The sequence below is a fragment of the Mchenga conophoros genome, linkage group LG18 (assembly GCF_057382185.1).
Source record: "Mchenga conophoros isolate Kocher_MC1m ecotype Shallow Benthic linkage group LG18, M_conophoros_male_GT1.1, whole genome shotgun sequence".
Lineage (NCBI taxonomy): Eukaryota > Metazoa > Chordata > Actinopteri > Cichliformes > Cichlidae > Mchenga > Mchenga conophoros.
Genome location: NC_140543.1, coordinates 34,875,888 through 34,947,976, shown reverse-complemented (window position 1 = coordinate 34,947,976; position 72,089 = coordinate 34,875,888). Strand labels below are relative to the sequence as shown.

General features: G+C 44.4%; 1 protein-coding gene and 1 long non-coding RNA gene across 3 annotated transcripts in view; one reads left to right on the top strand and one right to left on the bottom strand.

Annotated features, from left to right (window-relative positions):
• Positions 1–29,514: 29,514 nt before the first annotated feature.
• paxip1 (PAX interacting (with transcription-activation domain) protein 1) lies at positions 29,515–61,328 on the bottom strand. Of its 2 annotated transcripts, none has more exons than XM_085253935.1 (23): positions 61,081–61,328; positions 58,906–59,040; positions 58,639–58,682; positions 58,301–58,364; positions 58,039–58,149; positions 57,767–57,842; positions 56,922–57,443; positions 51,653–51,762; positions 46,922–47,558; positions 35,945–36,039; positions 35,745–35,840; positions 34,386–34,523; positions 34,114–34,235; positions 33,516–33,700; positions 33,219–33,262; positions 32,809–32,876; positions 32,591–32,693; positions 32,284–32,452; positions 32,043–32,143; positions 30,973–31,107; positions 30,674–30,749; positions 30,498–30,557; positions 29,515–29,966 (listed from the first exon to the last, which is right to left on the bottom strand). In XM_085253935.1, exons 1-23 carry the CDS (start codon positions 61,159–61,161, stop codon positions 29,950–29,952), a joined length of 3,189 nt encoding a protein of 1,062 aa, XP_085110061.1. In that variant the 5' UTR covers positions 61,162–61,328; the 3' UTR covers positions 29,515–29,949. The 2 variants fall into 2 exon arrangements, with proteins under 2 accessions (XP_085110061.1, XP_085110060.1); XM_085253934.1 differs by having other exon boundaries at positions 46,922–47,657; positions 61,081–61,327.
• Positions 61,329–69,799: 8,471 nt separating this feature from the next.
• Positions 69,800–72,089, top strand: part of LOC146554263 (uncharacterized) — a 4,380-nt gene continuing 2,090 nt past the window's right edge. The window contains exons 1-4 of the long non-coding RNA XR_014889560.1: positions 69,800–70,280; positions 70,657–70,809; positions 71,171–71,260; positions 71,836–72,089. The exon at positions 71,836–72,089 is cut by the window's right edge and continues 2,090 nt beyond it. This is a non-coding gene — a long non-coding RNA (uncharacterized LOC146554263). The remainder of the gene's footprint in view (positions 70,281–70,656; positions 70,810–71,170; positions 71,261–71,835) is intronic.

The window sequence follows — 72,089 nt, the reverse complement described above, 5'->3', positions numbered from 1 at the left end:
AAATCTTACCTCTCCGATCGGCTCTCTTCGGTTCACTTGGCTACCTCCTCCTCCTCCACTGTACCTGTTTGCTGTGGTGTTCCCCAGGGATCTGTGCTAGGCCCTACCCTGTTCTCACTGTATATGCTTCCTTTAAGTGTCATTTTGGAGAAATACCACATTGCCTTTCACTATTATGCTGATGACATCCAGATCTATTTTGAGCTGAATGATGATCTAGCTATGTCCGTGAGTAACTTTCGAGAGTGCATGTGCGAGGTCAAGCAATGGCTTCTGGCAAATTTTCTTATCCTTAACGATAAGAAAACTGAAATTATGATCTTTGGCAGTGACGCTCTTCGTGCCAAACTTCATGATGCTTTTGGTTTTCTCACCAGTTCTTTCCCTGACACTGTTAGGAATCTGGGTGTGCTACTTGACAGCTCATTTAAACTTGACAAACAAGTATCTGCTGTCGTTAGATCTAGTTTCTACCAACTTCGCCTTATTTCCAGGGCCAAACATTACATCCCGCACAATGACTTGGAAAAGCTTATCCATGCCTTTGTTACGTCACGACTAGATTACTGTAATTCACTTTATTATGGTCTCCACTCTACCCTTTTACATAGATTACAGACAGTCCAGAATGCCGCTGCACGCATTCTAACTAAAACTAGGAAGTTTGCTCACATCACTCCCGTCCTTGCTGATCTGCACTGGTTGCCTGTGAAATTTCGTATTCAATTTAAAATTCTGTTGTTTACTTTTAAAATTACTAATAACACAGGGCCAAGTTATCTTAAGGAACTCTTAAATTCATATCTTCCTACGAGGGCCTTAAGATCCTCCTCACAGTCATTGTTGGTTCAGCCCAGATCTCGCTTGAAGTCTAGAGGTGATCGAGCGTTCGCTCTAGCTGCACCTGAGCTGTGGAACAGTCTCCCGATTGGCATCCGGGCGTCTGATTCTATTCAATCTTTTAAATCACGGCTTAAAACATATCTGTTTGAACTTGCTTTTCCTACCAGTTAATTTCTCGCCTTGCTTCTAGTGTGTTGTTCTAATGTTCTAATGTGTCTGGTTGTTTTGCGTTGTCCTGTGCTGTCAATGTTTTCCATCACTGTGTTTGATGGTTCAGCTTTACAGCTTTACTCTGCTATAGCTCTGTGCTATAGTTTATTCTTATTAGTGGTTTTTACCTGTGAACATAATCTCACACTTATATGACTCTGACGTTATAGTCTTAATTATTTTATTATTTATTGTTGCGTTGCCTATGTCCTCTATCACTGTGTATGATGGTACAGTTCTCTTTGCTACAGCTGTGTGCTATTGACTGTTCCTATTAGTGGTTTTTACCTGTGAACATAATCCCACACCTATATGATTCTGATGTTTTAGTGTAAATCATTTTATTGTTTTATTGTTTCATGTAAAGCACTTTGGCATGCCCCGGGCTTTTAATGTGCTCTATAAATAAAGATTGTTGTTGTTGTTGTTGTTGTTGTTGTTGTTGTTGGTCTTGATCACTGTCTGCAATTCCAACATCAGGGAATACAGTATTAGACTCCACTACAATCTGCACACGGGGGCAACACTCTGTCTCGGCTGTACGAGTTGGCTGCGGTAGAAAACAGTCTGAGGCGGAGAGAAAGCTCACGCAGCCCTTGGCCATCTTTGATGTTTCACAATCATTCCCAGCAGGCTCAGAAGCAGACTGTACAGTTGACGTATGAACCCCTTTCACTGTCTCATGAACCTTGGCTTCATGTGGTGCGGCTATGGGAGCAACACTAGAAAAAGTCCTGATTTCTACAGAGTCAAGAACATGGTCTGTGATTTCATTGTGCGCTTCTTCAAAACAGTTACACACAGTCTTTTTATTATCACAACACGACTCTGACTGGCCCTCAGTCTTAACCAGAGTTAGGTCGGCCACAGCATGGAAGTCTATGAAATCATGATTAACACCTGGAGTCCCAGGCTTCTACCGTTCTACCTATAAAACCCGAGAGCAGCCAAATGGCTGGTAGGCTTTTAGCTAAGCTTTAGCTTCAGCCAAGTGGAAGCTAAATTGGCTAGTCATTCATATGTATATTAGGTCGTTACCTGGGAATTCTGGAGGGAGGGGAGTGGGGGTGTGTGATTGAGGGCGTGGGGGAGCGGAGCTGCTAAAAGCTGTGCACTTCCTTTTGTGTTTCATCTTGATGCATTCTCAATCATCCAGGGAAATAAATCTCAAAGTCACCAACTTGGAGTGTTTCAGTTTGCCATCTTAGGGAGAAATCAACACACATGGGTGTATGTCCTTTGTTGCTGAGATTTATTGATAAAGACAGTACAAAAAACCAACCATTTGTACACATATTTACAAATAATAATAAAAAGTGAGTGAGTACATTTCAACATTTTCAGCAATCACTCACAATCCTGGCACTGCCATGGTATCTGTAGTCTGCATTTACCACATGTGTATCTGTTGCAGTGAACACATCGCACAGTGGCATGATTGTTCTTGCATTTGTGTGTTTGTGTCCCAAACTTGTCAGGTTTACTTGCAATATACTGCAGGAAACAGCACCGAGTCTTTGATGGGAAAAGCTGTTCATCAACGGTGATATGTAGACCAGGATTGTAGCACGTGATGCAGTTGGTGACAAATGATCCCCACACACTGGAAATTGCAGCGAACTTTGCTCGATCACTGCGGGTGGACTTGTCATCAAAGCGTAGGTGTTGCATGATGTCTTGGAAGCGGTTTCGTGCCATAGTTCCAATTATCTGTGGGTTTCCCAGGTTTGCTGACCAGCAGTCATTTAGAGATGGAACCCTGGTAACCCCCCGCAAGATGCATGGCCAGACTAGACTGTCAAAAGATACATGCGAAAAATAAAAAGTAATATTAACTGGCACCATAGAAAAATCGTGAACTGGTTCTTGTAGAAAACCGGTACCCAGCATCCAATTTTTTGAATTTGCTAGTCTGCTTGTTTATCCATCCGATTTCAGGTTGTGTGCCAGAGGAGGGAAATGGCATTGCAGTATATAGTGTGGATATGGACATAACTTTTATTTTTATTGCACAACAGCGCGATGGTAAAGTGGAGGAATTAATTTTTCTTGGTGTAATTAACATACTGCATTACTTTTAGGGAAACGCATTCAGTGTAATGTGTGTAATAATTACTTTTTCTGAGTAGAGATCCGAACACTGATCACAACAAACATGCAACAACATTGTATCAATGTAATGTCTTTCGTATGCAGCTTAGCAATGGTGGTCATTGTCAAAGTGAATCAATGAGGAATCGAATCAGTAAGTGATATCAATAATAGAATCAGAATTACTAAATTCTTATCCATTCCCATTCCTTGTTCACAGTACTCAAATGGACTCCACAGTCACCAGATCTCAATCCAGTAGAGCACCTTAGATGGGAAATGTGCATCATGGATATTCGCTGACAAATCTACTGCAACTGTGTAATGCTATCATGTCAAAGTCTAAGGAATCTTTCCATCATCTTGCTGAAAATTAAGGCAGTTCTGAAGGCACAAAGCCCGTAAATATGTGTACAAATGGTTGGTTTTTGTACTGTTTTTATCAATAAATCTCAGCAACAAAGGACATACACCCATGTGTGTTGATTTCTCCCTAAGATGGCAAACTGAAACACTCCAAGTTGGTGACTTTTGGAGATTTATTTCCCTGGATGATTGAGAATGCATCAAGATGAAACACAAAAGGAAGTGCACAGCTTTTAGCAGCTCCCCCACGCCCTCAATCACACACCCCCACTCCCCTCCCTCCAGAATTCCCAGATAACGACCTAATATACATATGAATGACTAGCCAATTTAGCTTCCACTTGGCTGAAGCTAAAGCTTAGCTAAAAGCCATTTGGCTGCTCTCCCGGGTTTTAAAGGTAGAAAAAGCCAAATGGCAGTCCGTGGGGGTTTAAGTAAGTTAATGGTAGAGCAGTCTTTGGCACCAGTTTCTTCGTAGCTGGGCTCACAAAAGGGCAACCCAGTACACTCCACTATATCAGGCTCATGGGATGAAAAAGCACAGTCACTCACCTCCGTTATAAGAGGAGTCTGGGACAAAACTAGGACGGGTGCTGACTGGACAGCTGCTGCCCCCACCTGGGAATCAGATGCGGGTATAAGGTCAAGCAGTGCCACAGCCGCCTTGGAAGTGCACCCAGAGTCCTGAACATGCAATTCAAGGGGTGCTAGCAGAGGGGCAACAACAAAATTAGATCTTAACTCTTCAGAGACTTCAGCACAGTTCAAACAGTCTTTAGTTGCTCCTTGAGGAAAGCTAGACAGTCTCTCTTCAGACTTAGAAAATGGTTTAAGCAAAGTTTCAAACCTGGCATGAGGTGGCTTGGTAATTGTTAAATTGTCTGAGGTAACAGGATTTAATTCTTGATCACACATACAACTAGGACTGCTCGCTGATGATTTCAACACATTAAATCAAAAGTCATATGATACAGAATACTTTGAGTCTGAACCTTTACTCCCAGCATCTTTCATTATTTCAGAAAAACCCACCGACTGCAGGTTCACTGTGTGAGACTTAACGTCCTCATCACTAGTTAACTCAGAAAAACCCTTTGATTTGGTAGGAAGACACAGTACAGAAGTACAACGGTTGGTGGCTGCAAATAATGGTGGGTTAGTTATCACAGTGTTGCACGTTACAGACAATCCGTCCTGTACTGCGCTAAAAACCCCTGTAGAGCTGGGTGCTAGGTTAGTGTTGGCGGATACAGACACATTTTCATCAACGGCAACATCGGGACTGTTGATCGTAGTACCAGATTCAGACATTGTCTGCTCAAAGCTTGCTGTACCAGGGATAAACAACTCTAGAACAAGACAGTTATTGTTTGCATCAGTACAACATTCAGGTTCAGAAGTCATAGAATAGAATAGAATAGAATAGAATAGAATAGAATAGAATAGCCTTTATTGTCATTGTACAGAGTACAACGAAATTGGAGTGCCACTCCCTTGGTGCAAGTTTCAATAATAAATATAAATGTAAAATATAAAAAGTACAAAAAAAACAATCGTAAGTACTCAAACAATAGTATGTACAATATATACAGGATAGCAGCATTAATATAATGACAGTATGAATAGCAGCATAATATAATGACAGTGACGGTATGGAATAGGTTCAATTGTTTTTGTGCTTATTTACTACGGTGGTAGCTCTGGGAAAGAAGCTATCCCTGAATCTGTTTGTCCTGGTTTTATGTGACCTGTACCGTCGGCCTGACGGTAATAGTTCAAACAGTTGGTTGCTGGGGTGAGAGTGGTCCTTGATGATATTGCCAGCTCTGCTGAGGTACCGAGAGTTTGCAGTGACCTCCAGGCTGGGCAGAGAGCAGCCAGTGATCTTCTGGGCTGTGTTGATGACCCTCTGCAGTACTTTCCTGTCCGCAGCTGAGCACCCTGCATACCATGTTGTTATGCCGTACGTTAGGATGCTCTCTATGGTGGCTCTGTAAAATGTCACCAGCAGCCTCTCCTCCAGGTTGTTCCTCCTGAGCACTCTCAGAAAGTGGAGACGCTGCTGGGCCTTTTTAACCACCGCCGTGGTATTTGCAGTCCAGGAGAGGTCATCAGAGATGTGCACGCCCAGAAACCTCATGGAGTGTACCCTCTCCACACAATTCCCGTGGATGTAGAGTGGGGCCGGGTCTGCTCTGCCCTTCCTGAAGTCCAAGATAAGTTCTTTCGTTTCGTGGTGTTCAGTTGGAGGTTGTTAACTGAACACCACTCAGTCAGTCTGTTGACCTCATCTCTGTAGTCCGACTCATCCCCCTTGCGATGAATCCAACCACTGTGGTGTCATCCGCGAACTTTATGATGGTGTTTGAGAGATGGGTAGGGGAGCAGTCGGATGTGTAGAGCGTAAACAGGAGGGGACTCAAAACACATCCTTGTGGAGACCTGGTGCTGAGTGTGATGGTGCTGGACCGGTGGGGGCCGAGTCTGACAGACTGTGGTCTATTTGTCAGGAAGTCCTTGATCCAGAGGCAGATGGGGGTGTAATCAGGACCATGATACCGGATGCCGCTATCTCAAATGGGCCTCTCCAGTCCTGTTCAGGAAACTCAAAAAGAGTCTTAACTGCCTCCTCAATGCGTTCATTAGGTTCGAGGTTCTTTATTTGTCACATGCATAGTTATACAAGTATACACACAGTGAAATGTAGCCTGACACGCTGGGGGGGGGAGGTGTAGAGGAAGAACATTATATATATATATACATATAGTATATACACTGGGTGAATGTGCAGTAGTAGCAGCAAGCAGGTGAATTCTGTACATTAATATGAATAGACATCTGACTATTTTACAGGATAGACAATATAAACATATTTAAAATTAAAGGAATTGAAATGTACATTGTTCCTTGGTTTAGTGTCTGGAAGAGTCCTGTCTCAGTCAATTATAGATGATGTGAGAGGGCGGGTGTGTGTGTTTAGGGCACGGATGGCTTGGGGATAGAAGCTCCTCTTGAGTCTCTCTGTCCTTGCCCGGAAGATGCGGAACCTTCTACCAGATTGCAGAAGTTGGAACAATTTGTTGCCAGGATGGGACGGGTCCTTCAGTATCTGCGCTGCTCTAGTCCGGCATCTCCTGGTGTAGGTGTCCTGAAGCGGGGGGAGAGCAATCCTGCAGCAGCGTTCTGCTGTACGGATCACTCTCTGGAGAGCTTTTTGGTCCTTCACACAGCTGTTCCCGAACCACGATGTCATGTTCTGTGTGAGGATGCTCTCCACAGCGCCTGTATAGAAAATCCTGAGGATCTTTGGAGAGACCCTGAACTTCCTCAGTTGTCGTAGGTGATACAGGCGCTGCCTAGCCTTTTTGGTCTGGACCTGAATGTGGGCAGCCCATGTCAGGTCTGAGGAGATGTGGACACCAAGATACTTGAAGGACTGCACCCTCTCCACTGGAGCTCCATTGATGATAATGGGCTTGTAGTCTCTGTGCTGACCCCTTCTGAAGTCCACCACCAGCTCCTTGGTCTTGCTGACGTTCAGCTGGAGGTGGTTGTCCTGGCACCACGATGCCAGATTCTTCACTTCATCCATGTAGGCCGCCTCATCTTTGTTGGAGATGGCACCCAACACCACTGTGTCGTCAGCAAACTTCACAATGGTGTTGGAGCCATGGGTGGCCACACAGTCTGAAGTGTAGAGGGAGTAGAGCAGTGGCGAGAGGACACATCCCTGAGGTGCTCCTGTGTTGATGGTGATGCTGTTGGAGAAGCACCTGCCCACCCTCACCACCTGAGTTCTGCCAGTGAGGAAGTCCAACACCCATGCACACAGACGCCTGTTAAGTCCCAGATGCCTCAGCTTTGTGAACAGTCTGCAGGGCACTATTGTATTAAACGCTGAACTGTAATCAACAAACAGCATTCGCACATAGTTACCCTGTTTCTTGTCCACGTGGCTGAGAGTGGTGTGTAGGACGTGGGCGATGGCATCCTCTGTGGATCTGTTGGATCTGTAGGCGAACTGCAGCGGATCTGTGGTGTCTGGGATGGAGGAGGAGATGATGTTCTTCAGCAGCCTCTCAAACACCTTCATTACTACCGAGGTCAGTGCAACTGGCCGGTAATCGTTCAGGGATGAGGGTTTGCTGTTCTTGGGCACAGGGATGATGGTGGATCTTTTGAAGCATGTGGGGACCACAGACTTCGCCAGGGACTCGTTGAAGATGTAAGTGAACATACCTGCTAGCTGGTCAGCACAGCAGCGCAGCAGACGGCCGGTGATGCCGTCTGGCCCCTGTCATGGTCCTGGGCCATGTGGGCCCAGTATTCTTAGTTTCTTGTATTTTTGTATTTCGTTCCTTATTTAGACCATGTTTTCTGAGTTGCCCTGTTGTGTTGTTCCCTAAGTGTTTTCCCTTCATGGCTTTTACCCCCTGTGTGCCCCTCTGTGTATCTGTGAGCCCTCGTCTCTCCTTATGTTTTATTCCATGTTTCCCCTGCCCTTTATGTCTAAGTTCTCCCCGTGCTCTCTCTCCCCCCTGTGTGCCCTCTATGTATTTATGAGCCCTCGTCTCCCTTTGTGGTTGTTTCATGTTTCCCCAGCCCGTTATGTCTGTGTTTTCCCCGTGCTCTCTCTCCTCCTGTCTGAACCTCTGTGCCTGTACCCGTCAGTGTTATGTTCACCCCGCCCTGTCTCGTTATGGTTATCTGTGTCAGCTGTGTTCCCCGTGTGTTCCCACTTTCCTCGTTAACCCTCTGTGTATTTCTGTCTGCGTCTTCCTCTGTTCGGCGTCGCGTTCTCCCTCATGTTGTGTGGATCTCCCTGTGTCTACCTTCGAGTACTAGTTTACGTTTTTCCGGTTTAGTTTTGCATGTCCTGTATTCTATCCTGCCAGCATTAAAGCTGTGTTTCTTAAGTTCATCCCCGTGTTTGTGAATATTGCTATTGGGTCCTTCTCCTGCCTGCCACACAACGTATCATGACAGAAGAACGCGACCACAACATGGACCCAGCAGTTCACAACCCCTCCGCGGACCGACAGTACGACGCGACCATGCCGGACCCAGCGACACAAAGACTGGAGATTGTCCGGACAGTGGAGTCGCTATGCGACAAGTGGCTGCACTGTTCCAGTGAGGAGGAACGGGAGGAGTTCGCCCGCCAGGTAGGGGTGTGCGTGTCTGTGTTCCCCTGGTTATGGGAGACGCTGCACCCCCTCGTCAGCGACCTTCTCGTCTCCGCTCTCCGACTCCGTCCGCAGCAGCAGCGGCCCGGTGGGCGTGCACCTTCACCAGAGCCGTGCCATCGCGCCGTTGCCCCGCCGCCTCATGAGCCAGTGGCGGTCAGAGTCGGAACGGTGAGGCTCACCACGGACACACCATTGGCTCACACTTCATCAGCTTCCGCATCTTCGCCACCGCCTGCCTGCACGGAGATGCCCGAGGCTGTTGACTTCGGTGAGGAGGAGCGGCAGCAGGTGTTGCGGGCTTATCGGGAGGACGAGCTCCGGTGGAAGCCCTGGCTCATCTCGGAGCAGGACCTCTCACCTGCTGCACAGCCTACCAGCCGCTCGCCGTCTCCAATCCACTTAGACCTTACTTCGCCTGCCTCATTTCTGGCAAGGATGTGGGCGGATGACCGGGAGATCGCCGCTACATCACCCCCTGCATTGGTGCCATCAGCGCCCATCGCGCCAGCTACCAGAAGGGGGCGGCGCCGGCGCCGCCGTGGCACCGCATTAACTCCGGAAATCATGGAGCCCGGTCTCTGTGAGCAGCAGCAAGCAGCTTGCACCCACGTAGAGGAGGAGCTCCGGGGAAAGCCGTGGCCTACCCCCGATTGTCAGCACATCTTTCGGGGAACACGCCTGGCTCTCGGGGGCCCTCGGAGCCGCCAGGGTCTGCAGCCTCTCACAACTCAGTTAGCTCCCTCGCAGCCCTTCACAGCTCAGTTAGCTCCCTCGCAGCCACCCTCCGTTCAGTTAGCTCCCTCGCAGCCACCCTCAGTTCAGTTAGCTCCCTCGCAGCCACCCTCAGTTCAGTTAGCTCCCTCGCAGCCACCCTCAGTTCAGTTAGCTCCCTCGCAGCCACCCTCCGTTCAGTTAGCTCCCTCGCAGCCACCCTCCGTTCAGTTAGCTCCCTCGCAGCCACCCTCCGTTCAGTTAGCTCCCTCGCAGCCACCCTCAGTTCAGTTAGCTCCCTCGCAGCCACCCTCAGTTCAGTCTCCAGTAGCTCCAGTGCTGCCTGTAGCGCAGGCCCCAGTAGCTCCAGTGCCGCCTGTAGCGCAGGCCCCAGTAGCTCCAGTGCCGCCTGTAGCGCAGGCCCCAGTAGCTCCAGTGCCGCCTGTAGCGCAGGCCCCAGTAGCTCCTGTAGCCCAGTCCCCGATAGCAGTACGGTCCGCTGGTCAGCTTAACATTCAGCCAGGGGTCTCAAATCTCTCTGGCTCTGCATCAGCTCCTGCTGGGAGCTCGGATGAGCTCATCCGGGACTCCGCGGCTCCCACGCCGCCATCTACCTCGTCAGCTGGAGGGTCCGAGGGGCCCGTTCAGCCTCCTGTCTCCGCTGGAGGGTCCGAGGGGCCCGTTCAGCAACCTTCCTCGTCAGCTGGGGGTTCGGGAGAACCGCACCAGCCTCATGCCACGTCAGCTGGAGGGTCCGAGGGGCCCGTTCAGCCTCCTGTCTCCGCTGGAGGGTCCGAGGGGCCCGTTCAGCCTCCTGTCTCCGCTGGAGGGTCCGAGGGGCCCGTTCAGCAACCTTCCTCGTCAGCTGGGGGTTCGGGAGAACCGCACCAGCCTCATGCCACGTCAGCTGGAGGGTCCGAGGGGCCCGTTCAGCCTCCTGTCTCAGCTGGAGGGCCCGAGGAGCCCGTCCAGCACCATGCCACATCAGCTGGAGGGCCCGAGGAGCCCATCCAGCCACCTTCTGCTACGCCTGGTCCAGCCTGTGCTTCGTCAGCTGCAGCCTCAGAGCCTTCGTCAGCTGCAGCCTCAGAGCCTTCGTCCGCTGCAGCCTCAGAGCCTCCGTCCGCTGCAGCCTCAGAGCCTTCGTCCGCTGCAGCCTCAGAGCCTTCGTCCGCTGCAGCCTCAGAGCCTTCGTCCTCGTCTGGCCCAGCCTCAGAGCCTTCGTCCTCGTCTGGCCCAGCCTCAGAGCCTTCGTCCTCGTCTGGTCCAGCCTCAGCGTCTTCAGCCTGTGCTCCGTCTGGTCCAGCCTCAGCGTCTTCAGCCTGTGCTCCATCTGGTCCAGCCTCAGCGTCTTCAGCCTGTGCTCCGTCTGGTCCAGCCTCAGCCTGTGCTTCGTCTGGTCCTGTGCCCACCGGGCCATGGCCAGCACGCCTGACACTGGAGAGCCGCCGCTGCCTTCCGCGCGGCCGGCCTCCTGAACTGCTCCGTCGTCTCCCTCGCCGCCGCCGCTGCCTTCCGCGCGGCCGGCCTCCTGAACTGCTCCGTCGTCTCCCTCGCCGCCGCCGCTGCCTTCCGCGCGGCCGGCCTCCTGAACTGCTCCGTCGTCTCCCTCGCCGCCGCCGCTGCCTTCCGCGCGGCCGGCCTCCGGAACTGCTCCGTCGTCTCCCTCGCCGCCGCCGCTGCCTTCCGCGCGGCCGGCCTCCGGAACTGCTCCGTCGTCTCCTTCGCCGCCGCCGCTGCCTTCCGCGCGGCCGGCCTCCGGACCAGCTCTGCCACCTGTGCCACCCGCCTGGTCGGCCCCCCGACCGTGTGACCCGTGAACTCTTGTTCCTGTGGGCTCTGGGTCGGCCCCCTGAACTTTATTTTGACTATGGTCGTGTGCTCCCGTGTTTTCTGTTGTTTGTTTTGTTTCCCGTTCTGGTCCCTCCGTCCTGGTCCCCCGCCTCCCGCCCTGGGTGGGTTGTTTTCTGTTTTTGTTTTTGTTTCTCGGGTTTGGGCTGTCAGGAGCCAGCCCTTTAGGGGGGGGTGATGTCATGGTCCTGGGCCATGTGGGCCCAGTATTCTTAGTTTCTTGTATTTTTGTATTTCGTTCCTTATTTAGACCATGTTTTCTGAGTTGCCCTGTTGTGTTGTTCCCTAAGTGTTTTCCCTTCATGGCTTTTACCCCCTGTGTGCCCCTCTGTGTATCTGTGAGCCCTCGTCTCTCCTTATGTTTTATTCCATGTTTCCCCTGCCCTTTATGTCTAAGTTCTCCCCGTGCTCTCTCTCCCCCCTGTGTGCCCTCTATGTATTTATGAGCCCTCGTCTCCCTTTGTGGTTGTTTCATGTTTCCCCAGCCCGTTATGTCTGTGTTTTCCCCGTGCTCTCTCTCCTCCTGTCTGAACCTCTGTGCCTGTACCCGTCAGTGTTATGTTCACCCCGCCCTGTCTCGTTATGGTTATCTGTGTCAGCTGTGTTCCCCGTGTGTTCCCACTTTCCTCGTTAACCCTCTGTGTATTTCTGTCTGCGTCTTCCTCTGTTCGGCGTCGCGTTCTCCCTCATGTTGTGTGGATCTCCCTGTGTCTACCTTCGAGTACTAGTTTACGTTTTTCCGGTTTAGTTTTGCATGTCCTGTATTCTATCCTGCCAGCATTAAAGCTGTGTTTCTTAAGTTCATCCCCGTGTTTGTGAATATTGCTATTGGGTCCTTCTCCTGCCTGCCACACAACGTATCATGACAGCCCCGCCGCTTTCCTTGTGTTCACTCTCCTCAGTGCCGCTCGGACGTCATGCTCCGCAATGCTGGTCACCGGTCTTTCGCTGATGACGTCACTGTCCTCGGTAGTCAGGCGGTAGATAGCATTAGCCGCCTGACTCACCGCATGCCGCACGCCGTATGAGGCCGCTTTGTAGGCGCTCATATCGCCAGTGGCGAGACCCGCGTTGTAGGAGGCGGTCCTGGCGTTTACTGCAGTGCGGATCGATCTGTCCATCCACGGTTTCTGGTTTGGGAATGTGGTGACTCTCGCAGTGGGGATAATCTCCTCCGCTAGCATATTGACGAAGCATACTGCTACTTCCGTAAACTCGTTGATGTTGACTGCGCATGCTCTGAACATGTCCCAGTCTACGTCGTTGAGTGCGTCCTGTAGCGTAGCTTCTGATTGGGCAGTCCACCGTTTTACTTCCCTCGTGGTCACGTCTTCCCTCCGTATGCTTTGTTTATACTGGGGAATGAGGAAGATGGCGTTGTGGTCAGACTTCCCAAAAGCCGGGTGTGAGACAGCTTTGTAGCCCTGCTTGTATGGCGTGTAGCAGTGATCCAAAATCCGATCCCCTCTCGTTGGACACGAGACATGCTGGTAAAAGTTTGGCATGACTTGTCTGAGGTTCGCTTTGTTAAAGTCTCCTGCTACAATGAGGGCTGCGCCCGGGTCCTTGTTTTGAAGCGAGCTCAGCACATCATGTAATTCGGACAAAGCCATACCTGTGTCCGCTTGGGGTGGGATGTAGACCGCCGTGGCGATGACTGAGGTGAACTCACGGGGCAGATAGAAAGGGCGGCACTTAATGCTCAGGAACTCCAGATGTGGCGATGACTGAGGTGAACTCACGGGGCAGATAGAAAGGGCGGCACTTAATGCTCAGGAACTCCAGATGTGGCGAGCAGCCGCTGGAGAGAGTAGAAATGCTCCTGGCATCACACCACTTTCTGTTTACCATGAAACACACTCCTCCACCTTTGGTTTTGTTTGACTCTGCCGTTCTGTCCGCGCGGAGCACAAAGAATGAATCCGACGGAGTTACGGCCTGGTCCGGCACGGTGGGGGTCAGCCATGTCTCCGTGAAGCACAGAATGTTGCAGTCCCTCATGTCACGTTGGAAGGTGACCCTTGCTCTTAGGTCATCGAGCTTGTTCTCCATGGATTGTACATTGGCCAGTAGGATACTGGGCAGTGGTGCGCGATGCGCCTGCTGTCTCAGTCTGTTCCTAATACCAGCGCGTTTTCCCCGGCGCTTCTTTGTTCTGCGCCTCGGATGAGCGGCCCGTCCTTTGTTGTTCTCCGCGCCGCGTAGAATCTCTGGCGGCCAGGAAGGGTCAGGTTTAAAAGTGTCCAAGATTAGATGTTGCAACCTTGGCACCGATGTTTACAAGTGATCCGCTGTCGTATACTATAAGACTAGAGGATTTTGGGATGTAAACCAGAGCAAAAAATAAGTAAAAAACAAGAAAAGTGGATAGTTATAATTATAATGATCCCGAAGGATTATGATGGTTGTATGAGCCCAGTTCTTAGCATTGCCCTCTATTAGAGTCTGCCCTGGTTCCTGTAGATGCACAGGAGGAGTGGCAGGTCTCAGATCGCCGTCTCTTCCCTCCACCGTCTTACTGGAGAGTGACAGTTCACCTCCAATCGGGTCAGACGTCGTAGCAGTCGTAGTTTTGGGTGCGGCGTTAGCTGTGGGTGGAGCATGAACTTGTGCTGTGACAGAAACGATCCGGCCAGTAGTGGCCTGCAGTGCTGCGGGTTGTGTGTGCAGAGAAGCTGATTGTGATGCTTCAATCAGGGGTGCAATCATGTCCAAATGTCTCACCTCTCCATTTACTTGTGGCTGATGATCTGGTTCATTGATGGTGTTGCTCCACTCCGTCGATCCAATAGTTGCCTGCAAGTCTGCCAGCTTCGCCACAATGACAGCCTCAGTTTGCTCCAAAGATTCAGGCTGAAGACGGCGGCCCAGATTCCTTTTGGCCCAGGATGCCGCTATCTCAAACGGGCCTCTCCAGTCCTGTTCAGGAAACTCAAAAAGAGTCTTAACTGCCTCTTCCATGCATTCATTATAATGATCCCGAAGGATTATGATGGTTGTATGAGCCCAGTTCTTAGCATTGCCCTCAATTAGAGTCTGCACTTCTCTATTGGGGATAGCTGGCTTAATCACAGTCATTAGATTTTGAGCTATCTTGTTCAGAGAGGGAGGAGGAACGTCCCCCGAAACATTTTTTAAATGGTGCACTGTCTTAATGAGTTTATGAATGATGCGAACCTTTGCTGAGAAGTCAGGATCATCTGACTGTATTTTCTTCTGTGGAGGTTCGGCCCGGTCCGTTCGCAGTGGCGTGTCCAGTGGGGTGGCCTGGGGGGGCACAGGCCACCCCCCCAACCAGACTGGCCACCCCAGGTGCCACCCCAAAGGCAAAACAATAAAATTCAATCAAATATCAAATGTACGATTATGTTTTCACGGTGAAGCTCAGATATCCGAGTGTAAGTGAATGCAGCATCGGCTTCTGCACTATGTGCATCACGTTAGCAAAGGTAGGAGAGCCAAGCACGAAAGACGGCACCGCAGGAAACAATTTTTCGGTGAAAGAAAATGAGGACAGAATAAATGTCCCGGTAAGTAATATTAAGTTTGAGTTTAGTAAACTTCGGTGAAATTAGAATACCAAGAAAAAATAACACTTAAAGAATTATTGCAGCCGTCGAATATTTCAGACAGTAGGCTACTGAGGGGAGCTAACATAAGAGTTATGAGTTATAAGATATAATCTAAGTCGTAACATTGCTGTATGGAGCTGCAGATTTGGTTGCAGGTTAACATAGCTGGACTGGCCATCGGGCATACCGGGCATGTGCCCGGTGACTTATTTTTTATTTATTTTTTGTAATGGCATGAACAATGAGAGGTGGTGGATTGGCCAGATGCAGGTCGATGTGTAAAAATAACTCAGTTGTTTGGTGGTGGCTATAGCGGGGCTTCCACAGAGGCCAGCAGGTGGATGAGGGAAGGGGAGGCAGGAGGAGAGCCCCGAGGCAGCCGCCACGCTTGTGGTGATGAAGTGCTTTGAGAGACTGGTCTGTCAGCACATCAGGGCCGGTCTGCCTCCCACTCTGGACCCCCACCAATTTGCCTACAGGACAAATCGATCCACCGAGGACGCTATCACCATAGCGCTCCACACTGCTCTGAGTCACCTGGAGCACCGAGGAAGCTATGTGAGAATGCTCTTTCTGGACTTCAGCTCAGCATTCAATCATATCATCCTGGAGATCCTGGTCCAGAAACTGTCTCACCTGGGACTCTCCACCCCCATCTGCCTCTGGATCAAGGACTTCCTGACAAATAGACCACAGTCTGTCAGACTCGGCCCCCACCGGTCCAGCACCATCACACTCAGCACCAGGTCTCCACAAGGATGTGTTTTGAGTCCCCTCCTGTTTACGCTCTACACATCCGACTGCTCCCCTACCCATCTCTCAAACACCATCATAAAGTTCGCGGATGACACCACAGTGGTTGGATTCATCGCAAGGGGGATGAGTCGGACTACAGAGATGAGGTCAACAGACTGACTGAGTGGTGTTCAGTTAACAACCTCCAACTGAACACCACGAAAACGAAAGAACTTATCTTGGACTTCAGGAAGGGCAGAGCAGACCCGGCCCCACTCTACATCCACGGGAACTGTGTGGAGAGGGTACACTCCATGAGGTTTCTGGGCGTGCACATCTCTGATGACCTCTCCTGGACTGCAAATACCACGGCGGTGGTTAAAAAGGCCCAGCAGCGTCTCCACTTTCTGAGAGTGCTCAGGAGGAACAACCTGGAGGAGAGGCTGCTGGTGACATTTTACAGAGCCACCATAGAGAGCATCCTAACGTACGGCATAACAACATGGTATGCAGGGTGCTCAGCTGCGGACAGGAAAGTACTGCAGAGGGTCATCAACACAGCCCAGAAGATCACTGGCTGCTCTCTGCCCAGCCTGGAGGTCACTGCAAACTCTCGGTACCTCAGCAGAGCTGGCAATATCATCAAGGACCACTCTCACCCCTGCAACCAACTGTTTGAACTATTACCGTCAGGCCGACGGTACAGGTCACATAAAACCAGGACAAACAGATTCAGGGATAGCTTCTTTCCCAGAGCTACCACCGTAGTAAATAAGCACAAAACAATTGAACCTATTCCATACCGTCACTGTCATTATATTATGCTGCTATTCATACTGTCATTATATTAATGCTGCTATCCTGTATATATTGTACATACTATTGTTTGAGTAATACGATTGTTTTTTTTTTGTACTTTTATATTTTACATTTATATTTATTATTGAAACTTGCACCAAGGGAGTGGCACTCCAATTTCGTTGTACTCTGTACAATGACAATAAAGGCTATTCTATTCTATTCTATTCTATTCTATTCTATTCTATTCTAGTTTATTTTCATTGTGCTGACTTTTTACAGTCAGTTACAATAACTCGTACTGCTACTAGCTAGCATGACGGAGTTTCTATACAGCTGGGTGGGTGCTATGATGTTACTGATAGTAAGCTTTATTTTATTCATAAGGTTAGTTAGTAGAGTTGCCAACAGCTCCTTAAAAAAATGGAATGGTCCCTCATTCAGAGAAAATATTACGCGTTTCGTATTGAGCTGAGAAGAGACGCAGTTTGTCCTGGTCTTTCGCTATAATGAAAAAAAGACACAAAGCTGGAGTTATTCTGTCGTTACGCTGCACAGCTGCCTCTTCTTTTCTCATTCTCTCCCCTCTCTCTCCTGTTGCTACTTCAATCATGAAACTGATCAATGATCAGCTGATCGGCTTTTCTCTCTTGTTTATTTATTGCCCACTTTTCGCCAGAAAGAGGAAACCAGGAGATGTCCTTACTGAATCATCAGAGCTGAACAGGTGATAGAGAAACAGGTTTACCTTTTAGGTGACATGAATGAGTTGAAGGGAAGTTATGAACTGTTTCTGAGAGACAAATAACACCAGGATCCTTTTCTAAGCAACTGACAGCTGGTAACTGTGCAGGGGCGGGTCTAGGAAAGTTTTGCCAGGGGGCCAGGTAGGCATTAACAGGGAGAGGGGGGCACAAAGAAATACTTTTCTTTCTTATTCTCATTTAAAATATCTAGCTTTTATTAAATAATTATCTGAATCTTACAACCAAAGTTTTTATCTGACGTAAAATGTATAGAAATCATACATATACCAACAAGACTGTACATCACTGTCACAACAGCGTTTGTTTTCATTCAAAGTTTTTATGGCTTTAATACCTGGTGGGCCGGTCTGTAGTCAAAATACTACAATACCGTCTACATATGTCTGTGCTTTCCATCTGACATGTTCATTGTTTTTTTCAGAGGCGAGCGGGACAAAGTATCTGCTGTCCAGAGTGATTTTCCTGGGGCGTACGGCACACTGTACGAGTCTCATGAGTCTCGTACAGTGTCTCGTACAGCATGAGTCTCATTCTGAATTGCTTGATCCTGGGTGGCAAGAGATCCAGAGCTTGTCCTCCCAGTAAGGAAACGTGAGGTTTGTGGTCAGTTTTGAGACAGAAATGTTTTCCAATCAGAAAATCACGAAATTGCTCACATGCCCATGTAGACGCCAGTGCCTCTTTTTCCACTTGTGCTTTTTGTTGTTCAGTAGGAGAAAGTGACCTTGGGTCGCCATCTTTCTTCTCACAGTTACAAAAGAACACCAACGAGACCATAGGATGAAGCATCTGCTGATACTTTAATGTCTCCGTTGGGGTCATACATTGCAAGTAGGGCTGGGTTTTGATTATCGATTTATCGATTAAAATCGATTCTAGCTTGGATAACGTGATATCGATTCATTAAAATCCTGAATCGATTTTAAAAATTTTAAATTTATTTTGTCCTCAGGTTAAACCTCACAAAATTTCAACAACCACCAAACAGCTAAAACAGTAAATGAGAGCAGGAACACGGATTCTGCACTAAGACGAAAACACAAAGCGCGGCCCGCCGATGCATCAGAATCAGTGAACTGAGCTTTCTCACCCGACGGCACGGACAGCTCGCTGATTCTGATCCGTCGGCGGCTCCGCGCTTTGTGTTTACGTCCTCTTTGCGCTGATTCTGAAACTGCAGGTTTTATCTCTCTCCAATATTGACTGAACCAGCAGCAAAAGAAGATCCAAACTACGCTTCACATTTCGCTTCAGATAAACATCGTCATGAATTCGCTCTGACTTTTCCTGTTTTGCTTCCACCAGGATAAAATCACACTTCATACAGAGCTCTCTCTCTCTCTCTCTCTCTCTCTCTCTCTCTCTCTCTCTCTGTACTTCAAGAACAGTTTCCCGTCTAAAAATCTGTTTTCTGCATTATTCGCTTGCTTGTTACGCACAAGTCTACCGTTGTTTACAGCGCTGTGGGCCGCTGTGTTTTCCTTTTACTTACTTCCAACAAGAAAGCCTCATTTCTTCTGCTCAATAGGCTTCTGAACAAATTTAAACTTTTTAAAATTATGCAAAATTGCAAAACGCTTGGTTGTGTCTCTAATAAAACCTCTGTAACTTTGCTCTGCTTCACTTCAGCAGCATCAGGAAATGTTCATATGGTGATTCTTCATTTTTGATCTACTGCAGAATATTTTTAAGGTTATCTGCTATAAAATCCCAGGCCAGGAAAATCTCCTTCATGTTTTTCTGTGTTTTATCTTCAGTTACTTTGACACAAAGGCCTCTGCTGTGATGCTTACACCTTGGATAAAGTCTCGCAGGTGTCAGCTTTCTTTTTATAGACAAAAAAATATAGAAATGTACTGATGCGTGATCAGAATTATAATTTCCCCGATTCAAATTTCCCCGATTCAATTCGAATCGGAATAGAATCGAATAGAATCGAATAGAATCGAATCAAATCGTGGATCGACTCGATTCGGGACCTTGTGAATCGGAATCAAATCGATTCTAGAGATTAGTGACGATACCCAGCCCTAAGCACTGGAGGTGAGGTCAGGGCATCTGTTAATGTTTTGAAAGCTCTCGCTTGGTCCGTTCCCCAGTACCATGGATCATATTTGGAAAGAATATCTTGCAGGGCTTTGTCTTTTTCAGCTAAATGGGGGAAGAACTTGCCCACTTGATTCACCATGCCCAGAAAAATGCGCAACGTCCCCACACCAACACATCATCAATGTGACACACCACTCTTTTGAGACCCTCAATGACCCTCAAAAGTGTTCGGGCGCTGAGTTGATCCCGAATGGTAGGCGAGTAAAATCGAACCGCCCAAAGGGTGTGATGAAGGTGGTGAGTTTGGCAGACTCATCGGACAGGGGAATCTGCCAGGAGCCCATGTCAGCGTCCAGTTTGCTAAACACTTTGGCTCCTGCGAGCATTCCAAGATTTGTTCAACCGATGGCAGCACATATTTCTCCCTGCACACATACTCATTTAGTCCAGTAAAGTCTACACAAAGTCTCAGCCTAGGGCTGTTTTTCTTTGGAACAACAACCATGCTGGCACACCAATCCGTTGGTTCCTCAACTCGGTTAATGACACCAAGTTCTTCCATTCGTTGGAGTTCCTCCTTTACCCTTCACATTAGAGGCAGAGGAAGCCTTCTCGGAGTTTTGAGCGAGTACGGCACAGCGTTTGGTTTGAGTTTAATATGACAGACCCGCTGCACTTTCCCTAGACCATTGCAAAGTTTAGGGTAAGTAGTCTTCAGAGTATCCACTGATACCACATCAACTCGCACCAGCAGGCCAAGAGCTGTAACACAGGCAGGCCTAGCAGTGGAGTGCTCAGGTTTCTTACAACATAGACCTTCTCTGTTGTTTGTTTTGCTCCTTAGTTGAGCTGTAGCTTTGTAAAACCTGCAACGTCCAGTGGTGTTTTTCCAGGGCCTAACAAAGGTCTTTCTGGCTGCTGGAGAACTGGTCTTTGTTCGTTAGCAAAGATCTTTGACAGAGAAAGTCAGAGTCAGCTATTACAGTCACATCTGCTCCAGTATGTTGGCTGTCCACGCCTGGCTGTCACTGGAAACTGAGCCTAGGAAGAAACCTTGCTCCTCTTCCTCCTCAATACTTTGTACTGTCTTGCTTTGTCTGCAGACGTGCTGGTAGTGACCTTTTTTTATAAACGACATTTTACATCATTTGCTGGGCACTCAAGTTTCAGATGTGGAGAGTCTCCGCACTTGTAGCATTTGTTACTTTGTCTCTCGCTATATTGCTGTTGTGTTTTGACAGTTTTATTTTTGAACATGTTGAACTTTGTTTTGTCGTGCTTTTTTATCACTCTGTCAATTGCATTCACATTTACTTGCATCGCGTTTGTTTCAAAGCTGACTGTTGCTTTTAGATGTCTTCTGACGGCCTGGCCATATTTATAGCTTTATCCAAGTTCAAGTCTTTTTCCATCTGCATGCGCTCAGACAGCCTCGTGTCAACCAAGCCCACCACTATTCTGTCTTTTATCAGCTCATCGTGGAGCGGTCCGTAGTTACAGTGCTCTGCTAATGCATGAAAGGCAGTCATGAATGCATGAATGACGAAATCTCTCGAAGTGACGGACCCATCTTGTCCATTCATGTGGTTTGGAAAAATCAAAGGGCTCCGGTGTTCTGGCAAACCATCCTACCCGTTGTTTCTGCGCATGTGCACAACACAAAATTAAGTGGCGAACCATCCTACCTTTGTGAATATTAGCTAGAAAAATATTGTGATGGCTAAAATTAAGTGGCAAATCATCCTACCATTGTGAATGTTACCTATAAGCATATTTTAACGGGTAAAATGAAGTGGCAAACCATCCTGTCTTTAAGAATATGAGCTATAAGCATACTCTGATGGGCAACGTTAAGTTGCAAACCATCATACCTAGTTAAATTTGTGCTGGAATTATTCTGTGACAGCAGAAATGTGCATAAACTACTTACGGTAGGATGTTTTGCCAAAGTAGGATGGTTTGCCAAAGTAGGATGGTTCGTCAGAACACCAGTGGTTGGATGCTAAACATAGTGCTGGGAGTGCTAGCCGCAATGCTAACTCCTGCCCTCGGACGATCGTCTGCATCATCATTTGGCATTTCCTTTTTACCTTCCATTTCTCCTCACACTTGGCAGATGTATGTCTTAGTCACACAGCACTTCTGACACCATGTGTGATTCTTTCTCTGAATCGGAATAAGTACGCGGGACAACTGTGTGCGATAAGGCCAACTCTTTACTCACTTTATTGCCAGTGCGTAACACGTAATTACACAATTACACAATTATTACACAATTGAACAATAAACACATACAACAAACAAATGTACAACATATGTACCAGGGACAATTATTCAATTTTGAATACATAACAGTTGCTTGGATTCTGATAAAAGGTGGTCTTTGGAACATTTTGTCCTGAAAGTTAATTTAAGCTAAAAATAAATAAATAAATAAATCTCAAAATCAAAGTCAAATTAATCAGACACACTGACATTTAATATTTCATGTGGGACATTAATCCTATGTTTCACCCATCAAATTCTTCACCACCTGCTCACTACAAGGACTGTTTTACTCACTTGGAGTATTACATGTAAATAAACACAAAGTTTAAAAACTGAGATAACTGTATGCAAATGTACTGTTCTCTTCCCTATAAAGCAGCCATGTGAGCTGTATGATTTAACACACTGTGTGGACCTCTTACTGCGTTCTGTCTATAGAAATTAAAAAGAAACAAAAAAAACTTTAAAGCCTAAATGCATAGTTTCATATTAGCTTTTACATTTATGCAAATAAATTTCTGGTTGTTTGTCTTGCCAAGATGGGAGCCTGTGCATGGCTTAAACTGTCAGTTTTAAAATGTATGGAGATTATATGTCCTGTAAATGTCTTGTTCTCTGATTTTATAAGCTGTTGGCTCTCTTAGCTTCCTGGAGGTTGGAAAAGTAATAAAGGGCTTCCACGGTGTTGCGGCTCTCCTTTGATTTCACAATACAATGATGTTTTGTACCACTAGAGGGCAGTAGACACACACAATGACCTAATGGATTTCATCTGATCCTCCGATCATATATGAATATAGTTTGAATGAAATGACGCTGAATATTTACAATGAAAACATTTATCTGCTAAAAATAAAATCAAGAATGGATTCATTTCGTAGGAACCACTAGTGTTAGTACTGGTACCTAAATTTTGTGCTTTTACTTTATATAAATAAATATTCTTTCGTCATGAATTATGCACTTCTGCATTGTGTGCTACAGCTATATATAAATTCAGCACCTTGTACATTCAACACATGCACAAACAACCTATCAGCATAATGCTAAAGACTGTTACAGGTTATTGAATAAATTGGTTTTTAAATGTTATCTGATCATAGATTCTTTTTCTTTTTTTTCTCTCATGGACTGCTCGAGATAAGATAAGAGCCAGTCCATTACAGTTTTCCAACATTCGGAAGAATTGCGGCCATTTCAAACAGAAGGAGCAGGTGAAGAGTCACAACACGGACATGAAAGGAACGAACTTCAGTGTAAACGATCAGTTCCCAAAAGAGATCCTGGAACGACGCAAGGTCCTGTTCCCCGTCTGACGCACCTTAATACAGATTGGCTCCCGTGCATCGCCATGCAGGTCCGGCTCTACCCTGTTAGTTTGTACTAACGCCATTCCAGATAAGAATCCGCGACGTTTTTCTCTCCTCCTCTTGCATTAACATAAATCTAACTTATCAACTTTTTAATACAATGTGACGTCATAATAGAGAAAACCCATCAGTCTCCATAGCGCTAATGCATTAGTTACAGTGTTCTTCAACGTTCTTCAACGTTCTTGAGAAAACTTGAACGAAGAAAACTTCGTTTAGGTTTTCTCTTTCATCCCTCCCGCTTGCCCTTTTCCATGGTTTTCCTCCTTCTAATTTCTTTCATGCACCGATCACCTGTTTTTCTACGCAGTCACAAACGTCACCTGCTATTTTTACACAACTGCACAGCATGATCACGCACATTCACATCACCACATCACCACAGCCTCACAGCGTACACAGACATAGAGGACACACATGTGTCATATATATGAATATGCACGCACATAATAAGACTTATGGAGCCTCTCGCCACACATGTTTTTCTCTGTTTCTTTCTTACACTCGATTGATGTATTTCCTTGTTCCTCACTCATTTGAGCTGCAACGTTAGCTGCACACACACAACTGTGGGACGCTAAGGTTTGTCACATGGAATGTGCATGGAGCTGGCTCCACAGGGAAGAGGTTAAAAACTAGGGCTGGGTATCGTCACTGATTTCTAGAATTGATTAGATTCCAATTCACAAGGTCCCGAATCGATTTGAATCGGGAAAATTTTGCCTCAGAAATATTATAATTCCGATCACGCATCAGTACATTTCCATATTTCTTTGTCTATAAAAAGAAAGCTGAAACTTGCAAGACTTAAACCAAGGTGTAAGTGTCACGGTTTGCAATGGCAAACCGTGGGGAAGGAGGACCCAAGATGCAGGACTCTGCCATGCAAACTGCATTTATTTACAGTGTGGTTAACAATAGATGCACAGTTTATCCCCGTTGCTCCCCAAGACTCCCGTGTGTGTTTCCCACTCAGACGTCCGTGTTCGTGCTCCCCGCTGTTGTGTTTGCTGTCCTTCCTGCAGGAAAACAATAGAAGCAGCCGTTAAACACTGACCCCCGCGGGGACAGACACACACACACACACACACACACACACACACACACACACACACACACACACACACACACACACACACACACACACACACACAGACTTGGAGTCTAACTCAATGATCCTGCGCCGGTGGGAGCTCCAACACTCTCCTAAATAGCTCCCCTGACGAGCCCTGATCAGCAGCAGGCGTGTGGCAGGGGCTTCAGGTGTGGCCAGTCCCCTAGCAGGGCCATACCCACCAGGCCTGAAGGCGCCTGTAAACAGGTGTTCGCAGAAACACCTGCATCCACACACACACACACACACATCTGCAAACAGGAAGAAGAGGGAAAGCACTACCAAAAATACATATAATGAAAGATAAGTCCATAACTGCTCAGGACAGTAAGCATCACAGCAGAGGCCTTTGTGTCAAAGTAACTGAGGATAAAACACAGAAAAACATGAAGGAGATTTTCCTGGCCTGGGACTTTATAGCAGATAACCTTAAAAATATTCTGCAGTAGATCAAAAACGAAAGAAAACCATGAATCAGCATATGAACTGTAAGTCCGCTGCTGCTCTGCTGGTTAATAAAACCACGTCAGTTGAAACTACTGCTTCATCATTATCATACTGGTGAACATACAACATGGTGTCAGAAGCGACGGAACACGTACTCCGTAGTTAACGGTATTTTTTTTTCGTTTATGCACCCACAAAAAGTCTATTTTGTGGGTGCATTTTTTTTTTTTGTCTCTGGACTGTAGCCGACATGGCGGAAGGATTCAGGAGGCCCGACCCGCTTGTTTTCAATGGTAATGTTGCTGAAAATTGGCGCATTTTTGAGCAAGAATATGACATCTTTATAGCGGCGACACACTCTGACAAGCCAGCGTGCACACAAGCCTACATATTGCTTAACTTAGCCCCAAAGCTATAGAACGAGAGCGGCCTTTTGTTTACGCGCCAGAAGTGAGAGAGCCCGGCGATGGAGGACGAGTCCTTATTCCTGCAGAATCGAAGGAGGATCCTGAGTGCCTCAAAAGGAAGTTCAGAGAAATGTGCAGCCCACAAACCAACGTCACGATGGAAAGACACAAGTTCAACATGCGGAATCAGAGGACGAGACTGTTGAATCCTATGTAAGTGGTTTACGGATTAAAGCAAAAAGCTGCAGATTTGGTGATCTGAGTGATGCACTAATAAGAGACAGACATCAACAATGACAATTTAAGGAAAGTGCTACTGCAGTGATTTAACATTAGCGAAAGCCATATCTGTCTGCCAGATTCATGAAATGACTGAAGAGCACAAGAAAACACTTGCTTTTCCTCAACAATCTGCGACAAATGTTGATGTGCTCCAGCCCAAATTTACAAGAAAGCACAGAGGAGATAAAATAAAAATGCAAGGAGACAGGTCTGAAACACAGCATATCACTAACTGTACTAACTGTGGGGGCGATCATTTGGTTTGCAAATTTAAATGTTCCTAAGGACCAGCATATGTGACCTTTAATGCTGTGATTATTATTATTTAGCATGCATTAAACTTTATATCTGGTTAGGGATGTACTAAAGAAGGGGGGTGTAGATAACCTCCTGTCAGTTTCGTATTTTGTCCTAATCCGCTTGCCGTACCTCCGTGTAGGTCTGTATATGTTTGAGTGGTGTATGCGACATTCGGCTATTGAATCCGAGCGCTGCTGCTCTGCCGGTTAATAAAACCACGTCAGCTGAATCTACTGCTTGATCATTATCATACTGGTGAACATACAACATGAACATTACCTGATGTTGCTGAAGTGAAGCAGAGCAAAGTTACAGAGGTTTTATTAGAGACACTGTTACGGCCCTGGGCCTTGGAGGGACTGAGACTGCCTTTTTTTTGTTCATGCAAATCCAAGTGTGCTATGACTCGCGGATGATTGGTTGCTGGGAGACCCGTGCCAGCCCTCTTCTATGCAGATTGCAGTGTGCCAGACCACGCGGACGATTGGCTGCCTGGAGATCCCATGACACTCCAAAAGGAAATGACTGGCTGATTGTGTGCACCTGTGGGTATAAAAGGCAATTGTTTGCCCAGTGGTCTGTTGAACAGTCCTGTTGGTTTTCTTGTGTATGTTACTCCCCTCCTGTCGCCCAGCAGAGGGGGTCGTAACAGACACAGCCAAGCGTTTTGCAAATTTTAAAAAGTTTTTTAAAATTTGTTCAGTAGCCTGTTGAACGGCAGAAATGAGGCTTTCTTGTTGGAAGTAAGTAAAAGGAAAACACAGCGGCCCACAGGCTGTAAACAACGGTAAACTTGTGCGTAATAAGCAAGCGAATAATGAAGAAAACAGATTTTTAGACGGGAAACTGTTCTTGAAGTACAGAGAGAGAGAGAGAGAGAGCTGTGCATGAAGTGTGATTTTATCCTGGTGGAAGCAAAACAGGAAAAGTCAGAGGGAATTCATGTTTGCGTGAAGCGAAATGTGAAGCGTAGTTTGGATCTTCTTTTGCTGCTGGTTCAGTCAATATTGGAGAGAGATAAAACCTGCAGCTTCAGAATCAGCGCAAAGAGGACGTAAACACAAAGCGTGGACCCGCCGACGGATCAGAATCAGCGAGCTGTCGGCTTTCAGCCCCGGCCGTGTCCGTGCCGTCGGGTGAGAAAGCTCAGCTCACTGATTCTGATCCGTCGGCGGGTCCACGCTTTTTTTGTTCACGTCTTAGTGCAGAATCCGTGCTCCTGCTCTCATTTACTGTTTTAGCTGTTTGGTGGTTGTTGAAATTTTGTGAGGTTTAACCTGAGGACAAAATAAATTTATATTTAAAAATCGATTCAGGATTTTAATGAATCGATATCACGTTATCCAAGCTAGAATCGATAAATCGATAATCAAAACCCACCCCTAACCACGACTTCTGAGGGACAAGCTGGAGCTATCAGGAGTGGACGACCACATGTCCCAGTGGATACTGGACTACCTCACAGGACGCCCACAGTATGTGAGGACACAGGGCTGTGTCTCTGACACCCTGGTCTGCAGTACGGGGGCCCCACAGGGAACTGTGCTGGCACCGTTCCTCTTCACCCTCTACACTGCAGACTTCTCCATCAACTCCCCACGCTGCCACCTACAGAAGTTCTCTGACGACTCTGCCATAGTCGCCTCATCACAGGTGAGGACGACTCAGAGTACAGACAGTGGACTCTGGACTTTGTGGACTGGTGTCAGCAGAACCACCTGCTGATCAACGCCGGGAAAACCAAGGAGTTGGTGGTGGACTTCCAGAGACGCAGACCCACCACACTGACAGCGGTGAACATCCAGGGAGTGGACATTGAGATAGTGGACTCTCATAGGTACCTGGGTGTTCACCTGAATAATAAACTGGACTGCAGCCACAACACTGATGCTCACCAAACTCAAAATGCTGGGACAAAAAACCCAGAGCCAACCATGACATAGAGCAGGATACAGGACTCTAAGACCAGGCAGACCAACCTAAGAACCACCTGGATTGGGTACCAGAGAGCCTGTAATTCAATAGATGAAACAATCCTGTCACCACTTGTGGACACAAGCAGTTAAAAACATTCACTACTCTGAGATCCACTAAACGTATCATTTACATTGTATTCGTTTGTCTGTTTTCTTCTTATATGGCTTTGTTTTTTTGGTCATGTAATTTTATTTTTCTGCCCTATTGCTGAAAAACCTACATTTGATCAAATGTGCTAGTTTCTCAGTACTATTTGAGCCTGCAAAGCTGTGGCTTAAAATACTAGCATTCATCACCACCTCCAATTATATCTAGCAGCCCCTGAGCAGGGCACTGAGGCTGCTGCACAGTGAACATGGAAACCTGACTGTAAAACCAACCTTTTCCTGTTCTCGTCTTCGTCTGTGAGTAAAACAATGCATTCCCCTCCAAGCATAATTTTCTCCAAAAGTAGAATGAGATGGCCCAGCCCATGTAATTGGTTACATTATTAGTCATTAGTTCCATCGTATGCTAATTAGCTCATATGTTAATTTGCAGGGCCCGATGAATCCCAACGCCCGTCTCTGTGTAATTAGTCTGTAATTCCTTTGCATCCTGTGGAACAGGCAAACCAAAGTGTGTCTGAGCCAACAGAGGGAGGAACTGGGGACTAATTAGAAATATCTCACATGAAGCATTTCTGTATTAATTACAACAGTTTCTGTGTCCTTCCTTCTCCCCATAACTGGGCTGTGTCAGAGGAGGACATCGCAAACCAACAAGGAGCCCAACTGCTGCTTAATCAAAGATGTGGCTCTTTTTTTTTTTGCATCTTTAATTGGAATTAATTAGGATTGCCCAAATACTGTGTGTGTGTGTCTGTGTGTATTCGCTGTACTCTGAGATGTTCTTACTTCTTTTGGATTTCTTCATTTATCTGATGATGTCATTCTCAACAACACACAGGCAGCAGGATTGAACCAACATATCAGAGGGAGTCGGCTGTTTTTAAGGCGGACACATTGTTGTGTCCAAAACTGCCGATGCCCACTGTAATGTACTGCAGTTTAACAGATATCACTATACTCTGTGTCCCGTAGATCAGCTTTCAATCACATTCTTGGCGTATGGTTTCTCTTTTTTCACACCTCATTTTGTCCAATTAGCAGTCTTTGGTTGCTTCATCATCTTCATGCTTTCCATCAGCCCGATGTCATCTCCCGCTGCAGCTGTACAGGGCTTTCTGACCCTAACGTTTCAACAGTAAATATTACAGGTCGATGCTTTCATTTTTTAGAGCCTTCTTAGAAGACAACATTAAGTTAAGGGAAGAACAACCACTGAACCTGTGAAAGAATCATGGGCACATAAGGCTCAATAATTGGCATCGAGAGCAAAAGCTGGCTGCGTAGCTTCAGAATGGACAAAGTGCCAACGCCAAAAGATCCTACATTGAACGCAAGCATCACAATTGAACCATGAAGAGGTGGTTACGCTGTGTTTTAGTTAAAAGTGCTGAGTGAGAAACCTCTGGCAGAACTTTTAACAGTATTTGCTCTGATTGCTTGTTTTCTCTCCAATACTGTGGGATCTTTACAATACAAAGCACCATTGCTGTGGTTAAATCTGAATTCATCTCAAACACTTCCAGTACCTAATGTATCTGCTGCTGTGTCTGCGCTCAGTCTCAGGAATGCCTGCACCCACAGCTTTAGTCAGGCTTATTGGTGTATTCAGTGACACGCCAAGTGTGTATGATGGCTCTTTTTCAATACAGCAACATGAATCTCTGTGCAGTTCAGCCATGATTCTGCACGGTCAGCCATGAAACATCAAATCTCACGTTCATGTAAATACACATCGAGCAGTGCTACTGGCACCCGCACGTGGAATATGTAGTACATGACCTTGGCTCAGGCTGTGTCTAATTCAGTCTGTCGTTTTTGAGGACAGCACCGCAGGCGACGCCGCACGTCTCACTTCCACCCACATGATCTCAGGCTGTCTGTCTGACAGCCAGCAATTAGAACTTCACCAGTAACTACCCCAGACCCTCATTAGCAGTTAATTAAATTAATTCTATCAGGAATTATCCGTTTAAACCTGGGAGGAATAACATCGAGAAAGCGTTGAAACCCTCAAAAACATGAGAAGTCAACAGACCTTTTGTTCTCAACATGTCCATCTTTTACTGCTTGAATTGTGAATTTAGCATACTCTGCTATGAGGCTTTATTGCACATGCACAGACATTAACTTTATCTAAAAAGCTAATGTTTTACTTTAGTTATTAACAGTTTTCTTGATCAGGTATGAAGCTGAAAGCATTTTTCACAATCAAAGTGTAGTTTTTATTCCAAAAAGCAGCATTTGTGAGCTGAAGCTTTACACATCCTATTCTCAACAACAGAAAACAAAGTTTCATCCTCCATAATTTAAACAATTATTTCACAAAAATAACATCCATTTAATTCGTCTCAAACAGGTAACAAAAGGCTACAAAAAGACTGGAGACATCTGCACAGAAATAAAAACATAGAAAAGTCAGTGTGGCTGGACTGTACACACGGTCGTCCTCATTCTGTCCCGCGTCCTCTTCTTTATGCTTCACTGCTGCGTCATCAAGTGAACTTATATGTGTGACTGTCAAGGAAACTGACTGAACACAGTAACACCACCATCCGGTCACTCTACATCACACAGCAAAACATTTCTCCATGGGCTCAAACGCAGCTGCAGTTCTGGCCTCTATCTGGTAATAACATCCACATTAGTATTACAGGGGAGGGGCTCCAGGCCGCTTTGGAAAATACCCCTATTGCGTACTTTTGTTGATGCCAAACGATTGGCATGTGTGCATTAGTTCATAGATAACATGACAGTAAGTGAAGACCTGTGCAATCTCAGGCAGACTTATTAGATTCATCACTGTGGATTCATCATGAGTGATGAATCCACAAATCTCCCAATAGTGTGTTTAGTCCACACTGCAGTGAAGAGGACATGTGACTAATGCGTTTGTTTCCCACTGACTGCATGATCCCTGCCTGGAAGAACAACTCTACAGCTTTAATTTGGGATCATTTTGGGTTTAAAGACTGAAAGTATCATTCAGCCATACAACATGTCAGCAAACTAAACTAGTTGCTGTGAGACTGTAAAGGATATGATTCATAGTCAAGTTTCTGGGTGAGAACTCCAGTCAGAATGAACTCAGCATTGTGGACATCTGGAAAACAGAGACCACAAGAGTGCAAATGAAACACAATGTCAACTTTATGAAGACACTCTGTAAAAAAAATAAAATGAGGATAAATACAAGTGGGCCCTGGGAGAGCATCTTACCAATGTTTTTCAAGAAGTATTCCCTACAGAGGTGAAGGTCATTGTCGCAGGAAATTAATATGATCTCCGGAAGGTTCTGCAACCAAATGCCAACATGTGGTTACTGATTTATAGAGAAAAACTGTAATAAAAGACTTCTGTCAAACACATGTCTGTTTTATTTTGTGCTGAAATGAAAATACATGAAATAAAAGCTACACTCCTCCCAGGTTTCTGCCATATTGTCACAAGAACCCACCACCTCTGTGGACATTTACGAGTGCCTAGAGACATGAAAGGGTTGCAGCAACTTTCAGCACCTTATTCTGATTGTGCTCCATGATCTTTCTGTATGAGGGCTGCTTGGTCAGCAGCTTTCCTCCGGCGCTCTCCAGAATGGACTTCATTGTGCTGAGGCTTGGACAGATCCCTGGTGTGAGGTAGAAGTACTTCCCCTGCATCACCGTGTCACAGGAAACGCAAAAAGAGACTCAACCGTTAATCATCAGAACAATTAGTACACTGGTTTCCAGTTAGTCCAGCTCAGTTTAAATATACTAGTTCAGTCAACTGACCCACTATATATAAAGGCCTAATATATTTAAATGTTGTTGTGTGATCATCAGCACGAGTGACTTTTTAATAGTTGAACAAAAAGGTAAAATGAGTTTAGCACTTCTGAATAGGGCTGTGCAATATGACGAAATACATCAGATATGAAAACATCTGTCGTTTCAAATTATACGCTATCGTTTGTTTCATGGTGTTGCAAAGCACACTGTTTACAGCAATATTTGTTCATCGGGGCACAGAGAATCCCAGCATGGCCAGTGAAGAGGAGGCAGGAACAACTGGCTCCAAACAGACCAGTCAAAACAAATCAAGGACCTTATTCCTAAACGAGGGGCTGTAGCATGGACATGGTTTGGTTATACAAACTCTGACACGGACCAGAAAACTGTACTATGCAAATTATGCTGCAAACCGGTCCACCTCAGACTCAAACACAACAAACCTCTTCTAATGCAAGAATCACGTGAAAGAGGATGGAGAGAGCTGAGAAGCAATAAAAAAAGAGCCGTCAGGTGCTCAAAATAAACCTTAGACTCAAACGCTTTTCCCCGCAGCGCCGCATGTAAGAAATACAAAGAAAACAGCGGCCGTTACAACTTATATCTAAAAATATAGTTTCATGCATCGGTCAAAACACTTGACTCCAGGTACAGGACGCCCAGCTGAAAACACTTCACACAAGTCGGGTTCCCAGAACATATATTGTTATCAGGATATGATTTTGGTCATATGGCACAGCCCTACTTCTGAATTCTTTAACTGGCATCAAGAAAAAGACGGTTTTTGGTTGAACACAGCAGTTATGTTGTCAGAGGACCTTAAAGAGAGGTGCACTTTGGGCTCTCTTTAGCGACTCCTCCAGGCTGAAGCCAAACAACACCTCCGCTTCTGCGTCCCTCAGAGTGCAACTCTGCTCGTCTGTAACACACACAACAGGTTTGCTCCCGTTAATGAAACATATACAGGTAAAACCGCAGCACAAGACCAATTTCAGTTCCACTTTGATCTCTACAAAACACAGTTAGATAAGAAAAAGGAGGGGTGGGACGCAAACATACCCACAAACTTCTGACTCCTCCAGCTTTCCTCCAGCCACTCTGGGGTGACTATGTGTTTGACCACCGACATGGCAGTGAGGAACTTGACGGTGCGAGTCACCTTACTGGCCACAAGGTGAGTGACTTTCTGACTGCTGTCTGCAAGCTCACCACCTAAAGCATGTAACCTCTGCAGGAGGAAAGGGGACACATTCAAATAGCAGCTGAGGCTGCAGATGTGCTTTGAGAGTAACTTCAGCGTTCTCACTAATCTGAGCTTCAGTCTAACAACACACTAAATGTTTGAGCGTGGGAAGGCTGCTTTCACCTTCGTGTACTGCTGTACTTGCATAGGCTCAAAGCCTGTGAACATGACCCGAGGAGTGGACTCTGGAGGAAGCTTCTTACTCGGGGACTGGATCTCTTCCAGTCTTCAGAGACAGAAATGCAAAGTATCATTAGAACATGGCAGTCTGGAGGGTGTGTGGTCCAACTCTGTTCTCGTGCAGAGGAGTGACAGGCTAGTCCCTAACCTGCTATACCGACCTGGCCTTCTTGTTTGCAGGTGGGTTTGCTGAGTCGCTGATCTTCTGCTTCTGCAGCAGCTGGAGGCTCTAAACACCAAACAGACGCCACAAAAGCACAATCAGACGAGCCGGTACACTGTTCCTCTGTTGCTTCTCTCTCTTCTATGACTGATTCAACTTTTTAAGGACAAACGCACTAAAAAACAAATCACTCTCACACAGATATTTTCCTGTGAATAACTGCCCCCAACAACTGAAGAGGTGTGTGAGGTGTTGTGGTTAAAGCTAGAAATGTGTGACGTTATGTCAATCCAAGAGTCGGAAAACTGTCTGGAGCAGAGGATTCAGAGCAGGCTGAGAGAGGGGTTACGGAGCTTCTCGACATTCCAAACAAAACAATGTGAAGAACACTGTGACACAAAAACTCACCGCCAAAGCTTCAGAAGAGACTTTGATTGGTGTTCTCCAAGCGGCTACAGAGAAATGCACAAGGTAATCAGGACAGTATCTTAAAGTGTGGCCATTCCAAGTGATAAAACATCAAAAGCTCTTCACTCTCCTGACGAACCAAAATCAAGCCACACAAAACCAGAGCTGTGTGGCTCCAGTCAGGTTAGACTAACTAAGCATACCCCACAGGAGAGAGTGTGTGGCAAGTAAGAGATATTGGGTAATATCTTCATGTAATTGCTCACTACGTAACAACTCCAGTGACGGCGTACATACCAAGCAGGTTCTGGACCAGCTGTGGGTTAGGCACCAGTGGTTCAGGATGTGTGTAGATGGAGTATCGGCTGTGCTGGATTTGTCTCAGTGCTTCAAAGTTGCCCAGCAGTATATCACACAGCCACTGGGCATTCACACAAGGGATCTTCCACTCCTTGGCCTTCTCATATTTAAGCCCACTGGGTCTAAAGTGATATTAGCAAGACAACCATAAAACTGACAGTGTGCTTGAGAAGTGAAGGTTCTCAAGCAAACTGAACGTTCAACCTTCACACAAGAAGGTTCAACTGAAAAATGTTTAAAAGAAAATGAGACATTTCAAACAAGTTGCAACAAAGTTGGGAAATAAAAGAGTGAAAATGCTGGATTAACAAAACAAAGCATCTGATCTGACTAAAAAAGGTTAACACTTAGGATAAAGAGAAGCTTGAAGATAGGCTGAGTCCTTCACACATACAAATGAGGAGGAGTACACTCCAAGAACGACATAAAACCAAAAGTAAGATAGTTCTTGTATAGTTTGAGTTCTATGGATATACTGCGTGCAGTACAAAAGAATACCCAAAGAGGAACTCATCTACCCGACCCCAACTCTTACTCTTTGCAAATGAGGACAGTGTTACTGCGACAAAGATATCCGGTGTATCTGGCACCAGCCAGGTAGGCCATCAGTTTTAGATCATCTCTGTCAGCATCCATAAAACCCGTCACTGATATGATCTGAGGAAAGACGGCAACAGAGAGCTGGAGTAAAGATCTGACAAGCAGAAATGCTTCCTGCCAATTGGAGTGCAGTATTTTGAAGTTCATTAAGTTCACCAAGTACAAAGACTGTAGAAAAACTACTGTTAAAAGAAACGGCAGACGTACATGCTGAGAACAGGGTTTGGCTCCAGGAGGGAAGGCAAATGGCACATGTAACGTCCGGTGAGGAGGAACCATCCTCTTCTTCTTCAGCACAGTGTTGAGCCAGTGGGCGGTTACACAGCGTTTCCCCTCTCTGAGTGCCTGGAAGAGGAAACGTGCTTTTGGTTCAATTTCAACCAGCAGAAGTTCAGTATTTATCCTCTATACTCTGAGGAGACAGCGGGTAATATCGGTCCCATTCAAGGGTTTGTCTCATTCCATCGCAATAAAGTATCAATTAGGTGATACTAAATATTGCACTCCAGTTAAAGGCCAATAATGATTAGGGATGGGTACCGGTATCGCACCGGTTCTGACATAAACGGTAGTAACCAGACCGAAAAGCAGCGCACATTTCAGTGCTTTATTTTGGTGCTTTTTTTCCCCCTGAGACGTGATACACTTTGGATTCTAGCCAATCATTTTACCTTTGTAAGCGTAGTAGGCGGGCCCAGGTACGTACGTTCTTTTAGAGCAGAGCTACAGATTAAAAATGCCCAAGGCGAAGCAGTCAAAGTCTGGCTGTACTTCACAGCAAAAGATGCAAACTCAGCAGCAACAAGTGCTTTAAGCTGATACTGTGATACTGTGCAAAGGAGGTAACACCTCAAATCTGATGAAACACCTGGCGACGCATAGCGTTTTTTTTTAAAAGCCGAGAAATCCACCCTATTTGATAGCTTGCTGCGAGACCTCACACCGAGCACATCTACTGCGGGTGTAGCCGTAGCCCTGCCAGTGTAGCAGAAATGATGAGGATGATGATGCAGCAGCAGCCGTTCTTCTCTGCGTGAGTAGCTTAATGTTGTTCGTGTGTAATTTACGCTGAGTAGGCTAACCACGTTATTATATTAATGCATGTAAGGTGAACTAGCAAACACCGTCGTAGTTACATGCAGCTGTCTTCTTGTTTGATGGCAGATACTCCCTTCACCCTGGCCAAAAAGGCTAAAATGACCAAAGAAAAGTGGAAAACAGTTAAACATGAGAGGTTTTTGGACAAAGTTTGTGTTTTTTCCATTGTTTAAGCACTGCTTCCAGCCAAGAGTGATGCCATATATGCCCCATAGCTGCAGAAAAGGCTAACATTGTTATCTTTTCACAAAAAAAACAGCTGAACATGAGAGGTTTTTGGACAAAGTTTGTGTTCTCCATTCTTTAAGCACCGGCACCATTTCAAAAGTACCAGTTTGGTACTGGTATCGGATAAAACCTAAACGATACCCATCCCTAATAATGAATGAGTACGAAAACATTTATGATAGTCATACTGGGATTCCACACTCCATAAACTGTGTCTGTTCTCATGGGAGACATCCTTACCTGTACGTACATGCTGCTGACCTGACTTTCACACAGCAGATGTGTGCAGCGGCTGGTTAGGGTTGGATCAACTGAGCCTCCACACGCCTGAATGACCTGACGAAGGAGATCGGTAAACAAACACTGATCTGTCTGATGCTCAGCATTGTTTCCTGTCTTTCACCCTACTTGGGTACTCATACTCTCTCTCAGTGACTTACCCTCTTCCATGTAGCAAGGAGCTGTTTGTCAGCCATCTGTTCTGGATAGTCGGCAATACCAAACACACAGCCCAGGAGGAAGCCATCCTGTGGGACTGCGGAAAGAAAGAAATTACTGTCACTGAATCACAGACTGAAGAGAGTGCAGGACTGACAGCAGTTTCAATCCTGCAGTTACCAGAGACCCAGCCTTCTATAGAAATTCATCATCTCAATCAGCAGGTGTGCTTATTTTCTTAATTAGACTTAAAAGACTTGGACAGGTTCAGTTTGTGGTCACACAGACTTTGTGTGACTGTGTTTCAGTGCATTCTGTGATCGAAGCACAAGTCACGCAATAACACAAAACAATATCAAGCCAGCAACAGATAATCAGTCACCCTGTATTACTTGGAGTCTCCTATGTTGGAAAGATAGGTGGTGAAAACAGCTGCTGTCCTCTCAGCCATCAGAGCTGACTCTTTCTCCCGTCTTCGACCTGTGCTGCTGCTGACTGTGAGCACAGCAGCACATCAGTTTCTGTGTGGCCATTACACCACCTATTAGTGTTTAACCCAATGACTATACATGACCTTTCACCTCTGTTGGATAAAATGAAAATCACGACTTGTCCAAATGACATACTACCTGCTGGGCTGTTTAAAAAAAAGCTCTCTCTGCTATTGGCTCCTCACTGTAGAGATATGCCTCTGTTTTAACAGGTGTGGTCCCTCGGCCCTTTAAGCATGCTGTTGTTTTTCCCGATATTAAAAAAGAGCAGTTTGGACCCAACAGAGTTTAAGAATTATAGGTCCATCTCCAAGCTCCCGTTATTGTCTACAATTCTGAAAAAAGGAGTTTCACATGAACTTGGGGCTTTTTTAGAAAAACATGAGATGTATGACAAATTTCAGTCTGGATGCCACTCAAAGGAAACCACATTACTTAAAGCGACATAGTCACAGTTATGGTTTTGCTGGACTTTGAAACCGTCGACCCTACCAGCCTGATGAACAGGCTCCGGGATGTAGTCGATGTGTCCGGTCTGGCTTTGCAGTGGTTTCAGTCATAACTTTCCAACAGATCTTGTAGCATTTTTGCAAATCAGTTTATGTCACACTGTAAGAACCTGACTAGTGGGGTACCAAAGGGTTCAGTTCTTGGACCTATTCTTTTTCTCCTGTACACCTCTAGGACTTATAATTAGTCAGTTCCCTGATTTGTTTATCACTTCTATGCTGATAATATTCAGCTTCAAAAGTTGTTCTTTTTAAATGCTTTGTTTAGCTTCCACTGAACAGTGGCTTGCAGGTAGGGCCGCCACAAACTATTATTTTGATAGTCACTAGTCACCAGTTATTTTTAGTCGACTAATCAGATCATCATCCACTGGATGTAAAATGTACAGCTTATTGCACCAGCAGCATCTGCTCTTATTTAACTATCATTAGCTTACAGCTTGAAGTGTTTAAGGTCTGTGCTAACTAAAAATAAAGACAAGATGATAGTTTATTAAATTTTAATGAAATTTGCAGATTGTCTCAGGTTTAAAAATATTTAAAAAAAATTTTAAAAAACATTTTAAAATATAACAGCACACTGGAGTAAACTCTCGACCATCTCACACTTCTGTTTTATCAGTTCTCTCTTTGACGTTTATTCAGCTGTGTGAAAACTATAACTTTAATCTCAGTCAAACCAATTTACTGAGGAACAAATAAAACACTGAAAAAAGCCAAACAATAACATTTTTAAATTATCTGAGTGACTTATATATCATGTTTAACCTGAGTAGCGAAAGACCGCGGGGGGTTTGAAAACGATGTGCCGGGAGTCCGGTGTTCTTGCCGGCTCTAGTGAGCCTCGAACCCCAGCTAGCTATCGAGCTGGTGGGGAAATTTGGTTGTAACAGCAGCCAAAAAGACACATATACAAACAAACAGTACGCAGGACACAGAGCAGAAACATACACAATTTTTCTTACATATTTACATTGAGGACAATGGTTACTATATACAGAGTACTGTACAGTTATTAAATTAAATAAAAATAACTACAGATAAGAGGCAAACCAGGTTGTAGTGCGAATCGGTTAACTTTTTGCAGTTACAGCGCTGATGTGAACATCTATGTTTGTTGGGAGCAGGTCTGATTGTACAGTCTGACAGCTGCAGGGAGGAAGGACCTGCAGAAACGCTCCTTCATGCATCGAGGATGCATCAGTCTGACACTGAAGCAGCTCTGCAGTTCAGCAACATTTACATGCATGGGCTGGGAGACTGTCCATCAGAGATGTTATTTTGGCCAAAGTCCTTCTGTCTCCCACCACCTGCACTGGGTCCAGGTGCATCCCAGAACAGAGCTGGCCTTCCTGATGTGGTTATCCAGCCTCTTCCTCTCAGCTGCTGATAAACTGCTGCTCCAACATACAACACTGTAAAAAATGACAGATGCCACCACAGAGTCATAGAAGGTCTTTAAAAGCGCTCCCTGGACTCCAAATGACCTCAGCCACCTCAGCAGGTAGAGTCTGCTCTGACCCTTCCTGTAAAGAGCATCAGTGTTGTGGCTGCAGTCCAGTTTATTATTCAGGTGAACACCCAGGTACCTATGAGAGTCCACTATCTCAATGTCCACTCCCTGGATGTTCACCGCTGTCAGTGTGGTGGGTCTGCGTCTCTGGAAGTCCACCACCAACTCCTTGGTTTTCCCGGCGTTGATCAGCAGGTGGTTCTGCTGACACCAGTCCACAAAGTCCAGAGTCCACTGTCTGTACTCTGAGTCGTCCTCACCTGTGATGAGGCGACTATGGCAGAGTCGTCAGAGAACTTCTGTAGGTGGCAGCGTGGGGAGTTGATGGAGAAGTCTGCAGTGTAGAGGGTGAAGAGGAACGGTGCCAGCACAGTTCCCTGTGGGGCCCCCGTACTGCAGACCAGCGTGTCAGAGACACAGCCCTGTGTCCTCACATACTGTGGGCGTCCTGTGAGGTAGTCCAGTATCCACTGGGACATGTGGTCGTCCACTCCTGATAGCTCCAGCTTGTCCCTCAGAAGTCGTGACTGGATTGTGTTGAAAGCACTGGAGAAATCAAAGAACATGATCCTCACAGTGCTTCCAGGCTTCTCCAGGTGAGTCAGAGCTCGGTGCAGGAGGTAGATGATGGCGTCCTCCACCCCAATGCCAGGCTGGTAAGCAAACTGTAGCAGATCCAATGAAGACCTCACCAGGGGGCGCAGATGGTTTAGAACCAACCTCTCGAGGGTCTTCATCAGATGCGATGTCAGGGCTACCGGCCTGTAGCTGCTGGGGTCCTTGGGATGGGAGGTCTTTGGTACCAGTACCACACAGGAGGTCTTCCACAGCTGTGATACTTTCCCCAGTGACAGGCTCAGGTTGAACAGATATCCTAGGATGCCACACAGTTCATCTGCGCAGCATCTCAGGAGCCTGGAGCTGACGCCATCTGGACCTGCAGCCTTCCGCACCTTGATCTTGCGAAGCTCATTCCTCACTTGAAGTGCTGAGATAGAAAGAGAGGATTTTGGGGGAGGGGTGTGTATGTTGGAGTCCACAGAAGCTGGGGGTGGGTGTAATGACTGGGAGCTGGGAGGTGTGAAGTCCTGAGATGAAGGACAGGCAGGCCCTGAAGATGAAGGAGATTGCAGCAGGGGGGACGATGCTGTGGGAGGGGTGGGTGTTTGATCAAACCTATTAAAATATTTATTTAGGTCATTCACCCACCCCAAGTCTCCTGCAGCCTGGGGGGGTTGGTTTTTGTCCTGAGATTGTCTTCAGGCTGTTCCAAACCCCTCTGTTGTCCTGTTGCAGCTGCTCTTCCATCTTCCTGCTGTAGTTTTCCTTCCCTTGCCTTATCTTCCATTTCAGCTTCTTCTGAACAACTCTCAGCTCCTGTTTGTCTGCAGATCTAAAGACTCTTCTTCTCCTTGAGGAGAGCCTTAATTTCAGGATTTATCCATGGCTTGTTGTTAGAAAAACAACGTACCTTTTTGATGGGTACGGTGTTGTCCACACAGAAGTTCATGTAATCCGTAATGCAGTCTGTGATGCTGTTGAGGTCATCCTACAGGGGGCTGCAGAGGTTGTCCCACACAGTAGAACGGAAACAGTCCCTCAGGGCCTCTTCAGTCTCTGCCAACCATTTCCTTACTGTGCGTTTCACTACTGGTTCTCTGTGTACCAGAGGTTTATACACAGGATGGACATGAACCAGGTTGTGATCTGAGCCCCCCAGGGGAGGAAGAGGTGATGAGCTGTATGCCTCCTTGGTGTTGGCATACAATAAGTCCAATGTTTTATTGTCTCTGGTGTAGCAGGTGACATACTGGGTGAAGGTGGGGAAAGTGGAGGACAGGGAGATGTGATTAAAGTCCCCAGAGATCAGGAAAAGGGCCTGAGGGTGCTGTGTTTGGAGTCTGCTGGTTACAGTGTGCAGGACCTCACAGGCTGCTGCAGCGCTAGCAGAGGGCGGAACATACACAGCTATCATAATCACGTGTGTAAACTCTCGCGGTAGATAGTACGGTCTCATGCTAACTGCTAGCAGCTCAATGTCCTTACAGCATAGCGTCTCTTTGATAGATAAACTCTGTGAAGCACATCAGGCTGCACTCCCTGTAGCTCCTCTGATGTCGGGTAAGGGCTGCCAGTTCGTCTACTTTATTGGGGAGAGATCTCACATTCCTCATAATAATAGATGGAATCGCTGGCCGGTACCTGCTAACTTTACTGCGACGCCCGGTCCCGGCCCAAGAACTACGTCTCTTCCTCCTCACCTCGCGGGGGATGTTAGCTTGCTCGGCGGTAGGCAGGGCAACGGAGGCTCCAAGGGCTAACAGCTGATCCCTGCTGTAAACAATGGGAGGTCGGACCTCCGAGCGCTCTCCGGACAAAGACGCCGTAAAAATGTAATAAAGAACACGATAGAATTCTGAGCTCCATTGTGGGGGGAAACAAAAACAAACACAAAACAACAGAGAAACATATATTAAAGAGAAAAAAGGACTGTCAGCTCGGAGCTGCTGATACTGGCTGCCAGCTCGGAGCGGCGCCGGAAGTACTGTAACAGACGTCTCCAAAAACATCGGAGAACTTTTTGCAAATATGTGGTGTCTTGATAAACCGAGCAGATATTTGAAGTTTACACAGCTACATTCTCACCTGAAAATATGTCAAAAGTTTATTTTGTGACCCAGAAACAGTCATAAGAGTAATATTCAAACTAAGTAGCCGCCGCCATTGTTGGAAACTGGAATTGGCTGGACCGCGCTATGAATTCTGGGATAGGTTGGGCCACGAAGGATACGCCCGACCCATTCTTCAAACCTGGGGAAATGAAGGACGCATTATTCCGCCGCATTTAGGGGAGTCTTCGAATTTGGACAGGCTTTGCCGCGTCGCTGTAACGTAATCGGCCTACAAATGCAGCCTCCGAAGGATGCAGCCACTAAATTTGGACACAGCTATGAAAGCGGACACTAGCGCTGGGCCATTTCATACCGTTCACGGTAATAGTATAATGTTGGGCAACGATAAGAAAATGAAATATTGCGATAGAATATGGGTAAAACGTGCATGCACAGTGCCTTTGTTTTCATACGCACATGGTGAAAAAAGCATGGCGGTGACACAGAATGAGAAGAGCGAAAGCGGATCGTTGAATGAAACAGATGAACCAGAACTGGTTTGTAAAAATGCTGCAGCTTCAGTGGTGTGGAATTGGTTTAGCTTTCGTCCGTCAGATACAACCGAACACTATTTTTGGTAGAGCATGCTAGCGGGCCGTCGTTATTACCGTGTTGTTTGGAAAATACGGCGCACTTAAAATCAATCCTTTGATTTTTCTGAAAGTCGACAGAGCCCCTTATAACCCCGTGTGCCTTATGTATGAACTCTGGTTGTGTTTACTGACCTCGAAACGATTTTATGTACATGGCGCTCAAAAATCTGTCAAATGTTTCAGTACGACTTTGCTAAGCTACGAAGCCGCACCGCTTGATGGATTGTCGGAGCATTACGGCTATCGTAGGCGGAGCCTCGCGGAGTGATACGTACTGTGCTTCAACATAATATTACCGTACTGTGTGTGTATAACCTCTTTAAGTTTTGTGGATATTATACATGGTTATGCTGAGGATACGTCGGCCAGTTTCCACTGGAAATGCCTTTTGGTTAAACTGTCAGCAAGGAATTTGCACTGTTAAAGTTTATATAACTTTAATGCATACAGTGGGGCAAAAAAGTATTTAGTCAGCCACCGATTGTGCAAGTTCCCCCACTTAAAATGATGACAGAGGTCAGTAATTTGCACCAGAGGTACACTTCAACTGTGAGAGACAGAATGTGGAAAAAAAAAAATCCATGAATCCACATGGTAGGATTTGTAAAGAATTTATTGGTAAATTAGGGTGGAAAATAAGTATTTGGTCACCTCAAACAAGGAAAATCTCTGGCTCTCACAGACCTGTAACGTCTCTGTAAGAAGCTTTTCTGTCCCCCACTCATTACCTGTATGAATGGCACCTGTTTGAACTCATCATCTGTATAAAAGACACCTGTCCACAGCCTCAAACAGTCAGACTCCAAACTCCGCCATGGCCAAGACCAAAGAGCTTTCGAAGGACACCAGGAAAAGTATTGTAGACCTGCACCAGACTGGGAAGAGTGAATCTACAATAGGCAAGCAGCTTGGTGTGAAAAAACCAACTGTGGGAGCAATCATCAGAAAATGGAAGACATACAAGACCACTGATAATCTCCCTCGATCTGGGGCTCCACGCAAGATCTCATCCCGTGGGGTCAAAATGATCACGAGAACGGTGAGCAAAGATCCCAGAACCACACGGGGGGACCTGGTGAATGACCTGCAGAGAGCTGGGACCAAAGTAACAAAGGTCACCATCAGTAACACACTACAACGGCAGGGAATCAAATCCCGCAGTGCCAGACGTGTTCCGCTGCTGAAGCCAGTGCATGTCCAGGCCCGTCTGAAGTTTGCCAGAGAGCACATGGATGATACAGCAGAGGATTGGGAGAATGTCATGTGGTCAGATGAAACCAAAGTAGAACTTTTTGGTATAATCTCAACTCGTCGTGTTTGGAGGAAGAAGAATACTGAGTTGCATCCCAAGAACACCATACCTACTGTGAAGCATGGGGGTGGAAACATCATGCTATGGGGCTGTTTTTCTGCCAAGGGGACAGGACGACTGATCCGTGTTAAGGACAGAATGAATGGGGCCATGTATCGTGAGCTTTTGAGCCAAAACCTCCTTCCATCAGTGAGAACTTTGAAGATGAAACGAGGCTGGGTCTTCCAACATGACAATGATCCAAAACACACCGCCCGGGCAACAAAGGAGTGGCTCCGTAAGAAGCATTTGAAAGTCCTGGAGTGGCCTAGCCAGTCTCCAGACCTCAACCCCATAGAAAATCTGTGGCGGGAGTTGAAAGTCCGTGTTGCTCGGCGACAGCCCCAAAACATCACTGCTCTCGAGAAGATCTGCATGGAGGAATGGGCCAAAATACCAGCTACTGTGTGTGCAAACCTGGTAAATACCTATAGTAAACGTTTGACCTCTGTTATTGCCAACAAAGGTTATGTTACAAAGTATTGAGTTGTATTTTTGTTATTGACCAAATACTTATTTTCCACCCTGATTTACGAATAAATTCTTTACAAATCCTACCATGTGGATTCATGGATTTTTTTTCACATTCTGTGTCTCACAGTTGAAGTGTACCTCTGGTGCAAATTACTGACCTCTGTCATCATTTTAGGTGGGGGAACTTGCACAATCGGTGGCTGACTAAATACTTTTTTGCCCCACTGTAAATAAAAAGCAGCTGCTTGTTTAAGAGAAAATACATTGATGGTTTTTTTTGCACTAATAAAGTTGTGGAGTTGTAAAGTATTTTGTCTCGTGTCAATTATATCGTCAGTTATATCGTTATCGTAAATTTTCAAATGTATATCGTGATAAATATTTTTGGTCATATCGCCCTGCTCTACCGCACACAGCTTCTTCTTCAGGGTTCGGGGTCCAGCTTGCATCTCTGGACATGCAGTGCTGCCATCTTCTGTTTTAGTCCGCTATTACACTCTTAAATCCTGCTACTTATTCCTGCACCTTTTGGGATCTTACAAAGCTTCAAACGACGCGTCGACTATTAAATTAGTCGTCGCCGATTCGTAATCGTGACTAGTCGACTAATCGTGGCAGTCTTACTTGCAGGTGAACTCAGAGAAGTCCGAAACAGTAATTATTGCTCCCGACAGCGAAATATCTGTAATCAAACAGCATCTTGGTTCTCTTGGCTCCTCTGTTCAGCCGAGCCTCAGGTACCTCAGTGTTATTTTTTGAGTCTACCATATCCCTAGAGCAACACTCTCGACAGATAATTAGGAACTGCCTCTTTCAGCTAAAAAAAATATATATATTTATGAACCCTGTTGTCTAAATCTGAATTGGAAATAGTTAATCATGCTTTTATTTCATCTCGCTTATTGCAACAGCCTTTTTCTTTGTTTGAGAATGCGGCTGCAAAGCTCTTAACAAAGACACGAAAAAGAGCTGGTTTTATTCTCATTACACTGGTTTCCAGTACGTTTTAGAATTCGTTAAAAAAAAAAATCTTAGTACTGACTTTCAAAGCTCTGAGTCGTGACGCTCCTGCCTACATCTCTGACATCATCATCTCAAAGGCTAATCAAAATCAGTCTTTTAGAGCGGCGGCCCCGAAGACGTGGAATGCTTTGCCTCCATCTTTACATCGCCTTGATTATATTCATTCTTTTAACTCATTCACTGCCAGCCATTGGCAGTGAATGAGTTAAACCCATTGACTCATTCACTGCCATTGACGGCTATAGACGTCAATGGCAGTGAATGAGTTAAACAAAAGCTAAAGACTCATTTATTTAGACTGGCTTTAATTAGATTTGTGCTAAATGATCGATTGGGTTGTTTTTGCACATCTGTTTTATATTATTGTGAAGCATTTTGTGGTTCTTATCCTGTGAAGAATGCTATATAAATTATTACTATTATTAATTATTATCATTATTATACGTGACACTCATTCTGTCAGGCCCTTAAACAAGCCCACCACAAAGAACCTGAAGCATCTCTAGCTGAGTCTAAGCAATTTAGATGTTGTTATAGCAGAGAGCAGAGCAAGTATGGAAAATCATTGTACTAAATTTCCTGAAGACTGCAGCAGCTTCTGGTAGAGCATGCAGCTACTTTATTGAGGGCCTAATAAAATTATATTTGGCTCATTTCAAGCCATCACATCGAAATAAAAACTTTATGGGCCAAAGTTTGGGTATAGACAATGATTGTACCAAAGCAGTTGTTCCCTCACAGCAAGAAGGTTCCGAGTTTGAATCCACCACTGAATCTGTGTGGGTTCTTTCCAGGTACTCCAGCTCCTCCCACAGTCCTGAGATGTGCACCTTAAGGCCCTTCACATGCACTGTGCTCACCGCTAACTAGAGCGAAGGACCCAAAATCATCATTTATTGGATGAAGGTGTACAATTTCTCAGTTTAAACATTTGTCATGTTATTTGTTTTGTTGTGAATAAAAAAAAAATGGCTCATGTGATTTCAAAGTGTTTCAAATTAAAAGAAAGTCCCAACTTTTCTGGAATTTGTATTCATTTTTAGTAAACTCTGGCTCTCTTTTGTTTTCGGTTTCTCCCCTCACCCCCAGCCGTGGCAGATACCTCCCTGAGCCTAGTTCTGCCAGAATTTCTTCCTGTTCAAACGGTGTTCTTCCTTCCCACTGTTGCCAAGTGCTTGCTTAAAAGGTGTTCTTTAACTGTTGGGTCTTTTCTCTGTATTATTGTGGGGTCTTTACAATATAAAGTGCCTTGACGCAACTGCACAATATAAATTAAATTCCACTGAATTGAATTAAACTGAAAAAAGATAAATTTAATAAAATAGCTCATTCACCCCTCTTAAGAACCTGAAATTTTCTCTTACCATAGAAATGAATCAGGATCTATAATTTGTGAAAGATGCATCAAAAATCAAAAGTCTGAGTAAAAATTATTTAAAAAAAAAAACAAACAAAACTAAAACCAAACTGTCCTGTACAAACTTAATATGATTAAAAGTCCAAAAAACAATTAGTGAATATCTGAATGGTATATAGTTGTGGTAAATGGACGGATTCTTATATAGTGATTTTCTATTCTCCCGGAGCGCTTTATACTACATGCCACATTCACACAAGCATTCCCTTCTATGCTTTTAATTGTTTACTAACTAAAATTCAAACAACATTGTTCAAACCCTGGGGAGCCAGGGATCAAACCACTAACCTTCCGATCAGTAGATGACCTGCTCTACCTCCCGAGCTACAGCCACCCCAGTTGTGTTACACAATGATGCAACAATAGACACTTAGAATTTCACATCAAAGTTTTCTAAGTCACAAAAATGAACAAAATGCTATTTTAACTCTTATAACTTGGAAAACATGTGTATACTTTTCATATTCAAGGCCCACGTTTTGGACGTGCACATTGCCCTGCAGCAGTCTTACAACTGTACTGATATTAAAAACGTAACAATCTAGCATATTCATAAATTATTCAAATTCTTGCACTATTACTACTAATCCCTTTTTCATTGCTCTTAATTGTTTGACATTTCTTTTTACGACAATAAATTATTCCCGTACCTTTAAATGTTTTGATCTTTTAAACTGTAACTTCAGATTCAGACACACTCCTACAGGGCAGTAGGTCTAAACAAAATTATTTTTTCTCTGTTGTAATTTCTCAGTCATTTAATTTTCACACTTTTCCATGTGTGGAAAAAAGGTCTGAACGTGGATGGTTGGGTTGAAAATGATTTTTTTTTTAATGTGATGATTTAAATACAATGAGGGAAGCTTCACTCTGGCCTTCTTTAGTTCTAGCAGTATAAATGTGACCCTAGCCCACAGTAATCAAGACTTCACTCACTTTCTTGGCCCGGCTCGTGTCCAAACAGCTGGGAGACGTGAGGAGGCTGCTGGAGCGGTGGCTGCAGCATAGCTGTCTGCTGCTGCTGCACGGCCTGCTGGTTCTGATGCTGGTTCTGCAAATGCTGCTTTTGTTGCATCTGATGGTGCTGTTGCATGAAGTGCTGCTGCTGCTGTTGTAGATGCTGTTGGTGCATCTGCTGTTGATTCTGCTGTAACATCTGCATTCTTTGCTGCTGCTGCAACTGCTGCAGCTGTTGTTGCAGCAGCTGTTGCTGCTGCAACTGCTGTAGTCCAGGCCGTAAGGGCTGCTGAGGTCGCAGCTGCTGCTGGGAGAACACATGCTGCTGCTGTTGCTGGGAAAACATCTGCTGTTGGTGCATTTGTTGCTGCTGCTGCTGTTGTAGGAACTGCTGCTGCTGTAGAGGCAACTGTGGGAACCCTTGTTGTTGAGCAGCCTGTGGCTGTTGTTGTGGGTGGTGTTGTAGCTGCATCATCTGTTGTTGCTGCTGAAGGTGCATCATGGGGTGCTGTGGTTGCTGTGATAACTGCTGATGTTGCTGAGCGGCCTGGTTTGACTGCTGCTGTTGTAGTAATTGCTGCTGCTCGGCTGTCAGGGGCTGACTGGTCAGTTTGGCCTGATTGAAGAGAAGAACATTGGTGCTGTTCAGGGTCTGAGCATGACTCTGATTCGTCTGCTGCTCCAGTGGCTTTGTTTGATTAGCAGGCTGGATAATCTACAAAAGAGATGATCAAATGAAATGAGAAAATGAGAATTTGCTGGGGGAACAGCAAATTGAGGATGTTTTCAAAAGGAAAAGGCATGAGGAGCACATCTGGAAACATGCCCACTGTAAGAAACAACCCAAGGAGCATGAGCCCCTAGTGTCAGGTTGTCTAGAGTCAGACTTTCCACACAACTTTGTGTTCTCCAGAAGCCTGTCATTCACTGACAGTCTCTTGGACAAACTGGCGACTGTGTTTGTCTGACGCAGATCAAAACATTTATTTCAATTTTATTTAAACAACGCCAAATCACAACAGCAGTCACCTCCAGAAAAATGAGGTGAAGTACCTTCATCTTGGCTGACCTGCTTGCTGCTTATCTGAGACAGCTCAGAGCTCCTATTGTTCCTGTGTCTTTATAGTTTGTTTAGTCCCAAAACTTATTTCCAAAAATCTTGTTTATTTTTATTCTCCGATTTAAAGACAGTTGTATGAGATTAAGTCTCTTCTTTTTACTTTGTCTTGATGATAACATAACCAGTGTTGGGCAAGTTACTTTGAAAAAGTAATTATTTATAGTTACTAGTTACTTCTTCAAAAAAGTAACTAAGTTAGTAACTAATCCCGTGTGCCTTATGTATGAACTCTGGTTGTGTTTACTGACCTCGAAACGATTTTATGTGCACGGCGCTCGAAAATCTGTCAGATGTTTCAGTACGACTTTGCTGAGCTACGAAGCCGCACCGCTTGATGGATTGTTGGAGCTTTACGGCTATCGTAGGCGGAGCCTCGCGAAGTGATACGTACTCTGCTTCAACATAATATTACCGTACTGTGTGTGTATAAGCTCTTTTTAGGTTTTGTGGATATTCTACATGGTTATGCTGAGGATATGTCAGCCAGTTTCCACTGGAAATGCCTTTTGGGTAAACTGTCAGCGAGGAATTTGCACTGTTACGTTTTTATATAACTTTAATGCACATAAAATAAAAAACAGCTGCTTGTTTAAGAGAAAATACATTGATGGTTTTTTGCACTAATAAAGTTGTGGAGTTGTAAAGTATTTTGTCTAGTGTCAATTATATCGTCAGTTATATCGTTATCGCAAATTTTCAAATGTATATAGAGTGATAAATATTTTTGGTCATATCGCCCTGCTCTAGCTGCAGGTCTGACAGCAGCAGGTGTGTCACTCCTCCTGTTTTTACCTGGAGACAGCAGTCACCTCATTGTTCTGACACACAACACAAAACTATAAAAGTTAGTATTTATCCTCCAGCTAACATAGCTGTGTCACTAGCGACCACGTAGCACATCATTATATACCAGCTAGCCAAACTTCAGTAACCCTACAAATGTCCCTGCTGTTTACTTTCCTGTCTTCACTTATGTCGGAAATGATAGCAGAGCTGTACGTCTTAACTTGTTTCATAAATCCCTCAGTCAGAACATGGTATATTATATTTAGATGCAAACTAGCGAGCCAACTTCCTGCTAACTTCTAACTCCGTTAAATTTCATAAATTCCGTTTTCATGGATGTTAAACCTAATTGTTACACCTGGTAGAGCAGAACGCTGATCATTTTATTACAGATGAAAGGATTTAGACAGTTTTTAACTGTCAGTGATGCCGCAGTGATCGTTGAACTTACGGACCTGCAGCAGAGTTTGGGCCCAGGCACGGCTAATGACGTCAGATTTAAAGACCGGATTGTTTATTATGACCCTGGTTTTACGTGGCCTATCAACACAATTTAAAAACTGGTACATATCACCTTGTTGCTTTGTGATCTTGAAGTGGTCATGTGATTGGCTTACCACGACTACTTTATTCTTCCTCAGTCAAACAGCAGCACTCCTGCCATTGTTTTGCCCCCTGAGCTCCAGGTGTTGTGCCAAAAAGTTATTGTTTCCCGCGGGAGCGCGCAGCTGCTTTAAAGCTGTAGCGCCCAGATTACTTACAGCTACTTCCGTGCAACTGATATAAGGTGCGGTAAGCTGAACACAGCTTCAACTGTCCGTTGAAAAACAGTAACGCGACCGCATTTTCTTGTTAGTAACGGTAACGGCGTTGTAACGATAGAAATAGTAATTAGTTAGATTACTTGTTACTGAAAAAAGTAATGGGGTTATTCCCATCACTGAACATAACTATTTATACATGTACATGACATGATTACAGCCTCTACATAAAAAGACTTGGTCACCATCCCCCAATGGTATGTAAGCCTTATGTCACCGTAACATATTTCAAACCAAATATTACAAGTGCAGCTGAAGATCTGAATGAAAAACTAATAAAGCGGGATTTATAGTCCAGCAGAGGTTGAGTTTATAGTCTGCTCTGCTGCAGTCAGACCATCTGTCTGCAGAGAGCTCTGCTGTCGTTGGAGGCAGTGTACAATACATGCATTCCAGTCTGTGGACAACTCTTGCTTGCGCTGTAGTTAGTCTGTCAGCCAGCCACAAAGAACAGTGAAAATCCAAAGAGTAGAAGTGAAACTGAATGTGCGCTTCATGCTTGATTTTTTTTAATGTTTTTTAACACTGCATGCTCCTAACTGTTCTGCCCATTCAAGACCTGAAGTCTTTATTGGATCATAAGGTGATTGCGGGGCACATAGAAGAAGCTGCCTTTCCACTGATTTCTACACCAGTGATTCTCAACGGGTGGGTTGCAACCCAAAAGTGTGTTTTTTTGTATTGTCATACTGTGATATTATGATCTACCATCTCAGATTCAAACCGCACAATATTTTCATTCACCAAATTTCAGAATCTGAAAATCTGGGTCACGGCTTATCGTTAAGAGGTGATGGTGGTGCGTCCTGAAGCCAGACAAGTTGAGAACAATTAGATTTGGAAGCCAAGTTCAACTTATACATACAGAATTTGGTCAGAAGTGTGTTACCCGTATTGGCCACTAGTAAAAATGCCTACAGCCAGCTTAGAACCCCCGTTAACCTAATGTGCATGTAGATTAGAAGACACACAGGCTCTTCTTCTGATTTTTGTTTCCGTCTGTATTTTAATGTAGTGCTACTCATTCGGACTACATCCAGCAAACTTCGAGCTACGCGGGCAGGAACAGCTGTGACTGGATATGCTATATGCAGCTGTGTTGTTGGGATTTAGGGAGTGCTAGATTTGCTTCTCATTCTATTTGATAGAACATTCATTTTTTTGTATCGGTTGATCAGATTAACCGTGGGAAGTCACATCACGATTGAGATTCAAATGTGAGTTGACGTGTGCAGTCTCATGGAGCATCCATCGACTCAGCATAACTCACCACCCAAGACACAGTGAATATCTCAATGAAATCTTCTACGCACCCTGTGCTCCCACTTTGCAGTACCATACCATACCATACCAACTTTATTTCTAAAGCACTTTAACATAAAACCAGAGTTTCACAAAGTGCTGTACATGTTAATAGCATACGTAAAGAAAATTAAAATGAGATACGATAAAATAAATAGATACAAAAAATTGAAACATGTTAAAACAAATTGAGTCAACCCCTCTAATCAATGCCAAAGGCTTCAGCGAATAAATATGTTTTAAGAAGACTTTTAAATTCAGAGAGAGAAGAGGCCTGCCTAACATGCAAGGGCAGATCATTCCACAACTTTGGAGCAGCTACAGCAAAAGCACGATCACCTTTAAATTTATACTTAGTTTTCGGTACCTTAAGGAGCTGCTGATCCAAATATAGATCCAAGCATAGATGGAATATCCAAATATTCCATCTATGCTGTTCTAACAACTGTACAACTCTTAAGGTTCACGGCCCTGTCTGTAATAGCTACTGCCCGCGCTCTTACTTTCTTCAACAGCATGTGTGTCACTGTCGCAGTGCAAAAGTAATGATTGAAAATGTGAAACAGAACCAATAAACACAGAAAACAAATAACCACTCAAAGCACACTCCTTTAGCATCGTTTCCTTTCTAGCCAATGTGAGAAGTGCTGGTGCTCAGTGGAAGCAGGCTGTGTTTCTTACATGAACGCTGGCTGCTCGATTGGCAGGCTGCATGTCGGAGTTGTTGGTGATGTTGCGGAGCGTTCTAACAGCCGGGCTCCACCCTGACATGCTCTCTGGAACAGATACACCTGAAGAGGCGAGAGAAGTAGCATCTTCATCATATTGCATCAGGAGTAACAAAACAGAAATCATACAATTTAATACATTGTGCTCAAAGAAAAAGATCATTAGAATGTCCTGGGCATTTTTCACTTTTATTGGACAGTGCAGAACTGAAGAGTGCAGAACTGAAGAGGGACTCATGACGGGGGACATGGACCCGTACAAAGCCGCGTCATATAACGTGCGGAGGGCGGTGAAAGAGGCGAAGCAGCGCTACGGGAGGAAACTAGAGTCACAACTCCAACAGAGTGACTCTAGGAGCCTGTGGCGGGGACTAAGGACAATAACGGACTATAAAGCACCAACAACCGATATGACGAACGCGGCCGTGACTCTGGCAGACGAGCTGAACACTTTCTATGCTTGCTTCGAGGCTGCAGCTAAGGACTCCAACAATGCTAGTGTTAGCGGCGCTAACGGCTGCAGACAGGAAGATACTGCCAGCACCGGAAACGTGCTCGTCATCTCCGAGCATGAAGTAAGGAGAGCCTTCAAGAGAGTGAACACCAGGAAAGCAGCAGGACCAGACGGCATCCCAGGTCGTATCCTCAGAGACTGCGCATACCAGCTAGCTCCTGTGTTCACTGAGATATTCAACATCTCTTTATCTCAGTCGGTGATCCCCACATGCTTCAAAGAGTCCATCATTGTTCCTGTCCCGAAGAAACCCCACCCTGCTTCTCTCAATGACTATCGCCCTGTAGCCCTCACCTCAGTAGTGATGAAGTGCTTTGAACGCCTGGTCAGAGACTTCATCATTTCTTCACTACCAGACACACTGGACCCACTACAGTTCGCTTACCGTCCAAATCGTTCCACAGACGATGCCATCTCTCATCTCCTCCACACATCACTCACTCACTTGGACACTAGAAGGGGGAATTATGTTAAAATGCTCTTCATAGACTACAGCTCTGCATTTAACACCATAATTCCCTCCACACTCACCACCAAGCTGGAGCATCTGGGACTCAGCTCATCTATGTGTCAGTGGATCTCCAACTTCCTAACTGGCAGACCACAGGCAGTAAGGATGGGCGGACATGTCTCAGCCTCCACCACTCTCAGCACTGGAGCCCCCCAGGGGTGTGTTCTGAGCCCCCTGCTGTACTCTTTGTACACATATGACTGTGTGGCCACTACCAGCTCCACCACCATCATCAAGTTTGCTGACGACACCGTCGTGGTGGGCCTGATCTCTGATAACAACGAGACGGCCTACCTGAAGGAGATTAGGAATCTGGAGAACTGGTGCCAGAGGAACAACCTCCTTCTAAACGTCAGTAAGACAAAGGAGCTGATAGTGGACTTCAGCACTAAGCAGGAGAGGAACTACCAGACCCCCGTCATCAACGAGTGCCCAGTGGAGAGAGTGGACAGCTTCAAATACCTCGGAGTTCACATCACGCAGGACCTGTCATGGTCCTGTCACATCAACACCGTGGTGAAAAAGGCCCGACAGCGTCTCTACCACCTCAGACGCTTGAGAGACTTCCAACTGCCCTCCAAGGTGCTCAGGAACTTTTACTCGTGCACCATAGAGAGCATCCTGACGGGAAACATCTCAACCTGGTTCGGGAACAGCACCATGCAGGACAGACGAGCTCTACAGAGGGTTGTGCGGTCAGCTGAGCGCACCATCCGCTCCGAGCTCCCTGACCTGCACTCAATCTACAGCAGGCGGTGCTGGACCAAGGCCAGGAAGATCGTGAAGGACCTCAGCCATCCCAACAACAGACTGTTCTCTCTGCTGAGGTCAGGAAAGCGATTCCGCTCCCTGAAGACCAACACAGAGAGACTGAGGAGGAGCTTCTTCCCACAGGCGATACGGTCTCTCAATCACACCACCACACAGTACTGACCCACACATATGGTTCTTACACACACACTGGACTTTCTGGACATTGTTTCACTTCATCACTTAAATCACGCTGCTGTTATTGTGTATATATTTATTTAGATTTCTTCATACATTCTTATATAGTTCTATATTGTGTATTTTGTTGTACAGTTATTTTATTTTCAACTTTAATTTATATATTTTATCTTATTCTTCCCAGTTAAATTTACCCTTCATTCTAATTTGTGTTGTACAGTTATTTCATTTTTAACCTTAATTTATATTTTATTCCTTCCTAGTTAAATTTACCCTTTTTAATTTTTCATATTTATTTCCTATCTTATTCATAGCCTTTTCCTTTTTTGTTTTCTTTAGGTCACGAGCAGTTGTCCAAGCATTTCACTACATATCGTACTGTGTATGACTGTGTACGTGACAAATAAAATTTGAATTTGAATTTGAGTAGACTGGAAAGAGAGAGAGAGTGTGTGTTTGTGTGTGTGTGAGAGAGAACGTACATGTAAACAAAATCTAAACAACACTGAGTTTGGCTCTGCTGGCTGCTCTCCCAGCGCACTAAGTCCTGTGAGCTCACTGTACTCACCTCAGCATCAGCGAATTTTCTATGTTTTCAGACATATATGTCTAAGTTTTATTTAGAGAAATGCTCAGTGACCGACTGCAGTTTTCTTGGCTAATTCCGACTTGCAATTTCTTTCCAAGGGTGACCTGCTGAATCTCCTAGTACCGTATTTTCACGACCATAAGGCGCACTGTACTAAAAGGCGCAGTCTCAGTTATGTGTGCCATTACTGTATTTAACACACACATAAGGCGCACTGGATCATAGGGCGCATACAAGTACCGTATGCGTATTTAAAAATAAAGCGGGAGCAAACCTGAGTTCGGTACCTTACTCACATTTTTATTACCAGTAATCGTCATCATCAACAACACACAAGCATACAAGTGTGCGTATTTAAAAATAAAGCAGGAGCAAAACGAAGTTTGGTACTCACATTTTTATCATCAATCAAACCCATCGAAGTCCTCATCCTCTGTGTCTGAATTGAACAGCTGCGCTAAATCTCCATCAAACATGCCAGGTTCACTTTCTTCACCGTCAGAGTCACTTTCCGTGCCGTGCGGCTCCTCGGAAATGATGCCGGCTTTTGCGAAAGCTCGAACAACAGTGCCAGCAGACATGTTAGCCCAAGCATCTACAATCCATTCGCAAATTGTGGCGTAACTCGCCCGGCGCTGCCTTCCACTCTTAGTGAAACTGGTCTCCATCGGTCATCCATCGCTCCCAGGCCGCTCGGAGCCTTACTTTGAACGGCCGGTTCACACCGATGCCCGGCGGTTGGAGTTCCTTTGTCAGGCCTCCCGGAATGACAGCAAGCTCACAGTTCATTTGTTTCACTAGTTTTTTTCACATCGGCTGTGAGATGGGCACGCATAGAGTCACAGATCAACAGCGATGGTGATGCGTGGAAAAAACCACCTGGTCTCCTTACATACACCTCCCTCAGCCAGTCTTTCATCATTTCCTCATCCATCCAGCCCTTTTCATTTGCCTTAATGATGATTTCTGCTGGAAACTTCTCTTTAGGCAAAGTCTTTCGCTTAAAAATCACCATAGGCAGCAGTTTCTGTCCATTAGCATGGCAGCCAAGCACAACAGTGACAGAAGACTTTTCATACCCCGTTGTGCGTATCGCTACCGTGCTGGTCCCCTTCTTCTCCACAGTGTGACTCACCGGGATGTCAAAAGTGAGCGGCACCTCGTCCATGTTTGTGATGTGGCTGGGCTGGATGTTTTTGTCGCCGATGTGTTTGCTGCAGTAGGAGCGGAAGATGGCCAGCTTTTCCTTATAATCCGCTGGAAGTTGCTGCGCTACCGTAGTCCTGGTCCGGATGGAGAAATGGCACCGTTTCATAAAAAGTGAAAGTGAAACTGCTTTTAGCCGAATGGTGACCATCGAAACGCTTCTCCCGCTCGTTCTTTGCTCGATGATCCACCGCTTGAGTCTTTCCTCCAACTCGGGCCACCTCGCCTTATGTCCGCGGAAACTCAGCTGCGTTTTGACCTGCCGGAGCTTGTTTTCTAGCTTCCTCCATTTGCGAACCATCGATTCGTTAATCTTAAATTCTCTCGCCGCTGCTCGATTTCCATGTTCCTCCGCGTAGCTGATGGCCTTCAGTTTAAACTGTGCTTCATAAGCGTGTCTCTTTGCCATTTTCAGGGTTGCGCCCACACTTCACCCTTTAGCGTTCTCATGGTGTTCTTTACTACGTCCTCCTTACAACACACAGGGCGCACTGCGCTATAGGGCGCGCCGTACTTTTTGAAGAAAATCTAAGACTTTTAAGTGCGCCTTATGGTCGTGAAAATACGGTACTTGGATGGGAGACTGCCTGGGAATACCAGGTGCAGTAAGCTTGGGCTTTTTGTAGCTCAGGAGGTAAGATAGATGATAGAAAGCGCTGAGATGGTAAAATCATAGAAAAGGTTCTTGTGTGAATGGGTGAATGAGGCAAGTGCGTGAGTATTTTGAGTGTTCAAGTAAAGTAGAAAAGTGATACATAAGAACCAGTCCATTTACAAACAAACAAAAAACGCAACTTTTCTTCAATGCAAAACATTATTTTCATAATAAAAGAAATTCTTATACTTTAAACTGCACTCATTTATAGGACCTATTCTCAGTGAAACAACTGAATATGCAGTGCTTTGGGCAGCACCGTATACACCTCTCTGCAAACAATTTCCTGCTAATGATTGGCAACACCCATTCACAGAATACGCACTTTTCCCCATCAACGTGTGGTTGCCAGGAATCCCTGATGGGTCCAGCACGAATGGAGTTTTAGGAATCGATTCCATAGCGGCTGCCACCAGCTTCTAACCACCACTAACTGACTTGTCAGGGAGGACTGGTTTTCCCTGTGACTGGTGGTTACCAGGTCGCCACAAAGCAAATCTTTAGGCCCAAATCATTAATTGCTGCCTTGAGGAGACTGTTGTTGTGATTTGGTGTTACAAGTGAAACTGAATTAACCTGATTTATATGAGCCAGAGGTCTCTCACTTTACAGCTGTTTATGTTGGCACAAATCCAATGCTCTCTCTGTTGCGCACATGATGCATTATAGTGGCTTAACAGTGTTGCATTCATTTTTGTTTCCACAAATACTTCCCATACTATCTGACATTTCTCAACACACAGTGTGCAAGAGAATCTAATGCAGGCCTGAGCAGCAAACGAAGCTTTTAAAAACCTACCTTGCTGTGCGGAGTGAGCGATGGCGGCAGCAGCGGAGCGAGCCTCTGCAGGCACGGCACCGCCACTACCGGGCACAGGAGGCACATTCGCACATAGGTTGATCAGCCCACTGCCTGTGGACGACACTGGGTCTTTGATGCCGGGTGGCCCACTCCGACGCCTGGCTGTACCGGTTGTAATAGGGGGAGCTGGGGTGACCACCTCAGCCGGCGTCCAGTTGAGGTTGGTGCCCTCCTTCTCTGTGGAAGAGTCGTCGTCAGAATCATCAAACATCCGTTCGCTGCGGCGCTCGGGTTTGCGTGGAGAGGTCGGGGAGACAGAATTCAGTCTTTTGGGTCCCGGTCGTCTGCGGGGGCTGGACTCCTCATCTGATGAGCCACCACTGGACAGCCGGGATCGCTGGGGGCTGTAGCTTCCATCAGAATGACGGTTGTATGACTCTGCTTCACTCTCCTCCTCTTCCTCTGGCTCCACATATGTGAGTCTGGGGTGATAGAGTGCCTCCTCCTTCCTGGCTTTATCTTTAAATGGTGAAGAGAGGGACAGGTTATTACAGATCTTCTGTCTGACAATGATTACTAGCAGCTCCATTATTGGTCAAAATTTATACATTATTAAAGTTGAATAAGGAAAATGAACTGATACAGGCATACACTTTCTTTTTGCAACAAAAATAGTGAAAATGCCCGTTTCTCAGTAATTTAGTCCAAAACCAAAGATATTCAGTTGAACATACAATGTTAAACAGAAAAATACAGTTTGAAGAACTGATAATTAACAACTTGCCTTTAAGAGAACAACAACTTGATAAAACGCATCATTAGACTGCCTGCACTGATGTTACCTTTAACAGAATCTGTGATCCAGTCAGGGGTGACAATCTTGATGCCGGAGTGCTTCAGGGCACACTCAAATTTAGCCTGGAGACAAATATATATATGTATATGCAATCAAACACCATCTGTAGTGAAAACAAATAAGTGAACCTATGAAAAAGTCAGATATGACTTTGTGCCAAGAAGAAAGTAGCCGCTAACACCGTATCAGCACCGATGGCAAAGAATGAACTGTGGCAAAAAGCTAGTTTAGACTCAGCTCCATGGAGCGCACACTCACCCCTTTAGGTTCCTTCAATACTAAATGAGTGACCTTCTTGTTTAGGTTAAGCTGGCATTCTCCTCCATAAAAGGTTATGTAAGCCCACAGAGCATTGAGATCATCAGGAAGCTGCGTACAAACACAACAAACAAGCTTCACATTTTTCAGAGTGCAATAACACCAAACACACACACCTGATAGTAAGCCCTCTCTCTCACACACACACACACACACACACACACACACACACACACACACACACACACACACACACACTTACTCTGGGAAGACAAGCTGTGACACCAAAGAATATCTGCCCCGATTCTGGCGAGAAGCCAGTAACTCTGTGGCGTTCTTGGTTATGGAAAAAGTAAGAAAGGGAGAAGCCACTGTTATTTGACAATTTGTTATTACCAACGTGGTTACATCAGTCTGTAGGAACAGACTGAGGTTTAAAAAAAGGATTTGACCATTAGCTGATGCTCACATTGATGTGAACTGTTTTTGTTTTTCATAGGTCTAGTTATTACCCTTCAGTACCAATCAATGAATTAATATAGATTTATGTATTGGCAAACAGCAGTCTGAGCTGCGCTGGTCTGGACAGTGGAAGGATACGGTAACAGGTCTCCACATCGGACCGACAGAATGACCCAGGATGGCTGAAAAACATGAGCAGAACTGTAAGTCAAAGGCTGACAGCGTGTCTGTAAGCTGCTGGTACAGATTCAACCAGAATGCATAAATGATCAGGCAGAAAAAATACTGCTGTATGACAACTTTATGGCAGAGGAGCTAGAGCTGTCTCAAAAGTTATGCTGTTACAGAATCAAGTGAGAAACAGAAAAACTTGGAGTAGTGAGTATGTTGTAACACAACCCTTACCTTGACAACAGGAAGGTCAAAAACCTCTCTTGACTCGCCCACCTCAGGGTTGTCCCCATCCTCTGCAATGATGTGAGTGGCCAGAGCATTGTAGGACACCTCCTTTGCTTTTCCTGCTTTTAGCAGCTGCACCACCTGGAGTACGAGCACAGAATTCCAGTTACATCAATTTAACTAACTAACACAGACGCTGTGGGAGCCACAAGTTCACAAAGTTATTTTGAACTAAATAGGTCAGAAGGATAAATACAAATACTGACATTCTTAATAAACTGTAGATGCTCTGAGCACAGTGTTTCCAACTAAAGTCTTGTGCAAGTATATCTTGTGATTTCTTTATCATCCATGTGAGAGTATCAGTGATTATGAAAGCTCAGTTGCTGCTAACCAGAGAGCTTTGATCTAGTGTTTCTCTGAAGGCAGGCTGCTGTTGTTGGCTTCCTCAGTGTCAGTCAGCAGTCTCAGCTCACTCTCAGTCAGACAGGTGGAAACTCCTACATCTCTGACTGCAAAGAGACTAAGTGGACACTTGGTTTTATTGTAGCTCACCTTTGTTGCTTAGCAGAACAAGTACTGCCAGCTAAGTCCAAGACCTTAAAGTCTATCCACACCAGCTTTGGACAATGTCCACGTTATGAAAACTGAAGACTAATAGTCATCATTCTTTGGAGGAGGAGCACAGAGTCTGAGAGACAACTTCAAACTACCTTCACCCAGGCACCGATTCAGGGCAACCTCCAACATTTTAATGAGGAAGTCTTATTGGCAAAGGAGCATTGTTTAAGCTGACGCTTGTGGCAACTATCTGGCAGCGTGAGCACTTATCTGAGAAGGCCCATCCCTGACAAACAAAATTATGACTAGTGGATTTCAAAGGCTGTAATGCTTCAATTAAACTTTGCATCAAAGATTTGAGACATTTCATTTATATCTTGATGCCTATTTTTATCACTGGAACCATTTCCACACATTCTGATCAGGACATGATCCCTTAAGAGACAGCAGTGTCAGATCTGTTGCTGGCAGACCAAAAACCTTGCTGGTTTATGGTGTAAATGTCAGCATATTATCGTGACTGTAAATGTGTACAAAAATATAATCGTTCAATGCAATGTTCAAGACTAAACCGCCGTTAAAGCCCCTTCTCACTGGCTGAAAATTGGCCTGTCACATCCCTTAACCTGGACTGCATGAAGCACTAACAACTGATCATTTAAGAGATGAAAAAGATGAGAAGCCCTGTGCTCCACCCAAATCTAGTGTTAATAACAGCATGTTTGATAATAATATTACAATTATTACCTGTGTGCCTTAACAGACAAAGACGGAGCTGGTTACTGTCATTTTTTCAGTGACTGATATAACAAAAACTGAAATACTTTTTTTTTGGATTTATTTTTCATCTCTCCCACCGTGCACGACTGCATTCTAAAGGAAGACACGGCACTGTCCACCACACCTCTCTGCTCCGAATAAGTGTAACTCAGCCTTTAACCGCAGCCAGACTTCAACACGACCCACCAGCTTTTAGAATGTGAGGTTTAGCTTGGAGCAATCCCAATAAGACATCAATCCACGAGAAGACTGTAAATGATAATTGTATTGTTTGTTCTCGGTGCAGACTCAAAGCGTCTGGATAATGCCATTTGACAAGAAGGACAGCTCTTTACCACAGGTGTTCAGTACCAACGAGTGGAATTGTGGACACATGCGCAGTAATGGGCGAATAACTGAGCAAGATGCTGACAGTCATAGGTTGATGAAAAGTAACACAATACACCGGCAGTGCAGCGTTTCACTGCTTATCAGAAGTTCCGAGCAATATTACTGAGGCTAATCGTTTAGAAAATAATGCTAACAAGCGGCAGCAGCAAGCCTTAGCCTCACAAACCGCAAGCTAGGAGCTAGCAGCTAACATGCAAAACTCGCAGCTAGTGCTAAAGGGCTGCGTGAAAGTGCAGTTTGAAGGAGCTTCTGCACAAATTATTCAGTGAGCGAGCGTCACTTGAAAGTCGCAAGCACCGTTACGTGGCCTGACAGAGGTTAGCTAAAGACAGCTCGAATACTTAGCTACTACTTAGCTTCTCTTGCATCACCTGCTTTAGAGTCAATGACTTTAGCTAGTTAGCACAGGCTACCAACTTGGCTAAAAGCTGCTAACGTCCAGAATCTCACCTTTTGGTCAATATCCCCAACCACGTAGAATTTGACATCTTTGAAAAGCTCATCGGAAACCTTGATCTCTTCTTCAGACATGACTGGCCATGAAGGTCACGGCACTGTATGATTCAAAAACAGCCAGAAGCTCAAAGTGGAAAGTGTCTGCGCTGCAGCAGCTGATTACAGAACACCGGACACACACTAGCGCCAAATCGCTTAGCGCGCCTTGGACTGCAGCATTATGTGCTTGCTGAGGGGGGTCTGTCGCAAATCAACACTAATGTATTCAGTCGCTTTGTTTTTCATAACTCTCTAAACATTGCATCGCTAAATGTAGTTTATCGTAAATATTACTGGGGTAAAAGAACCCATATAACAGAATAACGGCGACGGGAATTTACAAATATGTTTTCAAATAGACACATAACCCCCTGTGACGTAAAGGTTATTGTTTTGATCTAAACGTGTAACCAGATTATCTCAAACCGACTGAGCTGGGTTCATTTGACTTTAGGACAAATGCGATAGAATGCTTCGAAAAACGACAAACACACACACAAAAAAAGCCTGACCGTGGAAACCAGCGGTGGTGTATTCATCTAAGAGAACCAAATAAAAGCATTCATTTCATCCTATATTTAACACTGCCAACAGAATAATCTGTCATATCAAAAATATTGATACAAATATTATTAAATTAAACACTGTTAGTGGAATCTGGGGGGATTAGCACATGGAAGACCAAGAACCAGTTGGGCGATGGCACTGTCAAATCCGAGAAATCTTTTAGGAAAGAACAACTCAACCTAAAAACAGAAAATTCTGCAAGCTTCAATGCAGACGTCCTGTTTCAGTAAGCAACATTAGTAAAATCAGAATATGTGACAGCTCCTTAAATATATGGCAGCCACATAAAAGTTTAATTTTTGTATTGGATATTTATTTATTTATGTTTTTGTTTTTTGCAGACTGTATCAAACATATCCATGATCCTATCTGTTATGGTGTTAGGCACTGTAAGATGTTGTAGTCCAGTATACCCACCTCCACACACCCCAAGTCTTGCTCTTTGTGTCTTTTGAATTGTAGTTCAGCTAGACTGGTGGTATGGGCATGTGTGCGGAATCAGTCTACACGCACATATAATGATATACCATTGCAGAGATGCTGTGTTTGGAAAAGATGACATGTTCTGCAGGAAACTTTGACAAAAAAAATCTTTATGTTGGTTTGTCGAGTGTTTTGGCTCCTTGTTGGTATTGCAGTGCTGACAGCGTTTTTTTCCGAGTGGTGACACAGTTTAGAGCATCCACAGTCCAAGTATTAAATGGTCTGTCTTGACAAACAGTCCATATGTTTGAGCTTCATGCCAGAAAGGCTGAGTCAATTGCTGGCACAAAGCTCGCCACCTTGGAGGAGGTGGTCGGTGACAGAATGCTGGTAAGACTACTAGCAATCAAGGCTGACTCCCACCCCTCCGTAACACACTGGACAACTGGAATCCTTGAACCTTGCTGTCAGAGGGAATGTTACAGAAGGTCGTTTCTTCCTGCTGCAGACTCTTTCATTTATCCACGTACAATCCACCTTCACTCCCACACCTCACTGTACTCTGTCACTTTTGTACACCATGGCATGTATTTGCGTCCTTTTATATTTATATTTTAATTTTCTTGCCTTTTTTCAGTTTTTATTAGATAAGTACAGCGAAGACTTGACAGGAAAGTGGAGGAGAGGAAGACATGCGGCAAAGGGCCGTGGCCGGCTGCTCTCAGTCATACGGCATATGGTCACCTGCTCATCCCACTGAGCTAAACCGGTGTGTTAATATTATATATTACAATATCTCATTACCCAGTTGATCCATGTCCCCATTAAAAAAGCGGAGTAATGAATGGTTAGTCAGGCACAGCTATGGGTATATGGTCAGCAATAGTACTGATGAGCATTAATGGATCAGACATTAAGTTTGCCCATTACTCTTCAAAATCGGTCGCGGGTACACGATATAAAAGAACAACGAAGCATAACACAAAACCATCACTTCCTGTTTGCACGCGCTGTTCTTTGTATGTAGTTTTGACTGTTTACATTGTTTCGCGTACTGATTTTGGAATATGGCTAATGGACGATGACTATGGCTGATGTTACAACAGTTGGGTTAACACATCCACTTTGTATTGTCTCTGTCCTGTCTTTGTTTATCGTACTGTTAGCATTGTATAGTTATCATTATAGTATTGTATAGTTAGTAATTAGTACCTTTTTATCCCTTAATTTTACTGAAATTTAGCATGTTATTTATTTGTAATTCCTAGTATATCTTTTATATACTTATAAATGCACCGTGGGGGGGTTTGGGGTGAAACAGCATTTCAGTACACTCTATACTGTGTATACTGCTGTATTGACAATAAAGCTCTTGAATCTTGAATCTTTCTTGTAATAATTGGGAACAACAAAGCCAGCTAGCAGTGGTTCTCTAAGGTAACACTACAAGAGTTTGATTCATTAAGGGACCAAGGGATGTGATGACCGCTGGAGTTAATGACTGCTTGACTGATTTCTGCTGCTAAACTGCAGAATGAAGAGTGCATCCATTTCCTAACACCAGAATGTATGGCCCTGTTTTGATGTAGAAGTGTCAGGCTTTTTTCTTTTTAAAAAATATAATTGTTATTGACATTTAGGAATCACTGTACAGTATCATGTGCATCAGCTTCAATAATTAGATATCCATCTACATGTGGTTTTTTTTCAACAACAAAAACATCCACACAAAAGCAGAAAAAAAGAAGAAAATAATAAGAAAAAAACATAAACACTTAGGGAGTGAGATTTAATTACCAGTAATATAAATAATATATTATCTAATGTTAACAAAGTCAGAATCTGGCCTCCGTGTTATTCCATCTATTTCTTCCAGTGTGATACACACAGGTCCGTCTCGTAGTTCACATCCGCTGTCATTTTCTCCATCCTGTCCAGTGTGACATCCATCCACATGTTCATAGTTGGGCTCTCACATGAACGCCAGTTTTTGTGAGGGCTTTTTTGCCTGCCACCAATAAAATATTAAACAAATATTTATCGTTCTTTGTCCATCTTTCTGGCATGAGTCCAAAAAATAAAGTTTTACTTTCTAAATGTAAATAACGTCCAAATATCTCTTGTTGCATGTATTCCCTTCCAATACGTTTTAATAACATGACAGTCCCAGAAATATGATAATGATTTGCATTTGTGTTTCCACATTTTCTCCAGCAAACGGGAGGGTTACCTTCATAGTGAGATTTTTGGTGAGGTGTAATAAAATATTTTATCAGGCTTTTCCAACCAAATTCCCTCCAGCTCTGTGAGCGGCTACATTTCCATTGATATGTGCATATTGTTGTCCACTCTTCCTCCATTATATCTATTCCTCCCTCCATTTCCCATTTTGTTTTGATACATAGGGTCAAGTGTGATTTCATGTTTTATAACCCATTATACAAATAAAGATAGAGATCCTTTCAAATAAGTCCAACAGCTGTTTGCTTAATTCAGCCTTAGATTTTATCCTTTTGCTGACAAAATGCCTCATCTGTAGGTATCTATGAAAATCCTGTTCCTAATGAATATTTTTCTTTAATCTTTTCAAAACTAAGTAATCTACCTTCCTCCATTACCATACATAAAGTAATCCTTTATTTGTCCAATCTTTGAAGCTAGTATCCAGCGATCTAGAATCTAGTGTCAGCCTTAAAGTTTTGTAGCTTCTTCCAAAAGCGGCGGACCGACCATGACCAGTGATTCTCTGCCTTCACAGGTTTCAGACGAAAGAGCTCATCATCAGGGAGGCGTGCTGAAGGGGAGTTCTCAACTGCCGGCATGTAGATCATTTCTACTTAGTTAATTTATTCATTTATTAATTTTTATTACTATTTCTTATGTTATTTTATTTGTTTTTAGTCTTTTTTGTAATTAATAAATTAATTAATTCATTAATTTATTTATTTTTCATGCATTCTTCTTTACTGAGCTGCTTATGCCAATAGAGTGCGCTGTTGGTCACTTTTCTTTGCAAGGTTTCTCCACATCTTTGAGTAATGCTTCAGTGCATACTTCAGATCGGGGTGAGAGCCGAGTTAGTAGTTTTGACCTGGAAGTTGTTTTTTTCTTGGAGGAACAAATGTTGTATGGGTGAGCTGCTGCTGCGTTCTTCAGTAGGTGTCCAGTGATTGGGGTGAAGCAGGAGGGATCAGGGGGTTTGTGTTGTTGGAAAGCCTTTTTTCCACCACAGAACTCATATCCACATAGGGTGTTATCCTATGTTCTGTACTGGGCTTCTTTCATTCCTCTTTTCACTTGTATGACAAACTCTGTTTTTGCATTCCTTCTTTATTTTAATCTTTATACAAGATTACCATCGTGTATGATCAGTGCCTTAGATTTGCCCAGAATGTTAAGGGATTAAATCATTCAAATCAATCATTATTTTGCACAAATAAAGCAAGACGATGCTTCTGTTGCCTTTTAACATGAAACTCATGTCAGAGGTTCAGGTAATTTACAGCTTGGTAGTTCCATTCATGTTTTGAGGCCAAGGCTAGAAGAGTATCCATTCTCATCAGCAACAAGGTTTCAGATCGGTAGGTTGTTTTGTTATTGTTTCAGTGAGATTATATAACATACAGATAGTTTTAGTTAATGTATACGCTCCTAACATTGATGATCACAAGCTTTTCGAACACCTCTTTGATACTCAGGGACCTCAGTTGCTGGTTAGACCCTGTTTTGGACTGAGCCTCGTTAAAACTGACCTGTCTGAGTAAATCAGTCTTGCACATTCACTATTTCTTCTCTACATACGTTGTTAAAGATATATGGCAAAATCTTGATGTGACTGATGGACTGATAGTGAGTATTCCTTGTTCTCTAATGTGCATCACACCTTTTCTAATTTTAGGATGATATTTTTTCTTGGATAATTATTTAACTAGTTTTATGAGTGCCTGCGAATACTTTGCCATAGTAATATCAGATCACGCCCCCTTAATTCAACATTGCTGTCAGATGATACCTTTCTGGAATTTATGAACAACCAATTAACTTGTTCTTTTTTTTTTTTTTTTTTTTAGAAACAAACATCTCCCCAAATGTTTACAGCTCTTTAGTTTGGGACTTTATGAAAGCCTACCTCTGAGGACAGATCATTTCATATACAGCTAACATGAAGAGGGAAAAGTTAAAAGAAATTTTGGCTGATAAAATAAAAGATTTGGATCATCAGTATGCACACATTAAGGATCTTGAGGTTTACAGGAAATGTACTGAACTTGAAACTAAATTTGAACTTCTTTCAACTCATATCGCTGAGAGGCAACTTTTAAAAAGTAGGAGCACATTTTTTGTACATGGGGAAAAATCCAGCAAACTTTTAGCTAACCAAATAAGGCATCTAAAGCCGTGCCAATGTATAACTGCTATTAACTCGGATGATGGGCTTGTTACTGACCATAAAAAAAATTAATGACATGTTCAGGGAATACTATCTGAAGATTTATACCTCTGAACCTCCTACTCGTACCTTTACTCCATTCAGATTTATCAGAGTCGTTCATACAGGGCACTTTGCCAACTTCCTGGTACCATGCATCTATAACTTGAATTTCTAAAAAGGGGAAGGATCCAGGAGAGTGTGCGTCATACAGGCCAAATTACTCCTGATCGCTGACTTCAAAATTTTAGCTAACATGCCGGCCTATAGGCTGGAAAGGGTCTTCCCAACAGCTTACTACAGTGGTCAATCTTGAACACAACTCTGGTCAGTCGAATTAATTCCATTAAAATGAACATTCTTTCTAAGTTTATATATATTGGTTTAGAGCAGGTATTATCTACTTTAAAGATCTCATTATACACAACAAACAAGCAACATTTGAGCTGATGTCTGCAGAATACGCTCTTCCCAAAACTAACATTTTTAGATACTTGCAACTCAGACATTTCTTGCAATCCCACCTCTCCAGCTTTCCAGAGCTCCAGATGCTAATTTACTGTTTGCAACTATCAGGCAAAGGTATCTTCTGCATTTACAATAAAATATGCAGTGCAACTTCAGCTCTCTCCGAGGGCCTCAAATCCACATGGAGAAAAGAGTTGGATCTCTCTATGTCAGATGATGTTTGGGATTGCGTCCTCACTTTGGCAAATTCCACTAGTCTCTGCTGCAGCTGCCTTGCTGACTGTCTGCGGATGCTGCTTCATTTCCCTACCTGAGAAAATTGTTCTAGAGCACGTGTCAAAGTCAAGGCCCGCGGGCCACATCCGGCCCGGCGTACATTTATATCCGGCCCGCGAGATCATTTTATACAGATGTACTATTATTGTTATGCATGGCCCGGCGATATGAGGCGCTAATAATATACAAACTACAGATCCCATAATGCAGCGCTGCAGCCTCCTTGCTGAACCTAGGCTAACGGAGAACATTCCCGTGTAATCAAGTCAAACATCTGTTATTGCGAAGCTCGCCGCTCACAATGGTGGAGAGAAAAGTTGATTCTGAAAGCAGAGCCTTTCAGCACCAGTGGGAGGCTGAATATATGTTTACAGACATGCTGGTAAACCGTGCGTCTTATTAGTGGAGCTAATGTGGCTGTAAGGAATTTAGTTTAAGACGGCACTACGAGACAAAACGTCAGGATAAGCTGAAAAACCTAAACGCAGAAACTACAGGAAGTAGAATCTAACATTTCAGCAGACGTTTGTCACCAGAGCAAAACCACAAAGTGAAGCTGTTGTGAAAGCAAGTTTTATTGTAGCAGAGGAGCCAAATGAGCCCGGTACCACTCTGAAGAGCTGCAGGATGAAGCTGTGTGACGTCTTCCGTCCAGACAAAACGCAGATTTAGGCAAATGTGAGCCTGAGCAGAAATACGATTGCTGATCGGGTTTGTGAGACGGCCACTGATTTAAGAACACAGTTGTGTGAAAGAAGCAAAAACTTCACTCCATACTCTCTTGCTGTGGATGAAAGTAGACATGATGGACACTGCACAGCTGGCCATCTTCATCCGTGGAGAGGAAATATTGAACATTAAATCGATACACGGGACAACGACAGGAAAAGACATTTTTTAAAACGTATGTCAAAGTGTAACGACGTGAAACTGTCCTGGGACAAACTTGTTGGACTTACAACAGATGGAGTGCCGGTGCTGTGCGGTGAAAAAAGTAGTCAGCAGGATGCGAGTAAAGATGCAGGAGAAATGTACCGGTGAGTTATCAGCATATCACCGCATCACACACCAGGAAAGGCTGTGTGGTCCTAAAAATGGAGCATGTAATGATCACCGTGACGCAGACCGTACATTTTATCTGAGCTAAAAGTTTAAGTCACCGTCAGTTTCAGTCTTTTATGTGGGAAATAGATTCAGAGTTTGCCCACATTCCTTCATGCAGAGCTCCGCTGGCTGAGTCGGGATAAAAGTTCTCAATAGAGTTTTTGAGCTCAGCAAGGAAACCTGTCAGTTCATGGACATGTATGATGCAGTGAAGGCGTTTCAAGCTGTCACTAATGCACCAGTGCAGCCTGCCTCACTTCCCCTGTTGCCAAGTAATGTTGAACCAAGTCAGCGCACTTTGCTGAGCTGCACCTGTGCAGATTCAGATGCAGCTGCAGTGTAATGATGCACTCAGGGAAAGTACGACACTGAATGACCGCACAGTTTATTAGCTCCACTCCTGCAGCAACGCCCAGCTCGTCTACATGCGGCTCCAACCTTGTGTTTGCTTTCATTTACTTTTTCTGGGGTTTTTGGCAGCATGTTCATATTTCTAACTTGCATAATTTTGACAGGATATTTAAAGTTGTTTTTTTTAAGTTTATTTAATCTGGAATTATATTCCTGTCTGTTTTTATTCATATTTATGTTAAAAAAAAAAACAGTTTTAGTGTGTTCAATAAATGTTTATCTTGTTTGGCCCCCGACCTAAAGTGTGCCTTGAGTTTGACGCCCCTGGCATAGATCATCGTGATGTTGTTTATTTTGTTGCTCTTTGTTTCCTTCTGCTTGTTTTCTCTTTTTTCTTTCTCAACAGGTGTTTTTTCTAAAATAAATAAATAAAATAAATAAAATAAAATAAAAAGAAGTGTTTAATAGAGTTTGGGAGGGAGGGAAGTTGCCACAAAGCTGGAAGGAGGCAGTGATAATATCGATACGTAAACCAGGGAAGGACAAAGCCTGGAAACTACAGACCAGCAGCTTTAACATCCAACGTCTGCAAAATAATGGAGAGAATGATGGTGAGAGCTCATTCCACCAGGGGGATGGCAACCTCATGGGCTCTTTTTAAAGGGGTGCCTATGGCTGATATTTGTGCGGCAGCTAGTTGGGCATCATCGCACACTTTTGTGCGGTTTTATCGGTTGGACGTTACAGTCCCTTCGGTGCACTGAAAAAAAGGGACTGGCCATCTCTTGGATTTATGTAAGCATCTTGCATGTATTTAACACAATTGCCTCATGTTTTAAAGATAAATGTAACTATATAGTGTAAAAACGACATGATATGCAGAAAGGGTGTATTAAATTGTTCATATCATGTTCAGGTGAAGTAAGTCAATAAGATAGCAACGTTAAATCTCGTGAAACCACGCGTGATTTCATCTCGCGGGCTTTGGATCGTGGTTTAAAAAATGCATCCATCTCAGTCAAGTCGAGCAGCCAACTCTACGTTTTTTGGTATGTCTTGATTTTTTGAATTATTTAATATTTACCATATTTCAGCCAAATGTAGTTAAACGTCTAAAGTGCCACCATGTAACATGCTAAAAAAGAGCCGTTAGCTTATTTGCTGTTTTATCTGTTGTCAAAGAATTGGCGCTTTTTCATTTGAATTTGTCTTTGGCACAAGAGCCGTAATATCACGTTAAACCTAATTGCGAGGCACTCATAACATAATTTGGTTTTCTGTGTGAATAGATTTGTCAACTGACTCTTCAGTTACATTGTGTATTTACTGCACCGTGGTGTTAGTGAGATTTTGGACATTGAACAGCTTTAGCTAATATCATCAGCGGTATTATGCTAGCTTACATCCCTACCCCTCCTGCCCTCACCTGCTGTCCTTTTGTTTTTGTTTTTGTTTTTGTTGATGCACATTGAGAGACCACATCTATTCTGCATTTCACCAGGAGTCAGCTGATGGATTGTGGGTTCAAGGTGTTATGGTAAGAAAGTATATTCTATTTTCGCTTAAGGTTTCTGTAACTTAATTATAATAGGTTTTTTATAATTATTAGGTGCATGCATAATCAAACAGACCACCCTATTAATACAACTGAGAAATCCAAAATCTGCCATAGGTTTAACTTATACCTGTATGTATTGTCAGAAAGGTGATTACTGGACTCACATTAATGCACACTTGAACTAAAATGAGGTTGTAACTTGTGGGTTCTTGGGTTGCAAATCAGAAATAAACATCTTTGGATTTTTTTAATCCCATAAGATCTGGAAGCACAGTTTTTATTCAACAAAACATTACTGATTATTAACCAAGCACAGTGCCTGCTGTTATTTCAAAATAATTTTATGTCATTTCAGATGAAATGCAGCATTCCAGTGCATCCCAACCATGCCTTTACAGTCAAGGTTTCTGACGGAGCTGAGTTTCTCTCTGACAGTCTGCTGAAAGTGTTTGCAAAGTGATCGGGGGAACAGGGCACAAAGCTAAAGGATGTAGCTGCCATAATGACAGTAAGAACTTTAAAATTCTTTAACTACAAAGTGTATATGTATTGCATTAGGTCAGTAAAAGATTTTTATGCCGCATCCATTGAAACAGTCAACTATTACCTGTGAGTACTGATTCCACCGAAAGGATGCCATAATTTTCGTCATGCATTTACTGGCCCACTGAGAAAAATTGATCTTTTAAAAAAAATAAATGTTCTGGAAACTATATATCCATAAAGTTGATGTCAAACAGGAACTTTTGATATTGCTTTGTAGATGCTGGTGTTGCATGTTGACTGGTTTAAGTTTTGGTCTGGGATCATTTTCTTCTGTGCTACTGAAAAGTTCACAAATCTCTGTTTTCTTTGTTATAATACTTTAGGATGACATTAATGCTCAAAGGGAGTCCCTCATCAAAGTGCTCCGCATCTGTGTGAAAGACAATTGCAACATCTTGGTGCAGGAGTTCATGGTGAGTGTTTTATGAGTAGATTGTGGCTTTGCAACATTTAAAAATGCATTTAGTTATCCACTTGATCCTCATTGGACTGGTTAGGACCAGTAGTCCTCTTTAATAATTTGAAGTTCACATGAGGCCTGGTAGTGAACTCGGCCGCCGGCCCTTGAGGCCCCACCCCTGTATTAGGGGTCACATCAGTGTGAAAAAACTTTAAATTTGTCATTCTAGTGAACAAAGGAAAATCCCACCAATATTTACATTAGCTTTTGTTTGAAAAAAAAAAAAAAGACCAACAGCTAACCAAATTGTGGGGCTGAAAGTCTAAATTCTAACATCTTCTGAGTGACAAAACCTGGATTTCTGATGGGCCGGTGTCTTTCTAACAAAAACGAATGTAAAATTATGTTTTTCACCCTCTCTTAGAAACTCTGTTAGACCATGAATGGCAGCATGGCAGGCCACTCTTTGGCTATAGCTATTTACTATGTTGCTTGCATTGGTTTAAATTACTCTAACCTTAGAACTGGTAGATTCAAAAGAGATGAGTTTAAAAGGGAATCTTAAAAAAATGTTTTGTGTTTAACCAGGACTTGACTGAGGCCACTGCACAGATTGAGAAAACCACAATGAACATCTGTCTCCAGAGGATGCACCAGGCAATGACTTTTCTGATGTTGGCATCATCATCGAGGGTATAGTAGTTCTTCAAGATCTGGATAACGTGACCTTTGCAGTAGCCATGCTGTTTGGACCTTTTTTATTCCTTCAATATGAGTTACCCATCACAACTCTGCTACACTTTTGAGGTGATTCAAAGGGTGGTAATGGAGTTGGAAGCAAC

Bases quoted from the DNA above. Each gene is read 5' to 3' on its own strand.
- paxip1 (XM_085253934.1), bottom strand. From the start codon at position 61,161: ATGTCTGAAGAAGAGATCAAGGTTTCCGATGAGCTTTTCAAAGATGTC. The intron at 58,365-58,638 runs GTATCCTTCCAC...AGAACGCCACAG, and splicing joins CGATGTGGAGACCTGTTACC to AGTTACTGGCTTCTCGCCAG. The intron at 31,108-32,042 runs GTCCTCTGACAA...ACGGTGATGCAG, and splicing joins AAAGTGCACCTCTCTTTAAG to GGGAAGTACTTCTACCTCAC.